Source organism: Daucus carota, chromosome 5, assembly GCF_001625215.2.
Source record: "Daucus carota subsp. sativus chromosome 5, DH1 v3.0, whole genome shotgun sequence".
Classification (NCBI taxonomy): domain Eukaryota; kingdom Viridiplantae; phylum Streptophyta; class Magnoliopsida; order Apiales; family Apiaceae; genus Daucus; species Daucus carota.
In genome coordinates, this window is record NC_030385.2 from 40,828,819 (window position 1) to 40,898,046 (window position 69,228).

At 33.3% G+C, this 69,228-nt stretch overlaps 5 protein-coding genes, 3 long non-coding RNA genes and 1 other non-coding gene across 14 annotated transcripts; 5 read left to right on the forward strand and 4 right to left on the reverse strand.

The window, feature by feature from the left end:
- Positions 1-1,378: 1,378 nt before the first annotated feature.
- Positions 1,379-7,780, reverse strand: LOC135152572 (uncharacterized). 4 transcript variants are annotated; one of them, XR_010291849.1, is made up of 12 exons: positions 7,294-7,780; positions 6,849-6,921; positions 6,515-6,576; positions 6,168-6,308; positions 5,822-6,066; positions 5,401-5,727; positions 5,073-5,133; positions 4,833-4,959; positions 4,200-4,734; positions 2,941-4,111; positions 1,682-1,887; positions 1,379-1,594 (listed from the first exon to the last, which is right to left on the reverse strand). It is a non-coding gene; the product is annotated as an uncharacterized LOC135152572 (long non-coding RNA). The 4 variants fall into 4 exon arrangements; XR_010291851.1 differs by having other exon boundaries at positions 4,200-4,250; positions 4,378-4,734; positions 6,168-6,576; XR_010291848.1 differs by having other exon boundaries at positions 6,168-6,576.
- Positions 7,781-8,664: 884 nt separating this feature from the next.
- Positions 8,665-15,219, forward strand: LOC108220039 (uncharacterized). 3 transcript variants are annotated; one of them, XM_017393677.2, is made up of 9 exons: positions 8,665-8,856; positions 10,138-10,358; positions 11,424-11,573; positions 11,655-11,789; positions 12,136-12,201; positions 12,375-12,434; positions 12,553-12,657; positions 13,507-13,591; positions 14,755-15,219. In XM_017393677.2, the coding sequence occupies exons 2-9, from the start codon at positions 10,161-10,163 to the stop codon at positions 14,940-14,942; spliced, it is 987 nt and encodes a 328-aa protein (XP_017249166.1). In that variant the 5' UTR covers positions 8,665-8,856; positions 10,138-10,160; the 3' UTR covers positions 14,943-15,219. The 3 variants fall into 3 exon arrangements, with proteins under 3 accessions (XP_017249166.1, XP_017249168.1, XP_017249167.1); XM_017393679.2 differs by having other exon boundaries at positions 8,718-8,856; positions 12,381-12,434; XM_017393678.2 differs by lacking the exon at positions 8,665-8,856 and adding an exon at positions 8,888-9,503.
- Positions 15,220-18,889: 3,670 nt separating this feature from the next.
- On the forward strand, positions 18,890-22,082 carry LOC108220513 (uncharacterized). The gene is made up of 8 exons (XM_017394304.2): positions 18,890-19,033; positions 19,456-19,606; positions 20,264-20,355; positions 20,450-20,491; positions 20,587-20,671; positions 21,177-21,270; positions 21,518-21,618; positions 21,707-22,082. The coding sequence occupies exons 2-8, from the start codon at positions 19,476-19,478 to the stop codon at positions 21,828-21,830; spliced, it is 669 nt and encodes a 222-aa protein (XP_017249793.1). The 5' UTR covers positions 18,890-19,033; positions 19,456-19,475; the 3' UTR covers positions 21,831-22,082.
- A 1,023-nt stretch (positions 22,083-23,105) lies between these two features.
- LOC135152913 (uncharacterized) lies at positions 23,106-24,098 on the forward strand. The gene is made up of 2 exons (XR_010292197.1): positions 23,106-23,583; positions 23,726-24,098. It is a non-coding gene; the product is annotated as an uncharacterized LOC135152913 (long non-coding RNA).
- LOC108219857 (uncharacterized) lies at positions 23,546-28,741 on the reverse strand. Its single transcript, XR_010292196.1, has 3 exons — positions 28,456-28,741; positions 28,276-28,368; positions 23,546-24,210 (listed from the first exon to the last, which is right to left on the reverse strand). It is a non-coding gene; the product is annotated as an uncharacterized LOC108219857 (long non-coding RNA).
- TRNAH-GUG (transfer RNA histidin (anticodon GUG)) lies at positions 26,014-26,085 on the forward strand. The gene has a single exon. It is a non-coding gene; the product is annotated as a tRNA-His (tRNA).
- An 894-nt stretch (positions 28,742-29,635) lies between the features above and the next one.
- Positions 29,636-36,396, reverse strand: LOC108223614 (pleiotropic drug resistance protein 2). The gene is made up of 21 exons (XM_017397953.2): positions 36,263-36,396; positions 35,748-36,187; positions 35,464-35,584; positions 35,243-35,331; positions 35,068-35,152; positions 34,692-34,982; positions 34,516-34,606; positions 33,499-34,399; positions 33,214-33,374; positions 33,027-33,130; positions 32,772-32,937; positions 32,615-32,689; positions 32,402-32,529; positions 31,964-32,296; positions 31,576-31,866; positions 31,393-31,476; positions 31,144-31,277; positions 30,818-31,045; positions 30,561-30,732; positions 30,232-30,486; positions 29,636-30,092 (listed from the first exon to the last, which is right to left on the reverse strand). Exons 2-21 carry the CDS (start codon positions 36,137-36,139, stop codon positions 29,823-29,825), a joined length of 4,371 nt encoding a protein of 1,456 aa, XP_017253442.2. The 5' UTR covers positions 36,140-36,187; positions 36,263-36,396; the 3' UTR covers positions 29,636-29,822.
- An 8,145-nt stretch (positions 36,397-44,541) lies between these two features.
- On the forward strand, positions 44,542-46,392 carry LOC108223615 (cytochrome P450 77A1). The gene has a single exon (XM_017397955.2). It carries the CDS (start codon positions 44,690-44,692, stop codon positions 46,232-46,234), a length of 1,545 nt encoding a protein of 514 aa, XP_017253444.1. The 5' UTR covers positions 44,542-44,689; the 3' UTR covers positions 46,235-46,392.
- A 2,890-nt stretch (positions 46,393-49,282) lies between these two features.
- On the reverse strand, positions 49,283-54,902 carry LOC108219761 (RING-H2 finger protein ATL38). Its single transcript, XM_017393269.1, has 3 exons — positions 54,142-54,902; positions 53,433-53,530; positions 49,283-50,032 (listed from the first exon to the last, which is right to left on the reverse strand). Exons 1-3 carry the CDS (start codon positions 54,298-54,300, stop codon positions 49,603-49,605), a joined length of 687 nt encoding a protein of 228 aa, XP_017248758.1. The 5' UTR covers positions 54,301-54,902; the 3' UTR covers positions 49,283-49,602.
- Between the last annotated feature and the right edge of the window lie 14,326 nt (positions 54,903-69,228).

Sequence of the window (69,228 nt, forward strand, 5' to 3'; positions counted from 1 at the left end):
TATAAAAGCCCGTTATGTTTCAATTTGTTTATATTTTGTTTGAAGCCCACTAATTTTGTTTGAAACCCGCTAATTATAAAAGTCCGTATAAAAGCCCGTTATGTTTCGATTTGTTTATATTTTGTTTGAAGCCCACTAATTTTGTTTGAAGTCCGCTAATTATAAAAGTCTGTTTGAAAGCCCGCGTACCGACCGACCAAACTTTTAATGTTTCGGCTTTAATAGTACTAGCCTATAACCCGTGCGAAGCACGGGCGACCATATTATTTCTATTTTATTATTTGTAAGCTTAATATCATTTTTTTTGTGTTTTATTATTACTTTAATATAATGGTATTAAATTATATTAACTGTTTGGTTATATTCACTTTTGAAAGTTTGACCGCTATTTCATCGGAGACCTCGGAGACCACGTATGTTCAGCGATCAAAACAATATAAAATACATTATTTTATAAAATATGTTCCACAAATATCATGTATTCATTAAAATTGTTGAGAATCATCTATATTTAATAAGTAGATAATGTATGTTCTGCAAGTTGAACAAATGTTCGGCAAACTAAACATATTTCATAGAACAAAACATTTTGTAATGTTCTACATGTAAAACTTATATGATATTCAAGATTTTAAATGAAATAATGATTTCGCTGAACATGATTTGTAAAACTGTACGTTTTGCAATGTTTTTATGAAATATTTTACTTGCAGAACATATGTGGTCTCCAGGTCTCCAGAACATATGTGGTCTCCATTGAACTTAACTCTATTTTTCTATATTATAAAATATTTTTAAACATAATAAAGAAGCACAAAGCCAATACAATTGAGCGATAACATAAATAGCTTAATGATTGATCACAATCATTTATAAATCATCCAAATATAAACATATCTATTAATTCTTACTCACATTATGGTCAATTTCAGATACATAAATGGTGCAACGAATACTTTCGTCTCTTTAAGGCTTAAAAGTTTTTTCACTTATCCGCTTCCTTCCTCGGTTGATGTTAGTTCTTCTCTGTTAGAAACAAAATTCCAAAACTAAGATATAAATCATATTGACATTATAAAAATAAAGCTTATGGATGTATAATTTGTTATTCACTATAGTTTTTTTGAACATCAGAAACGAAGGCATTGACCAAAAAGAGAAAGCACAAACTCACAAAATTACAGCATATGACAACCTCACATACAATTTCTATTCATATACCTGTTAAAGATTACAACCATCTGCCAAATGTAGTGTAACGGCCTAGATAATTAGGTATTTGTTTCATGTTTACCACTAATTCACACAATTAGCTTTTGACTTTATGTAAAACATGAAGTTTGTCCGGAACAAAAAACACAATAAGAAAATGAAGGCATAAAAATAACACCAAAAAAAATACCTCATCCAGAAGTTGCAGATGATATCTATTTATAAGGTCAAATAACAATATAAAGTAACCATCTAATCCTAGATACTTTGTTATTGCAGCATCACTCTCCTATGATTCACTCTCGAAACCAAACATGGAGTTAAACCAACTCGAAGGAATCTTTCCAGGAACAGAGCATTTCTGGTTCATAAACTCCGACATCTACAATAAACAATTTACACAACAGAATCATAAGCCTCTACCACTCTTACAAAAGTCAAATGGCCTAATAAAAAGAGAAGCATTTACCTGATTAAAATCAAGAATATGTGACTGATATCGAGTTCGATCTCCTTTGCCACATTTGATGTCAGTTGAGACATCATCAAACTGTCCGAAACCTGGTACTGACAAATTAATGCCTGGTCTGGTCTTGATTCAGACAGACTAAACTGGCTTTACCTTTGCATTATTTGAGTCGAAAGTCTGAGGTTAAATCAAAACCTTTGCCAAGTCTTTAGATGCATGAAACGAATACAAAGAAACTATCAACAGTTGTGTTTACTAATGTATGATCAAAGATCCTAAGTCAAATTATAGACCAAGCTAAAAGGCAGATATCACAAAAATAAGATAAACTTATTACCAATAACAATAATATTAAACTGGATAACTCTACTAAAACGATTCTTACCAATAACAATAATATTAAGTGTCTAAATCACTTGCATTATAAGTTTTACATAGAAATGAATTTAAAATAATTTTAAAATAGATCTAGATATAAGTCAATGGATTGTGTAAGATAAGGTGAAAGGCTACGGCAATGCAATTGGCTTCTAACAATTACGGTATACAGAGTGTAAACAACACTCTTATACATAATCATAGTAAAGAAGTTATAAGAAGATTTCATATCATTTACACTATATTCAATTGATATATTCTATTTATTATAATCTAAAATATTAATAACCTACTATTTTTAAAATATAACCAACTAATATAATCAATAAAAGTCGAATATCTTGTTTAGAGGAGATCAATCTTATAGCAACTTATCTAATATATAGCTTCCTTAATGGTTCAGAAAATATAATAGTTTGAAATATAGGATAGAGCCATGTAGTTCCTGAACATAGATATTGCATCACTGAACATGCATACATATATAAGACGATAGGCGCAGTTATTAAGAACACCGAGATGAATCTACAGTATAAATAATGTCAGAGAGCAGTAAAATAGCAGCTACGGATTGGATAATAACATTACAGTTAGACAATAGCAGCAGTGTCTTTTGTACTTTCGTTTCTAATGTGAAATTTTTATTGGAAATGGGTCCATATCTTTGTAGAAAAAGTGGATCCTGTCTTTTAATTTAAGTGCCTTGTGGGAAGTTAATGTGGTAGGTCAATATTGGAAATTCCCCTGCATTTTTCTTGTCATAACTGCCTTTTGCATTCTAAATATGATGATTATACATGTCAAATCCAAGACATAGGAACATAGTATTTAATCAACAATACCTTTTATGTATTTGCAGATAAGCTTTTAAGAAAAATAACCTGTGTAATTTTTGAGTGCTCCTCTCCAAATGATCAGTCTCATAGCTTTGAATCGGTTCATTTTCATTTTTCCTTACTCTGTCCCTGTACTCCTTATCATCTGACCTCTGGCGCCTTTGATCATTATGCCTTTCTTGATCGCCAATGTTATCAGCATCATAATATTTATGGTAGCTAATATCCTGATCATCCTCTTTCTCCCTATCTCTATTTCATTCTTTGTCCCTTCTTTCTCCCTCTCTCCCCCTCCTATCTCTATCTCTCTCCCTCTCCCTCTCCCTCTCATTACTCTTGTCCCTCCTCCGCTCCCTCTCCCTCTATTTATTCCTGTCCCTTTTCCGCTCCCTCTCTCTGTACCTCTCAGTCTCCCTCCCTCTAGTTTTTTCCCTTCTTCTCTCCCTCTCTCTGTTTTTTCCCATCTCCCTGCTTCTCTCCCTCTCTCTGTTCTTTTCCATCTCCCTGCTTCTCTCCCTCTCTCTCTTATCCTCCCTCTTCCTCTCTCTATTTCTATCTTTTTCCTCAACAACTTCTCGATCATCCGAATTTATATCTCTATTACAATCAGAAGTCTCCTGAATGTGGACGTCCACGCGTACACCATGTCTGCTAGACTGCTACCATAGCTTAAACTGCGCTCCCTTCTTTTATCCCTTGAAGAGTCTCTGCTTCGCACGCAGCCCCCTTTGGTGTTTACTTATAGTTTCTTCATCAGAACCTAACGTCCTCTTCCTCTCTGTATCATATGCAGCATCCCGGTGATGTGTATGCAAAAATGGCACATCATGAATAATGCTTTGAGATCGTGACCTTTCCCTATCTCGTTCACGTGATGTTGATCTACTCGTCCTGTGATACTTTTCATTATATCGTTCTTGTGACGGAGAATACTCAAAATCTTTACGTCTCTCAATTGGAGTTTCGGGCTGAGATGATTTCCTGACGCCAATGGATTCATTTTCATCAATTTTGTTCTCCATCCTTTCCAATACTTCACATCGTGAAGATGTCAAATACCCGTTACACCAGTTTCAGACATGTAGCAATGTAGTGTACAGAGCAATTTCAGGTAACTTACAAACATACTAACAGCCACACAAAGACTCCTGTATCACCTCTTCAAACAACTGCTCCTTCTTTTCCTGTTCCTCAGCGGTCAAAGGGTCTCCCACCTCTATATAATCAACAGAAATTGAAGGCATTACCAAATAAGAAAAGAAAAGAAAAAGTGGCTACATAACACAAACAGAAAAAAGCCAAACCTTCAGGCTCATCCGCTTCAATTAAATCTTTTGATTGATTCTTCTGATTAACTTGCCACGGCAAGCAAAACAAAATTACCATCCAAACATTTATGTCCACACAAAGTAGGACAATGTATAAAGCAATTATCTTTGTAGTTAACTATATGGAAAATTTGTAAAACCAGCTTATACCAACCATAAGAAAGCGAACTTCTTTTTCATACAGCTCAGTAAGCCTCTGTGTATAAAAGAACTGAAAGTCATGCCTGTATAACAAAAGTGAAACATATAAAATATATGAGACATTGGACTTTGATGAAAGACGTACAAAAAAGAATGAGATGTAATACAAAATACCGTATGTAGCAACTATAGCCCAAAACAAAAGAAAACTACATAACTTACTTACAACCTAGAGATCCTTCTGCAATAAAGCCTTAAAATACTGCTTCTGCATTTGGGACATACCAACCTTTAGTATTGTCTCCATCCTCCGAGGCAAGCCCTTCTCAACATCTGACTTCAACCTTCTCAGAAGGGATGGACGGAGGACCTAACATAAGCAAAAACATAATTTGAATAGCATCATATTGCAACGGCGGACAACAAACTTAAAGACAGTGCGTGTATCTTGTGAAGCTGTTGAACTACCTCTTCCTAGTCATTTTCCCCAGAGATTGCAAACCATTCATCTAAAGTTTCTGCTGAACTAAAAATCTCCGGAAGTAGAAAGTTCACGAGGGACCAGAGTTCATAAACTTTGTTCAGCACATCACAACTGACATTGGTCAAAAATTAATTTACATACCGGATATCATATCTTGTGCTACGCACACTCGCAAGCTAAGCAAAAAATATAGGGATTAAAAATCATACAAAAATTTAACTTACCTCGGTAGTCAAAACTCTCTTAGTCATAAATTCAAACACTTGGACTACTATCATTTAAAGACTGAAACAAATAAAAGATGAAAATGAATTATCGTTGTATTGAGAAGATGCAAGGAGAAGAATAACTATCAAGAACGGCAACATGAGCATAATCAAAAGCCTGAAAAAATAAAAAAAATAAATATTTTCAAAATTTATAAACGGCAAGATAAACATTCATAGACATATATGTTTGGTTAGAAATGAGAAATGATACCGCCAGATTATATACCTCAAGATCTACTTGTGATAAAAACATTTACAAATATCTGGAAAAAAATTTACACACCTTTGCTTGATAATCCATCAACCCCTCTATCGGAGGACAACAAAGAAGAAAGGAGGAGAAGATGTCGCGGCGTCGATCAAGCAATAACTGATCCACACTAACATATTTCTTTAGCTGTGGAGTCTGCCCAAAAAATATGAAGCTCACACTGCAGATATTTGAAAATAAAGAAGCCTCCAGCAAGCAATGTGACCGGGTGTACAGGTAAAACAAAAGTTGACAAAAGTCAAGGAACAGGCAGTGGCACATAACTGTAATTGAGAGGCTTGAGAAGGGCAGTCGATGTAAAAAACCAGCATATTTGCCTTCAGGAATTATCTACTCTGCCTGTTACATCCAAACAAAACTACTCTATAATAACCGCGTCCAAAAAAAATATATTTAAATGTAAATACAAATACCAAGCATTAATGCATTATACATCAGATCAGTACTGATCCAGTTCCATAGTCATCAGATAGTCGAAAAATTTCATATGCCAAGCGTACAATATCCGGAAGTTCCACTATAAACTCCATCACATCTTCCTTGATCAGATTAGCACTACACATGTAGGAGTAAAGTCCTACAAAATCTATTTCTCAAGTGTTCTTCTAGAGTCGGCTGGTATCCACCATGATACCACCGCGCCTCCATTATATAACGCTTCAGTAACAAATCCATCCACTGCAGCACAAGAACAACAATGTTAACGCCTGATTTACAGTCTTACGAACTATACTCTAATATGTGTGAAGTTGAGACAAGCTGCAGGGGGAAGAGAATACCCATTTTCTTTGATGCTGTAAAACATCGATGTTCTGCTCAGGAGGATGTCGTAAGACGTTTCATTAACAAAGTTGTACAAAGACAAAAAGCATAGCTTCATGTAGTCCGGAAGCTCTTTCATTGCTGCCTTTAAATCCCACCTGAAGTTCAGCCAGATGATTCAAATTAAAGCATTACCATCTTTATACTACATATAAATAAGTATATTTATAACTTCACTATATAACTCGACAAAACTTTAAGTTCTTTTTGGTTAAATTCCTGCATGAAGTTAAAGTCCAACTTTGCGAATTCTAGAACTACAGGAATCATTTCAGGACTTCTCTGATACAAATCTATATGCCACCTTGCTTCAAATCTTGCTATCCTCCTTTGTAATGGAAGCTCCAAAGCATTTGTAAATTGCATCTGGAGGTCCAAATCAGAAATATTTTAAGACATTGTGTGAGTGATTTACTCAGTAATATAATCTGATTAAACTAAACATCCACACATAAAAATCGTCAATAATCATAATTATCAAATCCATCAAACATCTTTTGTATAAAAAACATTATGGCGATTAGTAATGCATATCGATTAGAAGTCTCAATTTAAAAACGGAGCATAAAATATTCAAGCACAGACATACAGATATACATCAACATTCAACACACATAAGGGGGGGGGGGAGAGGATACTTTCGCTTCTTCCTCCAGGCCTTCTTCTTTCCACCAGTGGCACGCCTCTTGTGCATGGAATCACGAGAAATACCTGGTTAATCACCGTTGACAACAACCAACATTCATCATCATATTCAACTTATCAGAAAAACATATTGAATAACAAAAAGATAATGAGAGTAATTCGATCATTGGAGAAGAATAAACATAGTCCGTTTTCTGTAGTATTTGCTTTAGTTTGTAAAACCAATGTCCAGCCGTAGATAGAATTCTAACTGGAGCCGTTTTTTAAGTAATAGTCTAGTGACAAAAAAAAAACCAAACAACTCTCAGATCAAACACATTACGGGCATGATTCATTCTTAGTTTAATCAATCTTTATAAGCAACTAGAAACAAAGATCAAATCCTAATAAGCAACTATAAACAAATTTCTCAAGAAATCAACAGCAGATAATACTCACCATCATGCTTACGATCTTGAGGCCGCCCAGACTTGATAAAAACCTCAAGGTCCACAAGACCAAGAGACACAAGGCCAAGAGTAAGGTCAGCCATAAGCCCAGCAAACAAAACCAAACCCAAACTTGCAAACACGTACATCACATATTCTGTTCCACAATAGGGTATATCAGCTCCTATCTCTTCAATTCTTCAAAAATCTTGAGGTTTTAAAGAGTTTTGTATATGGGTTTTTGTTATATTTTCTGTATCTACAGCGGGCTAATTATCGGACTGTGTCTGCAAAGTCAATCTCTGTTGGGAGAGAGAGCCACTTGGTCGTATGTGGCTGACGGAGAGGAAGAAAGAGGGCGGTGGTTTAAGTGTCTGTTTACTATAGTACTTGCTTTAGTTTGTAGAACCAGTGTCCAATCTGAGATAGAATTCTAACAGGACCCGTGTAATAGTCTAGTGACCAAAAAAGAAACACGAAACCAAAAAATGTGAAGAAAAAACGGGACTACAAATTATACCCTAGTGACCAAAAAAGAAACGACGAAACCAAAAAATGTGAAGAAAAAACGGGACTACAAATTGTACCCATGTTGGCTTATTATAGTATACTAGCTTATAACCCGTGCAATGCACGGGCGGTTAACATATTTGTTATTTTATTATATATATTTTAAAGTTACCTAATTTTATTGTAAAAATAAAATTATGATAGAATAACATGGTTTAATAAATTTTTGACTTAACAGTTGGATAAATTCTTCATAGTTAAGTCCGTCAAATGGCTAATTGAAAATTAGGTCGAACATGTATATTTTAATGAGAAAAATATTTTTTATATATATAGATAGGCCCGTACTTCGGCCCAAGTACCGACCGCCGGACCAATATAATAATACTCCCTCTATTTTTTATTATTTGACTTTTAGACTTTTGGCACACATCTTTACGTATAAATATGTCGCCCATGTCCGTATTAATTGTAAAAGATTAATTTTTTAGTTGGAAAATTTATAAAAAGATAATATATTTTAGTTAAAAAAGTAATTACCATGTTTCTCAATGTTATTTTAGAAGATTGAGTTTTTTAGTCAAAAATATAAAAAAGTAATATATTTCAATTAAAAGGATTATCTGGTTATACAGATAGGCCCGTACTATGGCCCAAATTAAAAAGAATAATTGGTTATATAGATAGGCTCGTACTTTGACCCAAATTAAAAAGAATAATTATTTATATAAATAGGCCCAGAATAATTGGTTATAGAGATAGGCCCGTATTTTGGCCCAAGTACCGACCGACCGACCAAACTTTTAATGTTTCGGCTTTAATAGTATAGTATAGATAGTATAGATAGTATAGATATGCAAAATACAGTTACATACTTACATATACCTACCCAATTAACCTGCCATTCTGTACGAAGAAACATATCTGTCACAAATCGCCTGTAAAATTACATGAAGCCAAACGGGCCGTCAATCCATTCGGGTCGACCCAAAACAATAAAATAAGCCTGTAATTCTTCGCTTCCAATCTCGAGCTAATCATAATTTTTGCTGTCCCCCTCAAGGTATATATTTCTGCGAATTACAACTCAATTTACGTTTATGTACGTGTTTATAGTTTTAAACCTAACTATAGCTGCTTATTTCAAACTGGTTCGTATGATGAAATTAAGCTAGGGTCGGTGATTAATGAGTTTGTAGATGATATATTGTCAATTTTATTGATATTTTTGAAGAAATTTCTGTTGATTTTTTGTGTAGAAATTAGCCCCTGGTCGTTGTAGTGAATTATAATTCCAACTAGATATCATTATCTTGGACTAGGCGTAGAGTATATATGGTTAAATTGCTAGTGAGGTATTTGGGGAAATTGATTTGGTCGCAGGAGGGTTGCTGTCAAAGCGGAGCAAGCACCTTGTCGTGAATATGTAAAAAAGTGTTACCTACATGTTTAGTAGGTATCTAGCTGGATTGGGTACTTGAGTAAATTACATTGAAAGGATTGGACTCGTTAATTCTGTAGTTTTCCTTCTGTTCTTTAGCGATCTTGTTTATAAATATTGAGTTTTCCTGATACCTGCAATCAGTGGCGAATCCAGGAATATATTTCAGTGGGCTCCTTATATAAAATATATATGATAATAGTTAACAAGATATATGACTGTGAGTCGCCAGTCAGACATAGAACATTGCCACCTAAGCTTTAGTCATGGTGAGTATCTTTCTATTTAGGAAAAATACATAATTTGTTTGTTTAATTATTTCTATGTCAACAATGAGTTTTGAGTTTGGGCTTAGAAAGTGCAATGAATTGTGAGCTCCTAATTTTCTTTCAGGGGGTTCAAGTCCAAGCTGAGTGTGGTCCTGTCTACCCACTCAAGCTAGTGTGCATCTGGCCTTGTCTGCAATGATTTTTTATATACACCTGCATAGACACATCAGTAGTTTCAGCTTTTAAATTGTTTGGATTGTACATATGAACTGACGATTCAGTCGCCTGCCTTACTTTGTTTGATCAGTCGGTGTCATCAATTTTATGGTTTTAGGTCTGTATAACCCAAGTAAAGCACTGGTTTGAATTGTATCTTGTTGGATTCATTTGTGGTCTTTGTCTTTGAAGTTTTTACAATTCGTGACCCGGAATTTAATCTTGAAGAAAAGCAGGAATCAAACTAGAAGCTAGCACATTGTTATCTATTTTGTCAATAGTGTATATATATATACATGGATAAATCAGTCTGACTTGTTTGAGTAATTGGTTTTGTGTTTTCTGATTTGAGGATTTTAATGTCTGTTTGCACAAATGGCTGATTATGTATTTTGCATTCTTTGCTATCTTTTTTTAGGTTTAACTTGTTCTTGAGAAGATATGGCTGAACGGAAAGTCTTAAACAAATATTACCCACCGGATTTTGATCCGGCAAAGATACCAAGGAGGAGGCAACCGAAAAATCAACAGATTAAGGTACGCATGATGCTTCCCATGAGCATTAGATGCAACACCTGTGGAAATTATATCTACAAAGGGACCAAGTTTAATTCTCGAAAAGAAGACGTTATTGGCGAGGTAACTATATATATTTTTTATGTAACTGTATCTTATCTCATATTCTTTATATCAGAACAAGATCTTTTTGAGCACTAGTATGTCAGAGTTACATATGTTTGAACAAGGTCAACCCAAGATTTCATTTATAAGTTGTATACCATAAATTAACAGGAGCAAAAGCAAGTCCTGGATTTTTTTCTAGATAAAGGAACCCTTGAAAATCAGATCATTGCTAGTATCAGATCCTGATTGGCTTTTAGTATAACTGTAATTAATTTATCCATGAATATCTTATTGGAAGCTTTCACTTGTTGCAGTAAATGTGAAAATACCACGTTGTAACTTTACCATTTTATTTTGTTAGCACAAATTAAAGAATTAGATCAAGTTGACAAAACAGATATATCTAACCCATGTAATGAGTCATAAAATGCAGGGCCGGCGCTGACTGAATATGGGCTCTGTGCGAGAAATTATTTTGGTCTCCCTAATACTTAGTCAGCAAGTTATAAACCGAGCACTTTAAAATTTTAAAATAGCAGTGTTAATAAACTTTTATTGCAAACATGCGGGAAATCACACAGTATACTTCCAGCTCAAGAACACTGCCACTAGTGGTAATAATGGATAAACCACACAAGATAATTCTTGTTGGTGCTTAACAAAAGAAATTGATGGGAAGCCATGTGAGATAATAGAGACAATGAGCTCTAAAGTAGGTACTATCAGTCAGAGATAGAGTCACCATAGGAGTTCGATTCTAACTAATCTACCCCGCTCGTTCCGTGGTTCTAGTGTGTAATACCCCAATTCCCTCTAAAGTTGTCCCTAATTCGGGCACTCATTGGCTGCCCAGGCTTAGTGAACTATTTTTTATGACATTAGGAGATCCTGGACAAAGTGAAACATTGCAGATGAATGAGGAATTAATTTTATTCTGTATTAAGACAATATTGTCAGTCTTAAAGCTTTTTATTTCATTGCTATGTTTTTGTTTCGACGCAGAATTATCATTCTGTTACATTCTGTTATTGATATTTGATAATTACTGACGTGCGCATGTTTACTTGACATCTTTTGCAGACATATCTTGGAATACAAATATTTAGGTTCTATTTTAAGTGCACCAAGTGTTCTGCCGAGATCACTATGAAAACAGATCCACAAAATTCTGATTATGTGGCAGAGTCAGGTGCATCTCGAAATTTTGAGCCCTGGCGTGCGGAAGATGAGGTTAGCATTTATCTTCTTAGATCTGCATATGCTTCTGCATTTGGTAACTGATTTTACTTTTTTAATATTAAAAATAAGTAGGTAGCAGATGAAGACAAACGGAGAAGGGATGCTGAAGAGATGGGTGATGCTATGAAATCTCTGGAGAATCGAACTCTTGACTCGAAAAGAGAAATGGACATTCTTGCAGCACTGGATGAGATGAAGTCTATGAAGGTATGTCTTTGGTTACTGCAGATTTACTGATTTTTCACCAGCATTGTTTCCCAGGTCTAGTGTTTATGCCATCAGTATGCTAGCAAAGAGTGACTTCATATCCATATGTTTAACTTGCAAAAGGGCTTAGAATACTTGTTGCACTTTAAGCATGACATGTCATCATTTGATCAACCAGACTTGGGCTTGTAGAGTTAGCACTTATTCTGATTTAAACTTATGGTTGATTTGATGGTCTGCTACAGTGAGTGTGTTTGGTGTGCTCTAGTTTTTGTCATTTTTATTCAAGTTTTTAGTTTCCAGCTTGCCTAATATACACCAACATGTTTTCTTTTGTTCTGCTCAGTCCCGACATGCAACAGTCAGTGTGGATGCTATGCTCGAGGCCTTGCAACGCTCAGCTCCAGAAGAGGTTTGTATAGATTGAATAGACTTTGGTGCATATTTTAAATAGGAAGATTAAACAAACGACATTGAGAATATTCAAGTGTTATATTATGGTTTATGAAATCTTTAATACCTAATTTAAATTGTGATACACTTTTGTCACTATAAAGGACTATTTAACAATTGTGTCTGTTGTAGTCACAGGATGAGGACAAGTTGTTAGAAGAGGATGAAGCTCTTATAAAATCAATATTTCAAGTGAGTAGCGTAATACTTTAATATTCCATAGTTTTGCATTTTTGCTATTGCTTGTTGTGATGTGGACTCGTAGAATACTATATATTGAGTTTTATTCAATACCAAATTTTCATTATAGGGATCAAGAGAGATTGTCAAAAGGATTAACGATGAAGATTTAGAAGATGATGAAGATTTAACAGAGTCTACTGTTGAAAATGGTGAATCTTCAAATGGTTCAAAGGTATGGTATTTGCTGAAGTGGTGATGTATTATAATACATGTGTGAAATGTCATCTTACACACACACACACATAGTTAAACATCAATTTTAACCATGTATTGTTTGTCGAAACATTGAGTTTGACACTGATGATGCACTGCCATCACAAACATATGCCAAAAAGCCTATCGCACTCTGTTATGCACTAAATCTTGTTATTGTATTAAAGGTACATGCATGTTCACTTTATAGTTAGGTGAAAGGATTTTTCGAAGGGCTAGTAACATAGTATATTCTGTACAACTAATATTTTTGCTTGCAAAACAAAGTTTTGTGGTTAGGTTTTGGTATGTGATTAATGTGAAAGTAACTTGGTGTCAAAATGAAAGAAATTTTGCTGCAAATCTAACTAATTTTATGTAAGGATAATATGTTCAGCAGTATAATCTCTTTTAATTTATTCAGCATAGTATTTTGTCCTAGTTCATTTGGCTCAAAATATGGTTCTACTAGCAGAAGCATATCTAAGTGTGGGATAAAAGTGTACTTGTGTTATTATTTTTTTTTGTTTAATGTTTCTAATTTTTTTTTTTGGACAATTTGAAATTCCTTGTAATATGCTTGTGCTTCTTGCACTGGGGACTTGAATACATTATACATAAAGGATTAATCTTTTAATATTGTTCTATACTTTTAGTGTTGCGTACTTGCTCCAATAGGCTTATTACTCTTAACAATGTGCTTCAGTCATCCGTATTAATATATAAATTTGTTCTGAACATGTTTGAAGTAGAATTTTCTGGTTCTGGTGGCAAAGATTTATTAAATTTCAGGTGTCTAATTAAAGTGTTCTAATTTTATCTTGTACAGAGAAGAAAGGTTTCTGAAGAATTTACTGGTAATCCTACGGACCACCTAACAAAAATCAGTACCCTTGATGTTTCTAAAAGCAAAGGTTTGTACCCACTTTTCTCTTTCTATAGAAGCACCTACTTCCCCAGATATAATCTGTTATTTGTTTGAAGCAACTCTCAGGCGTTTCTATGGTAATCTTTATATGATGTAAAAGATTGTTTTAATTATGTGTCTAATAAATTAATAATGTAAGAAGACAAAGAAGCAACATCACCTCATAAGTGTGTGTATGCATTACTTTTAGGAATTATGAAACCTTATTGCTCCCTCTTTGATTAAAGTGAATATATTCAACACATTTATGACATGCATTTTTTCCTTCCTTTTGTTTCCTTTGTTATAAGTCAACATTATGGCCCTATTTGGAAGTTATAGGTTTTTGAGAAAATTAGAGGTTGGGGCTTTATTAGAGGTTTGGCCATATGAATCCGCTAATATTAGTGTTGGCAGTTGGCGGATTGAAATAACGGATTGGACTCAAAAAGCTAATTTTCAAAAAGCTACGAAGAGGAGCTTTTCGGATCAGAGGATTGGCATGTGTCTAGTTAAAGTACAAAAAGCTAATTAAACGGCAATTTACCATACAGTATCACACGAAAAAACTAATCCAATCCGCTAGTCAAAACAGCTACTTCAGTCGGTTAGTTAGAATATTTAATTCAGTCCACAAATAGCTAAATGCTAATTGTCAAACATGGCCTATATTTACAACATCTTGACTTTCAACCTCTTGGAAACAGTGAAGGATAATGATTTGCCAAATCCATTGGTAATTTTTTTTATATTTGTTTGTGTGTGTAAGTGTTAATTTTGTAATCTTTGCTCTGTAATCAACCTTGTAATTGAGGTTTTCTCAATCTTTTTTACATTCCTAATAATAATGGTAATACAAATATATTCATCTCCTATTCCGTGTCCTGCATCCAACAGTGAAATAATTGGCCATGTTTGCCATAGTGATCCTTCACAAACAAGTAAACTTGTTTTGACTGCCACAGAGACAGTAAGACACCTACTATCTTCACCATAACGAACTGACCACTGTATATCCATTTTCGCAAAATGATCTCGTTAAATGTGCTAGTTATATTACAAGTATGATATCAGTGAGTGGCTCCCAACTTTTGCTATATTTGTGGAATATTAAGGATTCTGGAATTTTTTAAGAAATGCTAACATATATCATACTGAAACATTATGCAGCTCCTGATCGCAGCACTTTCATTCTGAAGTCTTCCACGGTCAAAGTTTCAGTGAAGAAGAAACCTGTGGCCTCAGAAAAAGAGAACAAGCAGAAAGACAACATTAAACATAATGAAGACAAAGTCAACACTTCAAACAATGGTTTACTATCGCTAGGTCAATATGACAGCGATGATGAAGATGATTAATGGAAGAGCTACAACCATACTGTCATTGAATTGAATATGAGCGATCTTTCATTCAACATTTGTATGTTGTCCGTCTTTTTTCGAGTGACACTAGTCCCTTCTTGCCTCCAGATTTGCCAATCCCACCCCCACACACATGATCTAAAATGGATTTTAAAAAAACTGTGAAAATGCTTGTTGTGTCTTTGCGCATTACTTGGATGCGTAAATTACATATCTAAAATATACTGTAATGTTCTATTACAAGGAGCCTTGCGAGCAATTTTTTAATTGTTAATTGAATGCCAGTCATTTTTAAGATAATTATGAAAATAGGTTTTTCTAATTTTTTTTTGGCAAAAACGCGTTTCTTCTTGTCACAAGCAACCAGATGCAATTTAAAATGAATAAAAATAATTCAAAAAACTTCATACACTAATTTTCTTTCTGGTTTTGCTGAATATACTCTAAAAATTAATTTTCGATAAGATGTTTGATTTTAATTGATCAAGATTTCGTGCATGTAGAGCTAAATACTAAATCCTATAATTTAGATATCAAGCCCTAAAGTCCCAAACTCTTAAATATTTTGATTTGTTCTTGTTCGTTTTATAAAACACCTCAATGGATAAGGATTGTTACTAAATTATTTTGTTTTAATCAAATCTCTTGTTGATGAGTTTTATTTTTTCAGTTTATTTGACTTTTATTTTTCCTCATCTTGCGAGAGTGTAGTATGATTTATTAGTATGTATTTTGATTCAATGACAAAGATTTATATAGAATAGCAATTATAATGAATAGTTCAAATTCGTTGTGATGAAGTAAAGGTGTATATTCATGTATATATATCAATTTTCAACAAATCCTATCATCATTAAAAATAAACTAGTGAATAAAGCCGCGCTTCGCGGCGGCGTTATAAATTTAGACAAAAAATTGTATTAGTTACTTTCACGTCAAACATAATACTAATATAAAAATTATTATTATTTTGATAAAAATTAATTTGGGCCGCCCTCCCCCCAAACACAATACTAATAAAGAAACTTCTTTATAAATTTGGATACAAAATAATATTATAATTGCATAAAAGTTATTTTGAGTCTGTTCCCGTTAAACATATCATTAATAAAAAAAATTATAATTAATATAAAAATTTGTTTGAGTGGCCCTCCTGTCAAACACAATACTAATAAAAAAATTGTTTGACCCTCCCTTCTATCAAAGACAATATCAATCAATAATTATTATAATTATGATAAAATTAAATATAATAATATAGATAAAAATTAGTTTGAGCCGCTCACTTGTCAAACACAATGCTAATAACAAAACATTATAATATAGATATTAGTTTGATTCGCCCTACCGTCAAAGACAATACTAATAAAAATTATTATAATTATGATAAAGTTAAAGATTATAATTGGATAAAATTATTTTAAGTTGTGGACCCGTTTTAATAAAAAAATATTATAACTTATATAAAAAAATTATTTTAGCCGCTTTCCCGTCAAACATAATACTAATAGAAAATTTATTATTATTTATACAAAAATTAATTTGGGCCGCCCTCCCCTCAAATACAATACTAAACAAGAATCATTTACATTATGATAAAATTATAATTATAATTGGATAAATTTATCCAATTTCATAAATTTTAGCTATTATATTTTTCTTTAAGATCTCTATTTATTAATTGTTTAGAATTATCTCTTTTTTTTTTAAGATTCCTATTTCTTCACCACTTAGAATTTCATAGATTTTAACTATTATATTTTTGTTGAAATTCCTATTTCTTAACTACTTAGAATTACATCTCTTTTACGATTACTATTTTTTAGCTATTTTACATATTTTTTCTCAAAAAAATTAGAAAAAATAGAAAAATTAACCGGAGAGTTTCTAGAGACGCGTTACGATTCCTACTTCTTAATTACTTAGAATTATATCTCTTTTACGATTACTATTTTTTCTCAAAGAATTAGAAAGTTTAAGCGGAGAGTTTCCGGAGACGCCACTTCACCGTACTGCATCCTCCGTTATATTTTTTTAGATATATAATTTGAAAAAAATTAATCAAATAAGAATATAAATTTTATAACTTTTGAAAATAAGAATTTAATTTTTCTGAATTGTACTTGTCTATAATTTTTAGATTATAATTTTATTTTCTTATTCAAAATTTAAGAAAATTATTTTTAGACCACTTTCCGACCTCTGGCCAGCATCATATATTGTGGTTAACTGCTTGTTTTATCTTTTCTTGTCCAGAGAATTTATGTAATCATGTTATTCAGTTTTCTCTGAAACGACTAATATGGATCCGTCTTGCAAAAAGAATCGTATTATTTTTATGATTTCTAAATTAATATGAAAAAAAAATGTATTATGGTTAGAATCCTTTTAATAGATTCTAGAACCTTTGGAATCCGATAAGAAAAGAATTATATTATTTTTAGAATTTTTAAACCTCATTTTTGAATTATAATTATATTTTTTATCCGAAATTTAAGAAAAGTTTGAAGACTGAATCGAACAAATCACGTGAGATTAATCGGTGATTGTTTTTTGTTTCTGTGTTTTGTTTGTTCGACGTGGTTGTTTATGTAGATGTCGTGGTTTTTTTATTATTAAATTAAATCATTTATAAAAAAAGAGGAAAGTCCAGAATCGATATTAAATATTATTTAGATCATGTACTTTACATATCGGAGATAAGTGAAAATTAAATTTAGGCCAAACCTGAAAAAATTTAAAAAAAAAATACTCGTTCTACTGTACAGGTACCGTGACTACCGTCCGCAAAAGAAAATTATAATTCTATGAAGCAGTGTTTGAGAAAGTTACTTGACCAGGTTAGTCAATATAATATAATTATTTAAAAAAAAACACAATTAAAATTAAGATTAAACGTACTTTAAATCGTTACTTACGTGTAAAAATTTATTATCATACAAAAGAATTATATTAACTTTTCCAAAGACAAAGGAATCCTTGAACTTAATTTTTTAAAATATAATCATATTTCTGTTAGGATTACCAAATAAGAAAAGAATTGTATCATTTTTTGAATTCAATAAAAAATATTAAATAAGAAGGAAAAGAATTGTATCATCTTTAGAATTCAATAAGAAAAGAATAATATTAATTTTAGAAATATTGAACCTGATTTTTTGAATTATAATTATAATTTCTCTCCGAAATTTAAGAAAAATTAAAAGACTGAATCGAACAATTCTAGATACGTGCGCATTCTCCTTTATATATATATATATATATATATATATATATATATATATATATATTGATATTGATGATTAATCCATGATATAATATTTTTTACATACATTTGATTAATCATTCAAATGAATTTATAATTATCTAAGAGTATCTTCAACGGTGTTGGCTATAATCGTTGGCTAAATTGAACCTGTAAGATATTATGTAAAATTTGTTGAACCCGTAAGACATTGTACTTCAATGATATTGGCTATATTGGTTGAGTATAATTTAAAAATAGAATGTTATTAATATTTTAGTTTATTAAAATAGAATATATCAGTTTAATATGATAATAAATGATGTGCAATCATCCTGCAGATTTCTTACAGACCTGTAGAGGTTCGACAAATATAGTTATTCATATGAGGTTGGCTAAAATTATAGATAACAGGTTAACGTGGTTGGAGTATGATTTTTTCAATGGGTTGGCTAAATTTTTTATATTTGGAACGACAACTCACATTTTAGCTAAGGGGTTTGTATGGTGAAGATGCTCTAATTAATCTGCACGGTCCGAAAGAAAAACAAAATATGAATCTCCTGACAAAGAAAAACAAAAAAAAAATATGAATCTGATTTTGTAATTTTTACTTTTATAAAACCGAATTCAATTTCAGCAAGTATCGGATAGATAGATCGCGCTATAAATAATAGTACAACTGTACAAATTATTTGGTAAATTTATTTTATTACACATTTACACACATCAACGCCTACCTCAAGAAAGCTCTGTATACGAAACGAAACCCTAGGATCAAAAATTACCTCAAGATCCATTTAATTTGAAACAGGAGGAATCAAATTAGAGTGAATCGCCCAAGGTATTCCTATTTTTATCTTGTTTTATTCACTTTTGCTATTAGTTTCACCTTAATAGTTATGTATTGTATATGTGAATCAATTTGACCGTTGTTGATCTTTTTCGATTGATTAATTGATTAAATACATCACAATTGTTGGGATTTATATATAGATGATGAATTAAATGTTTGTTGAGTATCGTAGCTTGTTTCTATTGTTCCGATTGTGTGTACAAATTGATGAATTACCTGTCGGTTTAGATTTTCAAGTAATTTGAGGTGTTGATTTTGTGGATATAGGCTGTGTTCTGCGCAATTATTGTGATTGTGTATATGAATTTTTGTTGATCGTGGCTTGATTGTTTGATTTGTGTTTAATTTTGGTTTTGGTTTTGTTTTTTTGGATTTTTGTACTAATTTACTAGAGTGTGTATGTTGGATAGGTGAAAGAAAAGAGAACAAGATGACTACTGCGGCTCGACCAACCTGGGCACCTGCTAAAGGTGGGAATGAACAGGGCGGCACTCGAATTTTTGGCCCTTCTCAGAAGTACTCTTCAAGGGACATTGCTTCACACACCACATTAAAGCCCAGGTTAGTTTTGAGTCATATATTGTTTAATATATTAGTCTCTTTGTGCTGTTACCTATTTCGAGAAGCTAATATGTATGAGTCAGGAACTTCAGGTCTCGGCAATGTGTTTTTTTTGGATATTTTCGTGTTTTTGATTGTTTTAGAAGAGAAACACGCAAGATAAGCAAATGAACAGTAGAGAAGCAACAGGTTGTAGAGAGATTCAGAATGTAATAAGCAAGAAAAGAAAGATTTAGACGCAGAAATGAGTTTAGAAGCTAGAAACCCTAGAGAGAGAAAGACAGTAAGTTATAGAGAGAGATTGGTGGAATTATATTCCTTTTCATATATTTATACTCCTTGAAATTGTGGTTGTGGCATTAACATTTGGGTCAATATTAGTGTTGTAATTTTGAAGTTCTCCCAGAGCATTAAGATCGAATTAGGAATAAGCATTTGAAAACTTCAAGTTGGTTTATTTTTTAAAATTGTTAATTACTTCAAATTTGAATTTTAGAACTTTACAGAAAACCTGATTGTATGTGGATATGCAGATTGGAAGTCAATCTAGTTGCTTATTTTAAAATGTAGATAAACAGTGATATAGTTTTACTTAAAAGTAGGAATCACTTTATTTGTTTAGAAATCTGTAACTTACACTGGTATGGATAAATACAGAAAGGAAGGGCAAGACACTCAAGAGGAACTGCAGAAGAGGAATCTCCGTGATGAGTTGGAGGAGCGCGAGCGAAGACATTTTTCGTCTAGAGGTATCTTATTATTTGACAAGTCTGCCTTTGTTTTTTTTTGGTGCCTTGCTGTCTTTTATTGACTTATGAGTCATGACCGTAAATTTGGTTGCAGAGGACAAAGATCGTAGGAAGGGAGGGCATCTGCTCTTGGAAGGTGATTCTACTAGTTATTTTTGTTTTTGTATCTAATTGTTTTTTTTCCCACCGCAAAGACTATTATTAGAAGTCTAACCAGTCAACTTATTACAGGGTCAAAGAGAGAGATCGAAGACCGTATGATTCCACGGAGTGCAGATGCTGATGATGAAGTGGAAATAAAAAGTGATGATGAGAGGTCTGTGTCCACTTACCATCAATCTTTTTTGTGGTTGTTTTGTCAGCTTAAACTTGCATATGGCTTGTTTTTCATGATATGATTGCCTGGTATATAGTTTTTTCCTTGCATATATTTATCTTATCTGGTGATTACAGACTCATTTTGCGGCTAATAGCCTTCTTCGACTCTTTTTAGTTTTTGCCATGCTTTGTTTAAGTGGTGGTCTCAACTTCCACCATAACAACCCCAACCCCCCCCCCCCCCCCCAAACCCCCCCCCCCCCCCCCCCCCCCCCCCCCCCGGTCTGTGCCACACGCTTTAATCTCATTGAGTCTGCTGTATTTTGCTTTTTCTGTTGATTTTGTCTCTAAAATTTTTGACTTATATTGAGTGTACTGTATTATTATGTTCTTTATGGTTTCTGATTTCTTCAAGTATCACCTCAGACCTAAAATGTCTATAATCTCTACTGAGGATTATAAATTTGTGATAATTGCTAAAGTAAATTTTGTTTTGTGTTCAGTGATGACGAAGATGACGACGAGGATGATACAGAAGCTCTTTTGGCGGAGCTTGAACAGATAAAGAAGGAAAGAGCAGAAGATAAACTACGGAAGGTGAGTATCTTTGACCTCATCAAATTTCTTGAATGATTAATTTAGCAGGTTTTGTTCTATTGTCTAGGCCCTTAGGGGCGAATAGCCAGCCGAATATATGTTTAAGCTTAAGCTGTTGTGCTTCATCTGCTTGTAAAACAGTTTTTTTTGCTTAACTTGTATAACTTGAGGATTTAAGCTTGCATTTTTGGCAGCTTCTTTTTGAACTATGAATCTATGATTAATGATGTTTTTTTACTATTCGTAGGAGCGTCAGGAACAAGAAGAGCAGCTTAAAGTCAAAGAGGCGGAATTGATACGCGGAAATCCTCTGCTGAATAATGCAACCTCGTTCAGTGTGAAAAGAAGGTTAGATTTTTTCATGTCCATCTTGTCTATGATTAAACAAATATCTTTATGTTCAGTTTGAATATTCATCAAGGCACATTTTGTTTAGGTGGGATGATGACGTGGTTTTCAAGAACCAAACTCGAGGTGAGACCAAGACACCCAAGCGCTTCATCAATGACACTATTAGGAGTGACTTCCACCGTAAATTTCTCCAGAAATACATGAAGTAGCAAGTTGCTGTTTTAAAGTTGATGGAAATTCTGAATTATGTTTTTATCAGAATGCTATAATATATGTATCAAACTGTATTATATGCTATCATGCTCTTGACGAGTTACCTGAGTTTTGTGCTTGGTTTATCCGTGGAGCAGATGTACTATTTGCATCTATTTGAAGTTAAATGCTAGTCTCATATATTCATCAAGTATTTCTTGGAATCATGTTATGTTTTATAGTCAAATTACATTTTTTGTGTTTTGTAAGGCATGTTTCGTTTCGTACTTTTGTTTGTAATTAACTTCTGTTATTTAATTTTGTTAAGAATTTTATAAGAAAAGGAAGAATCAATATCTTTTGTACGACTGTTTTAGGGAGAGGTTAGAAAATAACAAATGGAGACATGTAATTTTTTTTATTTTTTTTGACAGAATATGGAGACATGTATTAATTGCAAGAAATTAGTAAATAATTGAATGTCAATATAATAATAGGAATATAATAATTAAAACCGAATTTAAATAAAGTACTGTATTATGAATTCGAGTGGAATAAGACTTAATATTACCAAATATTAGTCGAAAATAATTTACTATATACTGCTCCCTCCGTTCCTAAATACTTTTCCCGTTTATATTTATCACGTTTGCCAATACACACTTTTGATTATTATTATCTTTGATTTTTATTAGTATTAATTTTACCGTATTAAAGTACTCATAAATACGAATTCAACATGATCACTCATGACTATATTTTATTTTTAGATTAGACGTAAATTAGTAATTTGTCTCATGTTATGAACAGTACCGACATTTTAAACGGAAAATGTTTTTAGAAACGGAGGGAGTAATATATACTAATGCAATGATTATTCTTTAACAAATGATCATCATGAGGAATAATTGTCTAAAAGACAAATTATAGTAATTATTTGAATGAGCAAGTGATTCTCAAAGAAAAAACAAATTGGATAGTTTTTATGGCCCCAAATAAAACCCCCATAAAGTAAAAGCCAAGGCTTTACGAAACTGGAAAATGATTAGAATTATTTTCATCGTACTCATATCAGATGTATCTCGTGTTCAAAGCAGTAAATTCCGATAAAAAGATTGCTTTCCTGTTATTTATTTCTTTTTCGTGTCTATAATTACTATTAATATTGTTCTTTTTATCTGAATAGCTTTTTTTTTTTTTTTTTTTGACAAATATGGCTTATAGCCTTACATATGAGTATCTGAATAGCTTTTGTTTTAGTTACTTTATTTTCACGTTTCTTGTAAAAATACTGATAATACAATGTTTTATCATGATTATTACTATTATTAAAGCCTTGTACTTCAATGCGTACCAAAAACCCCACTGCCCCCTGTTTTGTTCCCCCCAAACCATCCTTTTTAGTTTTTACTTGCTTTTAAATACCAAAAAGATGCAATTTTCACGTGCAAGAGTCCAAATAAAAAGTTGCATATACCTCCTGGATTTCATGAGCTACGGCAAGCCTAGCATTGCTGAAACGGTTAAAGTCTCGTGTTTGTAGCAACGTTTTTGATAAAGGGGTTTTTCTGATAAACATTTTCTGGTATTGGGATAAATCATGATGGTTGGTTCATGTTTTTGTTGCTTATTACAATCATGAGCTATAATAAACTCTTCTCTTCCATACATATCTACGTGGTTGGTGTGCCTATATATAGAGACAATCACATGCATTCCTAGACATCTCAACTCAAAACAACACACAGATAATCAGTAATATCGACAAAGGTTTACAAGTTTTCAGCTATCCAACATCCAACACATATTTCCATCACACAAACACTCTTTCATTACTAGATTAGAGAATATATTTACTGATACTGAGAACAGGTTGTCTGACAATTGCTTTTCTTGTTTATTTTTGTTCCAGGCAAAAGCAAGCACCCAGCATGGACAAGAACAACTCAGAACTGTACTTAAAGAACTGCAAAATCTTTCAGGAGAATGAGAGGCTTAGGAAGCAAGCTGCGGAGCTGAAACAGGAGAACAAGGCTCTGCTTACCGAGTTGACGCATAGAATTGTTGCTTCCATCTCCGCTGCAAACAAAACTACTGCTGATTGCAACTCGAAGAAAACAGACCCAAAGAAGTGAAGCAAGCATCAACCTTATGGCATCTAGACTTTTAATGAACCAGTTTTGTTATAAGTCTTTGTGCCAATTTATCTTTTATCGTTGTTATCAGATTGCAGATTACTGTTTTAATGTCAGAAAGAAATAAATGATATGTTCATCCAGTGGGTTCTCATTAGGATTCTGAGTATAGTCTAGCCTCTGGTTTGAGAAATTCCGATCGAATGCTTTTAAATCCTTGCAAGTAATGTCAGAATCATCCTTCCTGCATATCTCTAGTGAACTGCACCAAAACGGCATTACACTATACTTAATCAACAACTCATATAATTGAAAACAGCAAATGACAATGAGTAGTATTAATACCATACTGGAGAAACCTTCAATTTCATTTATAACATCAGTAACCACACTAAATAAGCAAAAAACATCCTCGTAGTCATTCACAATTGTATGTAGCATAAACTGTCATATTTTTTATTTTAACAAGACATATATTCTATATCATTACATATCCTATTATGCTTTCCAATTTACAAGTATATTAAACCAACAATTTGCGGGAGTACCACAACCTTTCCGCCCAACCATAGGAGGAAAGCAGAAATTGTTCCACATGTTTCACAATTTAACTAGTTCCCGAAAATATTTCCACAATTTGGATTTGCTGAAAAAGTATAATTGTTTTGACACTTAAAAAGCAACCAAATAATTTAATTTACAGAAGGCACAACCGAAAATAATCCTTGGAAAGATTAAGTTCGATTTTTCACAAGGGGGTTTGAAATTAGCATTCTTTACCAAACTCTACTAGAAGATTTAAACTAATAGTACTGAAGATCTTATTAACTGCTTTCAGGCTCCAACAGCACCAGCAACGCAACCCACTTAATTAGCAGGTAACACGACGAGACCAAATCTTATTTCTAGCAAAATGATGCAAAAGGCTAAAAAAAGAAGCAATTTAAAAGGTTGCTCAAGGCTTTTATCAAAGCCCCTAATTACTCATAAGATACTTTTTACGTCTGTTCTTAGTTGTGCTGTTTTGTTTAAGGCATGCCTAGGGGCACAGTCAGACACATTAATATTGCCTCTCATTGCCCGTGGAACGTCTACTTGAAAGAGGCAAACAAGGCACACCTCAAAGAAAAACACGCTCAACCTTTTGTAGATAATAACAATGTGGGTCAGCCCAATTATCAAACTACTCCTACCATTGAACTTTAACCTTCATTCTTCTGCTTCTTTTTCAGTGTGTACTATTGTTTATAAGCATTTTTAAGAATATATACTATGAACAAAAATTATTTAACTGTGTCTTCAGTTATTGCGAATAATTCATCTGATAAATATATACCTATAATACTGGACTACAAAATCTGACATACTATAAATTCAATTGAACAAGTTGTGAACTTTAATTATTCTTATTGTTAATCTGGTATGTCTTCACCATGCCGATTTTGGTATTATTTATGCTCTCATTTTGTATTGGTATACTAGTGCTATTAGAATTATTATAATGCTTTTGAGATGATCGATTTCTAAATTTTGAAAGTTCAATCATTTTCATAATATTTTGTTACTCATTTCAGCTTTATTTGGTACATATATGTGTTATATAAATAAAATTTAATTTGTTAAAACTCTTGCTCCTCTTTTAAATCCTACTTCTAATGATTATTATCAGATTATATTATAAGATCATTAAAAAAGAGAAAAATATCAAGGAGTACTTGGGATTTGTGTTCATAGGCTCGTTAGAGCCATTTGGGAGTTAACTGAGCCATTTTGGATTTAACTGAGTGGATCTTTGATTTGTATTCAGGTTCGATTAAAATTATATAATCTCTTAGATATATTCTTGTGGTAATAAAAGATATTTTATCTGGTAACGGAATTGAAACGCTGATTCAATTTAGTTCCTAATTTAAATATCTTTGAGTAAGTATTGAAGAAATTAGTAATGGTTTAATTCAGTCCCTAATCTCTAGACTTCTGATTGTTAGATTGCATATTGTATTCCGCTTAATAATATCAACTATGCCTATTTATGAGTACCTAAAAATAGATTTTTAACAAACAAGTGGCTGTAGTTTAGTGGTAAGAATTCCACGTTGTGGCCGTGGAGACCTGGGCTCGAATCCCAGCAGCCACATTTTCTTTTTATTTAACTTTCATTTAGTAGAACAATTCATGCTCTTAATATTAGTTTATGCAGGCATATACGTTTATGAACACACACCTTTCTCCTATTCATAATAAGTGGCTCCGGCAAACTGTACAGAACAAAAATAGCAAGAAAATCATAAACTGCATAGGACTACACTAAACAAGTCGCACTTTGCGCTCAACTTAATTTTTTCTTTGCACCATGCAATGGGCAGAAAGTTTTAAAATAAAAGAGAAAATGAAGCAATCATAGCCCTACATAATCATTATCTGCACACTTGCATATATATGAAATCAAAATTCTAATTTAGAGAAGATGGGGGTGGTGGAGGTGTAACCTAATAGAGCTAAGGAAAGAGGAATATGATATTCACAGTAAGTGCCACAAGCAAATTGTGTGGAACAAAAACAGAAAGAAAATCACCTAAACTGCATGATGGGACCACCGCACATTGCGCTCAACTTAATTTTAAAGATGCACCACACAATTAGCAGAAAGTGTTATAAATAAAAGAGAAAATGAAGCATATCATTATTTGCACACATGCATAGGCAGATCTACAGAGAAGCCAGTGGGTGCCCAGGACCCCACTGGGCTTGGGCTTAATGATGGATATATAGTAGTCTTAAACAAGAAAACATTCAGTATTATGGACCTAGTTAATAAAAGATTAATCATCAAATATCACTTAAAATAGTTTCAAAAAGAGCATAGTTCACAATTAGATACATAAAGCCATATAGAATATGGCATCAAATATCTTATACAAAAAACGAACTCCGCAAAAGAAGAGAAATAAAAAAAATTTAACCTAATAGTTCTTGCTTCCTTCAGAAATCATAAAGTGACTTTTACTTTGCTAACGTATTTGAGTTTGTGTTGCTACATTTTCTTCATTCCGGTTATTAGTGATTTAATTTGAGCTAAGGAGCCCAGCGGAAAATATTCCTATTCAGTTATTAGTGATTTAATTTGAGCTAAGTAACCCCACCAGCAAATATTCCTGGATCCGCCACTAAACACATGCATATGTAACAAAATAATTAAATTAGGATTTAGAGAAGATGGCGGTGGTGGAGGTGTAACCTAGTAGAGCTAAGGGAAGAGGATTATGATGATAATCAAGAAGAGGTGGAAGAAGGTATTTTGTCTTTATATCTGTGTTAACACCCGCCAATTGCGCTAAACAGAAGTAAACCGACGTTATTTTTAAGGAAATATCAGACCCCAAATCTAACAAGGCAACGAGCTGCACATTGCATGCAGGCTGAATACCAGCCATTACCACGCAATGCGCGGAGGATTTTCAAAAAAATAAAAAAAAAGGAGTAAACATAGTCCCCAACCTGTCCGCTGTAAAAATACACAAGTTAACTACAAAATGTGGCCAAATATATTTCTTGCAGAAGATGATGTTGGAAGCAGATCCAACTCAAGCCTTGAGCATTAACGACCTCCGTATAAGGATCCACACGTACAAATATAATATTTCCAATATATGCTTCTTAATTTAAGATAAAGAAAAAAAAAGAAAGACAGCTATTGAATCAATTGGGAGGCTTGGTCTGATCAAGCCACAGAATATTGGAATCTATTTCAACCGATATGCCCATAGCCATATTCAGTTTGATATTGATATGTACATTAATTTTAAACACATATATGAGGACCTAGTAGCTAAGGGAAGGAGCCAGCAGTGAGCTTTCAAGGAATAGACATGAGCAATTTTATAACGCAAACAGGGAGGACTACAGAATCATCCACTACAGTGACTGGCATTTCGATCAGCATGATTGCAGGTAAAGCAGCTTTTAAACTCTTTTAGATTTTCAACTAAAATCAAACTCTTTGCTAGTTCAACAACTATTTAAACGAAGGAGTTGTGATTATAAAGACTTTTCATAGAATTCCAGCCAAATACAACAATTATCCACAATAGCTGGGAGAGATTTCCTGAAGAAAATAAATACGAGATAGCTATTCATCTTATAATTAACATGGCGATTCATCAATATTGGCGTATTACACATACTAAAAACGCATACTATCAACATATCATCCATACGATTCTACTCCAAACAAGGTATCACTAATAATCAAAAATCAAATCCTCGCATACATTACATAATCATATAAACACATACAAACTAATATAAGTATTTAGTATTTACATACCTGTAGCATGAAACTGAGCCGTTTAGATAATTCCATAACTCTCCCGTGATTATCGCACCTCCTCGAATCGAACCGGAATTCAACAACTGTTCACTACAAATTATTCAGAAATCAGAACCAATTGTTGAGAAACAGACACAGTTCTACATAAAAAAGTGAAATTAAAGAACGCAAACAAACCTAGTCGATTTGATTTGGCACGATTGCCGAGACATGACCGGAGCTCAAGTACGGACGGCGCCGATCCCCGCCGAGGCGGCGATCGGAAAGGCGGTTGAGTTGTGTATGTAGATATGGCGTATGTAGTGTAGACATGGAGTGGGATGATGAACGTGAGTTGAGTGAGGAACGCGGAATTATCGGCTTTTTGGAAACGAGACATGCGTTTTCTGCCGACAACTTTGTTCCAGAAAATTTACGCCTTTTTCTGTTGGAAAAGGAGGATTTCACGGCTTTGTTACAGGCGTTACGTAAAACGTCTTTTTTTTTTTTCCCTGTCATTCAGAATTCATCAAAAGGAAATTTGAGACGGTACATATAACATTATTGTTTCAAATAATTTTTTTTAAATATTTATTGTTAAAAAATTAAGTTATATTTATTATTTAATCTAATATATTTATTATGAAATATATAATTTTTTTGATAAAGTATATAATTATTATTTAAATTATTATAAATCAAATATATTATTTTATTATAGATGACTAGCCCCTCTAAAAATCAGAAATGGCCCAAAAAACATCGTAGAAACTAAGGCAAAGTTCAAAATAACAGATTTAGAAGAAATGATCCAAATATGTTTTAGCTCAATCCTGCATTCAGACGTTGTAGGCTGAAAAACTATGGAAAACACAACACAAAAGCCTGCCACTTGGCCTATCCAATCGTACTCACTCAATCTAGTGTTTTAGAGGTAAAATGTTACATGAAATAGTGTCTAGGAGTGCAAAACGCTAAATCCTGTAGCATAAAAAAAAGAGAGAAAAAGAGGGGGTAGACATTAGACAATCTCCCGTTTTGAATGATAAAATGATATGCCCGATCATCTTCTCCGACACTTAGGTTTGGGGTCGATTTTCTAATAAATAAATTGTGATAGTTATGGCCAAATATAATCACTGTCGAGAACCAACAGAGTTTCATTATGGTTCATACATCCCCAAAAGCTCGAGACAAGTCCAGCAACCTCCTTAGACCCGACCTCAGTCTTACTGAACCCTTTTCAGGTCCCATCAAGTACCAACTCGAACTCTGGAGTTGGATTAATAACTTTAATTTCTATTCACCCGAGCTTGACATATTTATTTATTTGATCACGGAGTCATAGAGAACTAAAGGATAATTCAGCTATGAATACTTGTACACACAAAGAAATGTATATTTACTATGTAGAATGTAAAGAATTACTACATGAAAGATGAATCATTGCTAATATACAACACCACACAAGAACTTGCAATCACTTTTTTATTTTCCCAAGTAGTAAGTGACTCTCAGTTTTGCGAGGCTTATTATCAGAAGAGAAAAAAATGTAATGCCAGAGCTCATCTTCTCTGGAAATTCAGGACCTTAATTCCATAGACGAAGACTGCGAAGAAGAGCAGAACCCATCCAATATGAGCCAAAGCAACGTATCCAAGAAAATCATGCTCATATCCAAGAAAAACCTTGAGGTAGTCCTTCACTGGTATTTCACCGTGGTTCGGTACATGCACTATGTCCATTTTGTCACCAACCTGAGATGTCACTAGTCCGTAGATTGTCCAGGCCACCGGAGATCCCCAATAGTACCACCTCCACCAAATCGGAATTTGCTGCAAGTTCAGCAATACATATGTTATAAGCATCTCGCGAAGATAGCTGTAGTTGCTTATCATCTAAACGAAGGACATGCAAGATATCTGCTGACGTTTTTGTGAGTGATATATTTAAGATGGTCTTAAGTATACTTACCATCCTTGGAATGAGAAAACCGGAGAATAAGTTCCAGAAGCTGAGGAAAAACGACATGACAATAGCAGCAATCTGATAGCTTGGAGTGAGGGCTACGAGCATCATTCCATACAATGTGAAGTAGACAAAGCACATGAAGACAAAGTAGTAGAACCATAGAAATTTTGTGATTTCCCAGTGGAACCCGATCATTGAGTAAAGGATAAGACTATATAGGAATGTTTGAATTCCAACGTAGATGGTCTCTACAGAAACCTGCAAAGTAGTTATAATGTTTAGTTCCTTAAAGTCTAGAAAAAAGTTCGGATAGAACTTAGAAGTCTCTTTACCTGAGCAAATGCATAGGGCAATGGCGAATACATCCCAGCTGCTCTTTCGCGATAGAAGACAGTTCTTTCAATTGCTACAACTGACTGTACTGCAGAAGTGTTTGTTCCTCCAAGAAACAGAACAGCGGCATACATGGCTCCCATAAGATTGGACAAATCTTGTTGTTTATGCCTGCAAATTATAGAAGTTTGCTTTATGAAAAGCTACATTATGTACAACTACAATGTTAATTTTGGACCTTGGGCTTATGACTTACATTTTATCTCCTTTTTTCCAGAAAATGATTCCGAAGATAAGGCCAATAACTGCTGTCATGAAAAACCGAATAGCGTTGTACTGTGGATTTCTCCAGTAGGACCAATGTTGTTTCCAGAAGCAAGCCTTGAATTGAGTGATAAATGGCTGGGAGTATTGTGTGGGAAAGTAAAGGTCCTTGGAACCTGATTTTGGAGTGCTCAGATCCTTTATAAGTTCTTGATTGCTCCTGTAAATAACAATAAACAAAGAGAGATCAGAGTTATTAGTAGTCAATACAAATATTTAGTTAGTAGCAAAAGAAGCAGGTTAGGAACTATGCATTACCTGTACTGGTCAGAATTTGTAAATATTTCAGCAAAATCGACATCAAGTTGAGCTTCGATTGCGGAAGAGCTGACCTCCAGCATCCAAGTAGCAGGATTGTAACCATCTTTGATCTTTGTAACTCCAGGAATAGACTGCAAAAGCCACATCAGATGCATGTAAGCTCACCAGAGTTCTCAAAACATGCATCCACAAGAAATGATCATCTATGATTCATACCAATTTTTTTATATAAGAGTTGGTACTTACTTCAAAATAATCTACTAGAACTTGGGAGTAATGCCCAAGTGGTCCAGCGTAAATCACTTGTCCACCTCTCTTCATCAAGAAAAGCTGCAGGACAAATATTACGATATCCGCAATTAGCAGCAACCTTATATGTGCACCAAGCATTTTCCATACAGAAAAGCAGAAGAATGAAAAGACATGTACCTCATCAAAGGCTTCAAAAATATCTATGCTTGGTTGATGAATTGTGCAGACAACTGTCCGTCCTGTATCAACAGTGTTTCTAACCGCTCGCATCACAATTGCAGCTGCTCTAGCATCAAGACCTGATGTGGGCTCATCCATGAAGATAATGGATGGATTAGCAACCAACTCCACAGCTATTGTCAGCCTTTTTCTCTGTTCGGTTGATAGACCATCTACTCCTGGAAGGCCTACTAGAGCATTTCGCAACGAGTTTAACTCAACCAGATCCATCACCTCCTCCACAAACATCTAACTCAAAATAAAAATAAATATTAGAAAAAGAAAACAATAAGGACTTGGCTTAAATGTGAGAAACATGGTTTGGTAAATAATTCAAATGACATACCTTTCGTTTCTCTTCATCCACGTCTGCAGCAAGACGTAACCAGGCAGAGTACACAAGAGATTCATAGACAGTTACATGTGGCGAATGGATATCATTTTGTTCACAATAGCCACTGACTCGAGCAAATGTTTCTTGATTCTTCGGATAACCAGAAATGCTAATGCTTCCCTCGATATAACCACCGGTTTTTCTTCCAGCTAGCACATCCATCAATGTGGTCTTTCCAGCACCGCTCACACCAACTAATGCTGTTAGAACACCTGGCCTGAAAGCACCAGAGACGTTTCGTAACAGTTGTAGACGATCTTCCTCTATTCCTTGGCTCTTCATTTCCTGATAAAGCAATGTATTCACGTTAGAATCTTAGTTACTGAGATACTATTAAATAAATCTACATCCACATATAAGGCCCTTTATCTTGTTAGTTTCTTGACTTACAGCAGGCATATCAACATAGTAGTTCATGTGGTCAAATGCAAGTGACAGTGGCTCGAATGGCAGTACCATCCCTTTCCTGTCAACGACATTATTCTCCGTGTTTGAGTTCATTTCTGCCATATCAGTTTCTGCAAATATTTAAGGCTCATTAGCATGCCCATCATAGCACAACAAGTGACAGTGAAACAGGCTATGACACATGACACCACAAACCTTCGGATGATGGTCTTTTCTTCTTGTCAGCCTCATCGCAATCCTCACTCGCTACTGATTTTGTCTCTGTGAGAGCTGCATTCAGTTTCAAAGAAATATTAGAACTAGAATTAGCCTGTCAGAACAGATCAAAGGATTTAAAGGTAGGAAATCTTACGATTCAGGAACGTTAGTGCTGCGACAAAGCATATATTGAAGAACAGAGAAAATGCGAATAGGGCTATGACACAAAGCCAGTACCAATGGTCTTCCACAAACATCCCCCTTGCCTCTAGAAGAACTTTCCCAGCTGTGTGATCAGGATACATTGAATCGCTGATATACTGTGGCACCAGAACAATATCACATATAAGCTAATCACACTTAATACAGGAATTGAACAAAATCATCAATCATATATGATTGAGCTTACTGTATTCCATCTTGGATCAAGAAATTCGTTGATGACTATAGCATTCTGTCCATAAGACATCGGGGACAGATAATAAGCCCACTTCATCCATGGTTGAAGGTCATCTGCAAGTATTAGAAGAATGGTAATCAATATATAAGTATAAACTGACAAGCAGGAACCATTTTCATGTTTTAATACTGCTCACCTTTGGCAATTATAAATCCACCGAGTACAAAAACCAACAGCAGCGTAAAGGTACCAAGAGTATTTGCAACCACTTGTGTTCTTCCGAGTGCTGCTATGAAACGAAAAAGACCTAAAGCCATCTGATGTATACCCAAGAAAGCCAGAAATTGGCGGAAAAACCTGAACCAGCAAAAAGTTTTAGATGAACTTATTAGTAGCTAGTAATTGCTGAATTGCTAGAAGCTGTCAATGTGCAGGCAAGAAACACTGGGAATAGTCGAATTATGAGAGACTAAACACATACCTACTAGCAGAAGGGGCAAATCCAACAGTATAATAAGTTAACAGAATCCAGATTCCAGATTCCATTACTGAGAGTGGAAGTCGCAGGAGCCAAATTGGTAGAGCAAAAGCCCAAGCAGGGTAAAACAAGGCATCCCTTTGTTTAAAAAACACGGGGAGTCTGAACATAGTCAGTGCAAGCTCAGCCATCCCATTGAACATCACATTAATCAGACTAAAAAACAATGCACCATAGAATTTGCCACCATCATCTATTTCGCCATACTTCATCTCAGTTCTAAAGAACACTGTGAATGTAAACAATGCCATGATTGTAATCTGTGTAGTCTTAAAGATGTACACGAAAGAGTTACGCTTCATCAATAACCACTCCCTTGACAAACATGCTTTAAAAAGTTCCTTGTTTGAAATACCATATTTATCATTGACTAATGCAGCTGGATGAGCTCTGCTTCTGTCATATGGAGAACTAAGCACAGCAGATATCTTACGGCCAACATGAAAGGAGTTAAATCGATGCACAAACTCACAGACTGAAACATAACGATAGGGTTCATCTTTCCTGAACCAATATTGCTCTTGTTCCTTCAAGGAAGTAACTTCTTGTAAAAAGTCTGCGACTCCTTTCCTATCTGGGCACTTAAATCCCATGTACTCAAAGAACTCGAGAACACACTCGCGAGGACCTTGATAAACAACTTGCCCTTCAGAAAGCAGAATGATATCATCAAACAAATCAAATGTTTCTGGTGCAGGTTGTAGAAGAGAGATTATCATTGTAACATCCATGATATTAACCATTTGTTTCATATATTGGACAATCTGAAAAGTTGTAGAACTGTCTAGACCAGTTGAAATTTCATCCATTAGAAACACTTTTGCTGGACCAACCAGCATTTCTCCTGCATTGAGTGAAACAAACTCAAATAAACATCTGTTTTATAAAATGTGTCACAATAATTGACCTTTAGGTTACTTTGAATCCTTATATTGCATAAATGTCCACACGGTGACATACCTGTCGTGACACGTTTTTTTTGCCCACCAGAGATACCCCTTCTCATTTCATCGCCAACCATTGTGTTTGAACAGATATCTAGTCCAAGTATCTGTCAGATAACATAATTAGTTAGTCTTATATGTGAAAGTAGCCAGTGAGTAAGATACTGTGTAAAGGCTAGAGGAAATATAAACCTTGAGAACATAGTCAGTGACTAAACTAGTCTCTTGGCCTGATATTGAAATGGCTTTCATGAATGCATCTATTTCTGGATCCGGTTTAATTCCTTCAACTTTTTCTCTTCTAGATAACTCAGCAAGCATTTCATATCGTGTTCCAACTCCCAAGCAACGCCCCGAAAAATCCATGGTCTCTCTCACTGTCATCTCACCATGGTGAAGATCATGTTGACTTATGTAAGCACAAGTCCTCTGAGGAACAAACTCCCTCATGTCATGGCCACAATATGTTATTTTTCCTGTTTCCTATATATCAGATATTAAGAATGTAGTTAGTACTTTTAGTAAGTCATTAAAAGTAGACTATCTGTTTATGTGGACGGTCACAAACCCTCAAATCTAAGTCCAGCTTTCCAGCAATTGCCTTCAGCAATGTGGTTTTTCCGGAGCCTGGAGGCCCTAGAAGAAGCGTCATCCTGAAGAATAAAATTTTCTATTAGTCATCGATGAAAACCAAAGAAGAAAATAGATATGTATCAATTAGTCATGCTCATGTGTATACTTACCTAGATGGTTTTACAATTCCAGATACTTCATGAAGAATATTGACAACCCTTTTCTTACTCGGGAAAAGCCTCAAGAATCCAAGAGTGGCCTATAACAACGACCAATAGTGAAATATAAACAAACGATCATTTGTCTGAATGTGTAAAGATAGAACAAGCAATCAACAGAAAGACAGATAACAAAATTATGTGCACAACTAAATTAGCATGAAAAAAAATACCTCTATTGAATTGATGGTAGAATTGAGCAGAGTTGGAAGTGCCCTACTTCCAACAAATGCATCCCCTTCAACAGACAACTGCTCAAACCGGATTTCAATTTTCGGAACTTCTATCCCCACTCTGTTAAAAATATCAAATGTTTAGATAAACACTAAAAAACTCAAGATCATTGTCATCACAAACACATAATATAATATGGAGGATTTGTTGATAGCCTAGTGGCAAAACCCCGATGTCCCTTCACTCTTCCAGTATACTTAAAAACTAAATTAAGTATACTTACCTATCAATCCGATCTCTGAGTCTATGTAAGAGCCTCTCATTATCATCATCAATAACGCGTTGGACATTCTCCATGAGATGCTTCTTATCCTCAGCTCCAAGATGAGTAAGATCAATCTCAGCATGAACAACCCTGCCATTTTCCAAAACTTGCTGCAAGAATCCTTTTCTTAGCCGATCATAAGTTGGAAGCCTTTCGATAGCAGCCCATTTGAGGTCATCCTCATCTTCCTGTCTCCCACTCTTTTGAAACACATCACCTCCAGCTGCAGTAAACGCTTCGCGAATACTTGAGGCTCCCCAGCCTCTCTTGCTAGCCGAGGCAGCAAAACTGGCTCGCCTGCTCATCGACCTCATTAAGTCCTCCCCTGCCATTGCTCCTGATGCTTCCATTGCAATCACCCTCTTAAATATCTGACATTCACCAACTCCACCTCAAGTCTGCAAAAATAAAAATTTTAAAATACATGCATCACCAAATATTAGTCACAAAAACATATGAATAACTCAACTTACCTAATGAGATGAAGTGAACAAACAAAACTGTTGAGAGATCTTATGGATTATTTACTCAGGAAGTTGCAGATATAAAATTCTTGAGACAATGCATGTATATTTATATGTGTGCATTTGTCAGAGAATTTGAAGGATGGTGACAAAAATGTGGATTATATGCAAGAGATTTGCATTATTTCTGCTTCAAATGTTCCAAATTTTGTCATTACATTAGAATCATCGAATTTTAGTAGATAAATAATTCTGCTGTTGGGTTTATATCCGGCATTTTGTCCTACATTTTTATGCTTATCTTCTTTTAAGTGACTTTCTCTGTTGTGTTAAATATCTAAGGACACTGTCATAAAATCAAATTAGTACTCCCTCTGTCCCATTTAATTGTATACGTTTCTTTTCAACTGCTCGATACGCATTTCAATGTTCTTATAAAATATAGTTCCGTAACTTATTTTTGAGATTTTCTTTTTCTGAATAAAAATATAACATCCAAACTTTAATTCAGAAAAAGAAAATTTTAAAAATAAATTACACAACTACACTTTACAGGAGCATTAAAGTCCGTGCCGCGTCCCCGTCCCCCAATGTATACAACTCAGGGGGACGGAGGGAGTACTACAACTTAAGTATGTAACAACAAAATGATCATTAACAATAGACTGAAATGTATGGGGCGTGAACTTTAAAATTTATAATCATTTGTTTAGGATCAATTATCATAATAATACAAGATTTAGTATGTTATAGGAGATTAGTTGGTTAAAAAAAATGCACTTAACGTATTTTAGGTAGTCTTAGTATCTAAAAGAACAAACAGACTGGATTGTGGCTTGAGTGTAAGTAGTGTACTTGTTGGAAGATTAAGGACAACGGGAGGGGTAATTTAAGCTTGATTAAGGAGGGATTCGAGTTTTACTCTTTCTTAAATTAGATGGACCAGTTAAGTGACCCATTTGATGAGCATTTTTAACATAAACAAATAATTTATTTATAAAAAAATTTAATATATGTTTAATTTTAACATATACGAAACCCCTGAAAAAATAAAATTGTTTTTATCAATTTTATAGTTCAAATTGGAATAGCAAAGGACAGGCTCGGTCTGCTCATATTGTGCACTTCCTCCGTCGGATAATAGTTTTGTTTATTTTTTCCAACTGGCCCATTTTGAGCCCATTTTTTTAAAGCTAACACCGTACCTGGAGTCTGGACAGTCATACAAACAATGATCTAGTGGGTCTTGGGCCCTGGCTATTGACAGCTTGTATGTATTTTCTTTGGTGTTTTTACCCGCATTTTTTTAAAGTTTTAACACATATCCAAAACTGGTATTTTTAAAAAATTATTTTTTAGATAAAAATATTAATATTATATTTTCGTTGAGAAAAAAATATTAAAAAAATTAATTTTTATTATATAATCAAAACTTATGTGTAAAAAATTGAATGACTTTTATAATAGACCCAGTATTAATCTTTTTATTGAAACATTGACACTTACGTAATTAACAAAATTTTGAATTTTGTTTTAGTATTTTGTTTCAAAATGTCAAAGTTTGTTATTGTAAAATTGCTATTGTCTGCCATCACTTATATAAAAATTACAAGTATATTAACTCACTACAGCATTTAATAAATATGTATATTAAAATTTATAAAAGTTAATATTAAAAATCAGTGAGCTTTCTCCAATTTATAACATTTTTATAATTTAAATAAAATGTATTAACACTATCACATTATAGTTTATAAAATTTGTTTATACTACTTTTCTAAAATTGTTATTTTAATTAGATAATAATTAATTATATATTAAATTAAATATCATAAAACAATTATGAACATTGTTCGGCAAATACATGGAGCCCTAATAACCCCAATAAATGCCCAATGTGTCGCGCACAACGGCACAAGGCCGACCTAAAACAACGTTTCAACTAAAATGGCAACTGGGTCCTGGTTGACGAGGTGAATAATTACACTTTAAACCATGTGTCAGGACTGTTTAATGGGAGAAAACTGGAATGCAAGAATTTGTCAATCGCTTGGTCCTTTCATTTTAGTAGTTTTATTTTTAAAAATAAATACCCTCATAAAATCTATCTACTTCCTGTTCAACTCAAACATTAATGTTATTAACTCACAGATTATTCAAATTATTAAACAAATATTATACATTCTAATAAATTGAATAATAACTTTATTATATTCATGCATAATTAATATAATTTAAGTGATATCAATAACGATAAGATATCACATTTATTATTATTTAATATATATGATATGTGTAGAGAAGAATATTAAAATGAGAAGAAGCAAATTTTTTTAATTATAATATGTTAGGTGCCCATATGTTAGGTGCCCAGAAAATTGTTCTCAATTTTTTTTCCAAATCAACATTTGTTTAATGTTTCTACCCACATTAATAATAATGAGACGCCACGCACATAAACTATTTCATTAAAATAATCATTATTTATCATGAAAAAAATATTGAATCAAGATTTGAAATATATAATATTACTTTTTTTATTTTTTCCCAAAAAATTGGAGAAGAATGAATATAAAAAAATTGGTTATGAAATTTTGAGGACAAATGAAAATGGTGTATGAAAGAGTTTAAGGGGGTGTTTGTTTCATAGGAGAAGAAGCTGCTTCTGGCTTCAGCTTTTCTCTCACAACTTATATTTTTTTTCCAAACACTTTATTAATTTATTTACTTCTCGTTTCTACTCTTTTTTTAATTTAAATAAGAAGTCACTTATTTTAAGTTAAACCATACGGCCCCTAAATCCTCGAGACCTCAGCAGTACATGCTTTTGAGTTTTCCTCTGAATATGAAAGTTTGGTGTCCATGATCAGTACATATATTTCCCCCTGCATCAACCACGGAGGGACCAGAACTCTGAAATGTTGCTCCCTCCGTCCCACCAGGTTCTTTAGAGTTACCTCTTTTGGACGTCCCATCCATTTCTTTACATTACAAAACTTTCCCAAAATAGTTAATGGGTCCCACCACTATATCACTTTTCCTTCCTTTTCACACTACTTTTACTCCACTATCTCTTTTATATATTAAAAATCGATGGGTCCCATCACTTCACCCACTTTTCTTCTCCTTTTTCACTACTTTATACATATTTCTTAACCTCCGTGCCCAAACCCAATGTAAACAATTGGGTGGGACGGAGGGAGTATTAAATAGTTTGCCTGAAATCCCTATCGAAAATTTAATTTCAGGGCGTTCAAAAGTGGTGTAACAAAAATCACATATTTGGCTTAATCTGCTCAATCTTCCCCGAAATTCACTTATTTAATCGAATTTAAATTTTAAAGCCGTAGAGTCTGAGTCTTGGTGGTTAATGCCTTGAATCAGTCCGTTCTGATATACAGTAAAAGTTCCCGTAGTTCAGCTTAAATAAAAATTTAACTATTATCTTTGTATTCTTCGTGTTTCAATCATCTTTTTATACTTTTATTTTAAATGTCTCAAAAATTATCATATAAAAAAACTAAAATATATAAATAAACTGTTTCTATTTTTTATTTTTTAACTCTTATATTATCTCATACACAACACAAACTCGAATATTTGGATATCATGAAAGGACTTTAAGGTTGCGTTTACTTGGATGGAATGGAATGAAAAAAGAATGAAATGAAAATATATGAACAAGTTTTATTGAGAAAGAAGAAAGTAGATGAAATAATGATTAAACACGAGTGAGTTAAAACTTTTCACGAAGAAGATGATAGGAAAAGATGATGAACAAATGAAATGAACGATCCTCTTAAACTATGTGAGTTAAATTTTTAGTTAAAATAGCTAGAATGGAATGATTGAACAAATGAAAATTATAAACAGTTTCACTAATTAATTATGATTTATAATACAAATTCCATTGCATTCTTCACTCGTTTCATTCCATCCAAGTGAACACAGTCTAATGTTGTGTTTGGTTGAGGTGAATGGAGTGAAATGAGTATAAATAAAAGAAAATAATAGAGTGTGGTAGTGAGAACTTTGAAAAAAATGAGTAAGGGCAAAGTTTTGTATGATAAGATTTGGGTTGCAAATAGATATGACAAGAAACAGAGTATTCCTTCACAAGTTGGAGGGTTTGAGTTCTAGTTAATTAAGGGTCTGAGTTCTAGTTAATTAAGGACTTAAGAGTGAGTTCTAGTTAATTAAGGGTCTGAGTTCTAGTTAATTAAGGACTTAAGAGTGATAGGAATAAAATCATGGAAGGAACATTCAACTGTATGGGGTGTATTCGATTGAGATTTTAATGGATTGTTTTTAATCTATGAATTTTAATGGATTGTATGCGATTTTGATTTTGTGCGGAATCTTGATAAAATGTCGCAGAGTTGATAGGATTTAAGCACAATGCTTCAATATCTCATTGATTTTGATAGGATTTCAAAAAATTTAAAATACACTGAAGAATGCCACAAAATCCATCATTTTATGAAATGCAAAAAAATCCATCAATATTTGAATATCATCAGATTTTAATGGATTTTAAACAATCTCAATTGAATACCATCGAATTTTAAAGCATAATTTAAAATCCCAATTGAATACCACCAGATTTTGTAGCATAATTTAAAATCTCAATTGAATACCTCAAGATTTTAATAGATTTCAAACAATCCCAAACGAATACCCCTCTAAATTAAATCTCATTTCATTCCCTTTATTTTCATTCATCCGACCAAAGTACCAAACAGACCATAAAAGAATTACACAAGTCAAGTCTTTGTTTGCACAACTGCACGAGCCGTAGTTACAGATGCAAAGACAGCTGCAAATGTTTTCACCTTGACACATTCTCAACTCTACCACCTTAATTAAGAATTTAAGAGCAACACTCGATTCTATATATCTGCCAACAACCCTGTAAAGAACTGGCCATGCATGCCCCATGTACCTCTGCTTGGCAAATGGCCACCCCACATGTATATTTGCATTACTCTGTGCCTAAAAGTCAAATTACAATAAAGGGTTAAAAATTCACACACAAGTTGCGAGAAAAAATTTATATTCTTTTTATCTGATGTTGAAGTGTGAGCCTTATCAGTTTACAGACTCAACAGTTCCTCTCGTGAGGCTTGTAAATTTCTACTTTAACTTTCTGGTGCAAGGTGTCTCACTCTTCTTGTATTTGATTTGATTCACAACCATTGTTCATCTTTAATGTGAAGAGAAGTAGTTGCGATTCTTTATTATGACATGAAATCCCCCAACTGTTTTTTCCCTGTTATACCTATATATGCTTCCTGTACATTTTTAATTCGCGATTCCTGTCTTGTAATTTATGTGATATAGTTGACTCATCGTGTATTGCGAATTGATCACTCTTTCTTTTGACACATCAGGCATCGGTTCCCATTGAAAACTGTTGAAGGAGAACTCCTTTTTTTTTTTTTGCCTGAATACTCGTCAACAGTGTCTGTCTCAAAATATAAATCTCATATTCAATTCTTTTTCAAGATCAGAGTGATTTATGTTACATGGAAGATCAAAAATCATTCTTTCATAATTTCAAAAGACCGGAATATATACTTATTAGTAGATTAGATAAATCATGGCAAAAATTAGTTTCCAGCTAAAATTTTGTCAAATTAAATATAAAAATACAGAGTTATCCCTCCACTTTTTCATAGAAATTGCTAGACTTTTTAACGCACTGTCAAGTCATTCGACATATAATGTAGACTTCTTCGCTTTAATAATTTTTCCTTCAAAACATGTATAATAAATATTATATTATTTAATATAAAAATATTCTATATGATCAAAAGTTTTAGAAATATTCGTCCAAGAATCAAATTATTTATATAAGAAATGGAGGACCAGTACTCTTCGATTTCCTCTTCGATTTCTGTTATCAAAGTATGAACATGATCAAACAAATACAGTACACTATAGCGTGATGGTGTTTGACTGCGGTTTTTAAGCCCAACTTTTAAATTCATAAGTTAAATACATATGTTCGGCATATATTCGGTTTTTTTGTGTGCATTCATGAGCATGTGCTAAATGCGGAATTTTATATGTTTGAGAGATTTTATTTCACTTTTTTGCTTTAAGCACAAAAACACTTATAAAGTTAAAACATACAATGGTTTCATAATTTGAAATATGTAGAACTTGAATAAAACGCCACTAAAATCTTATAAAGTTAAAAAAAACGTTCTTATCTGTAAGTCATGTAACCATCTCTTATATTAATAAAACAAATTTTTTATAAAAATATTTATTTCTATTAACTTTTAATTGTTATTTAATATTACAATCATAATAAAGACTATATATATAGGAATATTACGGCATTTATAATAATAATTTAATTTACTAATAAAACCGAATCTCAAATCCGTGAATTGGATTTAGATTTTGATATTTAACATCTAATTGGATTATAATTAATAAAATAATTTGAATTCAATTTAAATTTATATATCTTACGTATCTAACTCAGATCAACCCGTTATCATTCTTTCTGGGTGTTAATACGACCAAAAGAATACTGGTGGACATAGACGGATGCAATAATGATTTAATAAGCCGCCAAAGGTAACCTTATTTTTTATTTATTTCTGAAAAAAAGTGTATATATATACACATAAATTTTTTATTTTATTTCTTAAATAACGAATATAAAACACTTATGTAACATATATATATATATATATATATATATATATATATATATATATATATAAAAGATTTATTTGGAAAAACACATATTTCAGAAAAAAAAAAAGGATTTATTTTCTAGAAACCCCACTACCACTACAACATACTTACGACGGTTTTAATACTTACGACGCATGTTTGGAATTGTGACGTATTTTGCAACTTTCGACTTGACCAAAAACGACGGAAAAAGTCCGTCGTAAAGTAAGAACTTACGACGGACTTGCGCCTTAACTTCCGTCGTAAAAACCCAGTTTTGTTGTAGTGTACCCAAACTAGCCTTGAGCTTTCTTAAATTATTTCCATTTTACGGCAATCTTGTGTTTACACAGACCAATATTTTTGTCATGCATGGCCTGCAATTAAAATGTTTGAACTAATCTGGATAGACTAATATTAAAGCATCCTGGGGCTTTTAATGACACCGAATAATTAGATATAATTTGAAATGATTTGACTACTATAGGAGATTTAAGACTAAGCTCATTTCCAGCCGTATGTTAAAGGGATTCTCTAAGAATATGATTAAGACTTCTCCTAAGCTTTTTATTTTAGAATCAAACCAAGATCATGGGGATGACAAATGAATAGATATATCAGTGAGCTACAATCATTTTTGTTTGGGTAAATTTTTCTCTGGATTCACTTTCTGTGTCGATTGACAATCCCAACAATTATTCATATTTGTGTTTTTTTATTATTATTATATTATAATTGTTATATTAAATTCAAAATCTTTTTTAAAAATTTTTTAGGAAAAATCTGGGGGAAATGTGTAAAACTGAGAGTTTAATATTTTATCAATAAAAATCAAATGAAGAATGAGTTAAGCAATATCTATTTATGAGAAATTAAAGATGTACCCCTTTAATAATGTTGAGAGAATGAGTAGAGATGTTCTGCTCATATGATTTTTTTTAAATCTTTCTCAAAATTATTATTTTGAAAACCATATAAATAATTTGTTTAATTTATTGGAAATGCTCTGATTACCGAGGTACCAGACAGAACCAAACAACACTGATGTATCCTTGCCGGAATCAGATAATAATTGTGTGTAAGAGATAAGACAACTATCAAACTAAATCACATGCTATCTAACCGAGCTCACTATCAAGGAAAGGTCATTTTTGATGATTTTTCTAGTTAATTTGTCGAAAGTAAGCACTCTTCAAACGGAACTCGACCGCTGACATGAATTGCCTGGAATTCGTTAAAAAAATTCAATAGTTTATATCTTAAGACATGAATAATTAAGAAGCATTTTGCGTCTAGAATCTGCATGCTAGCTCCATGCGCAGGTACATACAATGAGAATTCGAAAGAAAACCGATTAATTTCAATCAACAATTGTGATCGATCGAACCAATTCGATTATTAACGATCGAATTTAAGTAAATCGAAAATAGCCTTTTTTTATGCTGTAAATGTACTTGCTACAAAATGTAATACATAAACATTCATAATATATACTCATCTACCACATGAGTAGATGAATACATGCATCAATGCATGAACACGTACTTATGTAGAAGTATACATATATAGTTCATGCAGTTGGAAGCATTTAACGCTAACAGTTCACTTGTAGATGACAATAATTTCATTTCTCCATAAATACACACTTGCACTTTCATACTCTTCACCATTTCCATACTTAGCCACTACCTCTTCACTATTTTCTCCATTCTTAACAATATTCACTTGCTTCATCTTGCAACTATGGCTTTTATAAACTCCCTCTCTTCCCTCTCTTCTTACCACCAAATACTCTTTGCAGCCCTAGCCTTAGTCATACCGTCGCTTCTGTTCTTCTTGACCCGAAATAGAAAGCACGGAAAGCCTAATCTCCCTCCGGGCCCACCGGGCTGGCCCATCGTCGGAAACCTATTTCAGGTTGCTTGTTCCGGCATGCCATTTTTCATGTACATGAGAGATGTTTTGATTCCGAAATATGGGCCCATTTTTACTGTCCAAATGGGTACTCGGACCACCATCATTATCAGCGGTTCGGATTTGGCCCATGAAGCTTTGATCGAGAAGGGTCAGATATTTGCTAGCCGACCCAAGGAGAACCCGACCCGGATCGTGTTTAGCTGCAATAAGTTCACGGTCAATGCCTCGCTTTACGGCCCGGTGTGGCGGTCCTTGAGGAGGAACATGGTGCAAAACATGCTGAGCCCAACGAGGCTTAAAGGCTTTCGTGACGTTCGAGACAATGCAATGGATAAATTAATCGATCGGCTCAAGTCGGAGGCAGATGCGAATAATGGAACGGTTCGGGTCCTGAAAAGCGCCCGGTACGCATTCTTTTGTGTGCTTTTGACGATGTGTCTCGGGCTCGAGCTGGACGAGGAAATGATTGAAAAGGTCGATGATATGATGAAAACAGTGTTGCTAACAGTCGATCCGAGGATCGATGATTTTTTACCCTTGTTGAGTCCATTTTTCTATAAGCAAAGGAAGAGAGCACTTCAAGTTCGAAATCAGCAACTCGAACTTTTAATTCCTTTGATCAAAAGACGAAAAATGGCGCTTCAAAATCCAGGTCTCGACAAGAACGCTACTTCTTTTTCCTACCTGGACACCCTTTTCGACCTAGAAGTCGAAGGCCAAAAAACAGCTCCGAGCTACGCTCAAATTGTCACGCTATGCTCGGAGTTTCTCAATGGAGGTACTGATACTACTGGTACCGCCATTGAGTGGGCCATAGCCGAAATCATCGACAACCCTCGCATCCAATCAAAATTGTACGAGGAGATCAAATCGGTAGCTGGTGATCGAAAAATCGACGAAACTGATTTGCCGAATATGCCCTACTTGAATGCATTCAGCAAGGAGTTATTAAGGAGACATCCTCCTACCTACTACACCCTCACTCATGCAGTGGTCGAGCCCACTACATTGGGTGGTTACGATATTCCGCTCAATTCTAGTGTCGAATTTTTTGTGGCAGGAATAACGAATGATCCGAAACTCTGGTCCGACCCCGAAAAATTCGATCCGGACCGGTTTCTGTCAGGCAACGATGACGCTGACATAACCGGTGTTAAGAATGTGAAATTGGTGCCATTCGGACTTGGTAGGAGAATCTGCCCAGGGCTAGGAATGGCATCAGTCCATGTGAGTCTGATGATAGCAAGAATGGTCCAAGAATTTGAGTGGCTTGCTTACCCCGAAAATAGCAAGGTGGATTTTACTGAGACCTTGGAATTTACCGTTGTGATGAAAAATACTCTAGTTGCCAAGATCAAGCCACGGGTGTAATAATTACTAGTTATTTTATTATCTAATTAATTACTATTTTGTTGTTTTTCCTTTGTATGTTCAATATATAATTACTATTTTGTTGTTTTTTCTTTATATGTTCAATATATAAATATTCGGTTTGTTTAATTAATATGTGGTCCACGAGTTGATTTGTATTTCTGTGTTAGATTGTTCAGTTGATATACCTCTTATTGTTGATTTGAATCTATAAACAATTATGTTTATTTTACATTTTTATGACAAGCAAGCTTAGTAAACTATCGAGGTCGTTAAAAAGACTTCTAACCTAGCTACCAATTTTACCCATGCTTACGAAATTTGTTAATTACTAAAATTTATAATAGACAAAACAGCAAGTACGGTAGCTTAATATAACATTAAGTTATCTAATTAAGAAATCTTTCACAAATCAAAAATAACTAGGATTAGGATGATTTCCGGATTGCATTCATAAGCAAATCAAAAATGTTGTATATGAAAAGTTCAGAGAATCAACACATTTGTTGGATTGATGGTACTGAGTCAATGCAGACATAACTGGTTCCTGATAGAGGCACGTTGTAGGGCTGTCAATGGAGCGGATATCCGGTCCGACCTGGTCCGATCCAAGAGCTAACGGAGCGGATATGGATCATTTAAAATAAAATCCGATCCGAAGAAAATCCGATCCGGAAAAAATCCGATCCGATATGTATAGGATATGGATTTGATAGGATCCGATCCGAAAATAATCCGATCCGACTTATATATATATATTTATTTATTTATAATTTTATATATATATATATATAATATTTAACTAATATATTATATATAAAAGTAAATAAAATGAATTAGACACTTGGGTCTTGCCGTCTTGGCCTTCAAGTTTGCAACTCTGCATCATTAGATCATTAACAGAAATATGCTCTAGTAGTAACTAATGAGCTTTATCTTTTTTTTTTTGTTTTTTTTGCTAAATTTGTTTGCCAGTGGCTTTGCTTGGTTCCTGGCTTACTGCTCAGCAACCAACAGAAGTCATAGATTGCATTCCATATTTTCATTGTTTTATTTTAAGTTTCTTTTGAACATTTGTAATGTTATAAGTTTTCGGAGAATAGATTAACATGTGTACTGATAATTGATGTGTATTTTATATAACTTCGCTTTTTAATTTTTATTATATAATACATATTTGAATTTTTCTGCGATCCGAAAATTCTAAATATAAAGAATGATTTTTTTTTCCTTCTAAATATACATGGAGCGGAGCTCCGATCCGAAAATCCGATAATCCTACGGATCCGGATATGGATCATGTTCTGTAAAATCCGTCTATAATCCGATCCGAATCCGAATCCGATAAATTTAGACGGATCAGGATATGGATCAAGGGTGATCCGATCCAAATCCGATCCATCGACACCCCTAGCACGTTGTGTGCATGTACCTCGCCCCTTTTTGAAAGACCTTTATTTTATTTTAACCGTTATTTAAAAGTAATTAAGGAGTACTGTATCTTATAAAACTTTTATTTAATATATTTTGAACCTGCACGTGTAAGATTAAGATCATGTATCAGATATAACCATTGTTCCTCTGTCCATTCTATTTCCATTTATAAATTAAGTTAATGTATAAAGAGGTGGTAACGAGAACAGAAAACATGTGAATTCACGAAAATTATTAAATTTAGTTAATATGTTTGAAATTATTTAATTATTTGGATTTGGATATTTCTATGGAATTTAAATTTTAAATTTTAAATTTAGAATTTAAAATTGTAGTTCGGACCAACATTCCGACCTATTATATTGTTATTTAAAAGCTTGATTTATTGAAGAAAAAATTTAACAGCGTGAGTTGGAAATAAGGAGCAAAGAGGCTTCAGATTTGGATCAATAGGTCCGAACGTTGAACTAGTCAGGATAAGCTAAATTCTCTATTTTGTTCACTGTTATCAATTTTTGATATTTGAAATTATATAATAATTAAACTAAATTAATGTGCGAGAAATAATTTTGTTTTCCCCAATTTCTTATTAATAAACAGTGTTTGATTATACATCTGAGAACAATAAAATATATTCTACAAATGATCATACAATTCAACAATGACCAATGCTCATTCGGAATTTGTCAATACAATGATGAACGATTCAAATTATGTGAAATCTCATTGGTGGCAGAGAAATAATAAATTTACTGTCATAACTCATAAGACTTCTGCGCTTCATGTTTTTTTTACGAGAGATATTATGGTATGCAAAAAATTTGTGAGGATAGTGTTCCGTAACTAAAAACAACTTCCCGTTCCAATTACTCCATCACTCCATCTCAGTTAGGGGTCGTTTGGTTCACACTATTCTGATATCAGATAGGATATCGTTCATTCTAAACTTATACTTAATGTTTGGTTAAATTTTTCTTTTCCTTCAAACTCATACCTCAAACCTACAAAGTATGAGTTTTTCATACCCAGGAGAGAGGTGGGTATGAAACATAGGTTTGAGGAATCAACTTTATTTTTCATATTTTATTTTTATTTATGTCATTAAATTCAAATTATGAGTACCAAGTGAAGTTGATGACTCAAAAATATATAAAAAAGGATTATTTCAAGAATATTTTAAATATTTTTAAGTGATTAATTATAATTAATTTAAAAAATATTTAAATTAGATTTGCTCATTCCAGCACTTAACCAAACACCTGATATCAAAATGATACTTCAATCTCATACCACCTCAACCTGATTCCTTATTCCAAACTCATACACTCTCTCCAACCAAACGACCCCTTAATTATTTGGTTAAATCTAAAATAAAATCAATCAATGAGAATGACAACTTTAATGATATTATTTGTACATGTAAAGTGTAAACCATAATATTCAATAAATAATTTCTCTAATTCACCGAATTTTAATAGCTTTAGTTTGATTAAAATTTAAAAATGTAATTCTTTAAAAAGTATGCAAGAAAATAAAATTTTAACCTACTTCGGGAGGTCTAGGTGTCGATGTGCCTGAATAGTGACAAATTTTTTTTTGATCAACTTATAAACATGCTCGAAGAGAAGCCACATGTGAGATAGATACATACATCAAAACAGCATATAAACTACAATCTGCAACAACGGACTTGAACTACAATCCAGAGGCTTCTATAACTTGCCTAACAAAACTGCCCATGAAATAATCTATTGCTACAAATCAGGATTTGAAAAAAACATGGCTTTTAGCTTTATATACAGGGAGCCATATAAGAAATCAATCCCCTGTCTATGACACAATTGGGATAAATTTAACTTCTGCTTCCCAGCCCCGCACTTCCAGTCTCTTGTAAACCAGATCTTGGAAGCATTGAAGTGAAAGCAGTGAAGAGTTTAGACGTTCGATGGACTCTCCATGTGCTTGATTTCAAAATCTTTAGTTGCTGCGTTACTTTCGATTGATACAGGATTGCTCTCTCTAGCTACTGCCCCGTCACCTCTGAACTGAAACTGATCCTCCTGTACAGAATCCATTCTCCTACTTTCATGTCCTCTTGTTAAAAGTCGATGATTATTAGATAGGCACTGACATGAATTTGCTGCAAGTGATTCCATAGCATACTGAGATCGAAAAGCTGAACTGAACATGGGTTGCATGAACCGCTTTTTCTCGGGAACGTCGCGCAATGAAACACGACAAACGGGACATGTAGAATGCTGTTGAAGCCATATGTCGATACAGTTTGCATGAAACGAGTGTCCACAGAAAGGTAGGATACGGAGGGTATCTTCTGGCTGATATTCTGCAATGCAAACTGTGCACCTACAGCCAGATTGTAATTTAGTTAGAGATGAGGTCGTTATTATCATTTAAGACACAGTATACTTCAGGCCACTAATGCTGGCATATTATAATTATGCCGATCTTCATGACACCTAAAGGTAATTCATAATAATAAAATATAGCAAAGGCTAATGGATCAAGACATACACGAAAATGGGGTGACCACATAAAATCGTATGATAAGTAACAGAAAAAAGGGAAACAATACTAATGAAAAGGACTACTGACAGCAAGGATAAGAGCTGCACAAGTAATAGAAATTATAGAATAGTGGTGATAAAGAGGGAGGCCCCTCATATGCAATGACAGACACCACATGTTATTGTTCCTCTTCCATTAGTACTCTCAACTGTCAAACTTAAATTTTCTTAGATTGCATAATGGAACCACTTCACTAAGCTTAAACTTTATTGTCCACCAGCAAACACCTTTATCAGCTTAATGGAAGATGATAATGACAAACTTTGCGAAGTCAAGTACTACATATCTAGGTATTTATATTTTACAATTATACATTCACACCCTTTTTTAATGCATGATGTACAAGCATGTACAGCTTATATAGTCCAATCAGTTGGTGGAATTAAGAGAACTTCATGGAAATATCCCCCTTTCCATGTAGACATACACAGATTAAGATTCTAATATAGTAAACTACTGTCGAGTCAAAAAGTTATTATTATCTTTTTTTCTCAGGCAAGGAGAAGTGGATCTCTATATTAAAACATCTATCAAACAGAATGGTCTTTTATTCCTAACATTTAGGGGACTCAAATACACATAAACATACACCTCGCATACATAAACGTACACATTACTCACCTATACTTTACACACACACAAACAAAACAAGCATGGAGGACGTACTTGCATATGGAGGATTAGTAAGGGGAGAGAAGGGAACCTCAAAAAAAGAAAATGAAGGTCCCCTCAAATACTTTGGTGTTATGAGACATAGAAAAGGAGTGCAAAGCTCATGGAATATGTCAACTGAACTTAATAAACTTCTCTGAGTAATAATTCTTTTTAATGCAGAGTAATAAACAGAACGGCCATTGGTCCACAGCTTATAAAATGAAAACCTAGAATCTTTTAAGGTCCTTGCTTTTATCCTATGCATGGAACATGTATTAGCGTGTAGAAACTAGGGGTATGACATCAGCCCATCTGTCTACAACAAGCCCTATTGCAAATATCAATATGTGAAGACATACAACAGAAGCTTTCTCGTAATACTACAAAATTTCAATGACCTGTTTATCACAAGATAATGGCAAGCCAAACTATTCATGAAAATGATACTTCAAGGGACGGGAGTCATCCAATATAACTCAGGTCTAAAGTACGGGGTCGTACCACCTGACAATCACCAAAGGAAGAATGTTGCAAAGCTACAAAAGATTGAGGTGGCATTCACGACATGAGATCAGAGTTTTTAACTGGCAGGATCGCCATATAGATGGGTAGAGCTGGTTAGTAAACGAGACAACATGGTACGGTTTCAGAAACCATAAGAAAAAGGGTAGAAGGCACTGTTCACAAACTATAATCCCACAAAAATGTGCTCCGTCACACCTCTACTGTGGTTTAAGACTTAAGTTGAAAAGAGTAGAAGGCACAATAATGAGATATTGCCCCCACACCAATACAATAAACCACTTTCAGCCCAATTCACTTACCCGATAACCTTCTCTTTGAACCAAATACACCTTTAAAGTTTGTTTTACAAATTTTATAATACATCTCAACAATACCTTTAATAGTCCTACAAATGGTTATAACATATGTACTGCTCAACCTACGAAGATCTAGGATAGTGCACCAGTAAGCAGATGAAAAGAAATCCCAGCATGATCTTTTCTAATAACCAGACAAAACTCTGACCTTGCACCTTGTTGATGGTCACAACTTAATTAATCCATTTAGTCTTGCCTAGGTGTCCAGGTGGTAAGCTACAGACAAGATTATTTTCGCCATGGAGGCGCCTAGGCAAACACTCTATCACCTAAATTGATACTTAGGAAAGCTTTTTACCACCTGTGTCCACATGCCTTCCGAACTTCTCATCTTGCCTTGACGCCATATTAGCAACGGCGCAAACAAAATTGAAACATCTACACCATACGATATCATATTAAAGGATATATCGTACCCACCATGGTCTTTTACTCTCTATCTTGCTTGCACCCAGGAAAGTGATACAGTGTCTGCTTTGTTTTATCCAACTAGGTGGAATGACTAGTCAACAAGCTGAAGACTAGTCTCACAATCACAGGCCAACAATTGAGTTTCTGGTCAGTTAACAACTAGGGCATATGCTAGGCATAACTGTCATTAGGTTACTCCTTCAATGGTAGGATGACTAGTCACTGGTCAGTAATTAGTCGCCAACTAGTTGAACCAAAGAAAACATACCCTCTGGGAAGGGTAATATGTATGTAGACTTTACCTCAGAGCAATATATAAATAGAGGGAGACAACAGATTTGACAGCGCAGCTAATATCTCTAATACTAACAAGTAACAACCGTGTCAGATGTCACTACTCACTATATATGCACTATCTAAAACCCCACATTTACTTGATAAGAAGCCCATGACCCCAAACACTTTAATTGCCAGATCACAGCACAGTGACAAAATCAATTCATGGTCTTACAGATGTTACACCATTATCATGGTTGTAGTAGACATTACACCCTCGGCGCTATTTAAAAATCTTGTCAAGATGGAAATATAGTAGAAAATGGGTCAACATTCGATGCTGATTCTTGCAAGAAGGCGCTAAGAGGAAAATAAAAAGAATAAAACAATACGTCTTTAGAGAGAACTACTGTGCTAAAGCTTCACAGTTCAGCATACAACTATCGGAGTATAAAAACTTATGAGCCACGGCCTCTATTAACCTCAGTTTTTATATTGAAGCAAAAAGTTTATAGTCAAGACTCCATAACTTGCGGTATGCATCAAGAATATAAGGGATGACACTTCAAATTAGCAACCCTTTAAAAGCATCATATGTTAATGGAAACGTCGTTTATATATTTGAGGTTCAAACAACTTACTTTAATGTGATTGTGCCATGTTCAATGAGAGCATAGAAAATAATTGGATTCAGCTAATCTATTGAGGAACATGACAAGACATCTTAAGAAACCTGCTAATGACATCAGATGTTCCTTACCCCAAAACCGCCCCCAAACTCAATTAACTGGACTACTGGAAGGTCTTTATCAAAACAGCTATCATCCCACAACAATTACACATCTCATCAATTATTATACTTGCAGTAATAGATGCTGATAACATTTTGATGTCATCTGTTTCCTAAAGTTTCAACACGCAACAAAATACCAATTGAAAGGGTTCAGTTGACATACTGAGTATCTTCTGCAGAGGAGAAAAACTGATCACTGTACTTCTTTGTAGGAAAGTTGGCCACAACAAGAGGTTCAAGTCCATGCAAACCTCGTTCCAGCTGTACCACAAGAAAGTCAGTGGTATATTTTTTAATGCAGCCAAATTCAGGAAAATGAAAAATACATATCAAAAGAACAAGTGCAATGAAAGAGTGGGATGATTTAAGTCTTTACCAGTAAAATTGAAGGAACAGATCAAAGAAAGCAGCACATAAGAGGAACATATAAAGATGAATGATATTACAATGAATTGTAACACCCTTAAAATTCATATTGGCAGGACAGGCAAATGCAAGGGACCAATATTCAATACATATCTCCTCAAAGCTGAGAGACACTAGAACATCGGGAAAATGCACTGCAAGTCATGATCATCACATCGCAGTTTGGAAGATCTAAAACTTATGACTAATGCTGGCAGCCCCAGGGAACAGTATACAGATATTACCCTAAAATTAAACTCCTCTCCTTGGCATAATTATGTTGCTAACAAGTAGAAAGACACAACAAAGTTCACAAACATATATAGAAATAATTCACACACATGATTGTAAATATATCAAATGTGAAGAAGTGCAGCCCTTTTATTAACAAAAGTAAAAATAAACATTTCAAAATTCTAAGAAAATTACTGCTAGAAGCTAGTACAATATGTTTAGCTGAAGCTTACAATGCTAAGATCTGATCTGGAAGTGATATGGAAGGAGCGTCGAGAGGCATTCAATTGAATTCGAGCACAAATGAGCCTGGTGCATACAAACACAATAAACATAGTACTAACAGCAAATCCAATTACTGTCATAACCAAATTTATCCCAGAAGAAATCATCTTCCTTTGGCCTAATTGATGTCAAATCACCCTCAATTCAACACAAGTAGCTTAAATATCAATACCCGAAATTCAAGAACCAAAGATTCCAACTTTATGCAATTTCAACATGATCAACTTAAAGGGTATGCAAAAAATCCATAATTTACAGACTCAAACACCAAGATTGATCAAAGGGCATCAACAAAAAGTGAAGAAAAACAAAAGGGCTGGATAAAAATAAGTCTAGTTTCCTCAAGAAATTGTGTATGTGCAGTCTCCATCTATCTACATGAAATACAAAATATGAAAATGAAATGTTTAGATCATAGGGTTACAGTGTGGAGATGGGTATGTGGAGAAGAAGCCAAAAAGAGAGGAAAGATAGTGAATTACCCACTAGAGAACTGGATAGATAAGTAGTCCTATAAACAAAGAAACTAATAAAAATTGTGATTCACTGTATAAAAAATGAGCAAGTGAAAGAAGTGTGAGATCCAAAATGATTGCTGCAACACCAACAACTAACAGAGGCAACTGAAACAAAGGACAGGTGGGTCTGGGATAGTGAGGGAGCAGTACAACTACTGTAAAACACCTCATGTGCTATCCATATGCTAAGCCTTCTTCATTCTTCCCCCAATTATTTATTTTTATGGGGCTTTTTTTGTCCAGAGGATTTTTAGTTATATTAAATATCGATTTACCCGCAACAGCCATGGAATTATTGTGAAGATAAATTGTGAAGCTATCATTTTCGGGATTGATGTAGGCTGGATTACTCGAAAAACTTATGTTGCTATTTGTTTAGCTCGTTTTATTATTTATCAATCTGATTGCATTGTTAGTTGGGGATTTGTCCGATTAGACTTGTTTTAATTTAATAAAATGAATTTGTATTTTGTCAAAAAAAAAAAAATCGATTTACCCAAATAGCCTCTCTACTCGGGGTACATATATTTTATACAAGGCCACCTCGCATAATTAAAAAAATGGTGTTTGTTGAAAAAAAATATTTTATTAACACTTCAATAAATCAAAAGTCTCAAATTATTTATAAAATCTTTATTGATAATTGTTGATTTAAGATATTTATATATTATATATTCTACATGACTTACCACTATTACTGTGTTACTTAAGAATATATATGCATGATTTATCACCGTAAGAATGTGGCCCAAATATTGAATTTTGTATGATGTATGTGTTTTATTATATATAGTTGCTTTAAAATTTAAAATTTTATATATTGACAAACAAATTAAATTATATGATAATTTATTACAATCTCGTTTAAATTTTGGGTTAGATGTGATTTAATTTAGGTTTACGTTTTCATCAATTTAACTTAAATCTGAGTTCATTTTTAAATATTGAGAACAAATATATGTCAATAAAAAATATATGACTATATTTAATCATTTTTACACAAGATTTCAATATTTGAAATTAAATTAATTATATATAATATATAGTTGTTGTCATCTATTTTAGATTTTGCATTAAATATTATTTTATTGGAGATTATAAACCGAGCTAGACACATAAAATTTTAGTTTATGTAATTTGAAATTGAGTTGTTATTCAGAGGAAATATATGTCAATAATAAGGATCAGTAGATTCCATCTAATTCTGAATTTTTAATAGCGTATCATTAATTTTTTTCTCTCCTTCTGTGAGAGTGGTTTGGATTCATCAATAAAAGCTTTCGGGAATTGCATTTGTGGTTGATAGCTCAAACGGAGTTTTTGGGTGAACACAGAGAAAGGATTTATACATGTACCATCGTCAATTTCAACATCGCTTATTTGTCTCATCTTGGGTATAAAAACAGGCATGTTAATATGTTTTATATTTGTTCGACTCGATTATTATTATAGATGTCGTAGGGCTATTATTTATTAAATTATCTTTTTTAAAAAAAAATAAATAAATAGAGTATCACTAATAGAGTATCCCGTTGACATGCTTCAATACTAATGTTCCATCAATGAATTTTCTGTAATAATTCAATGCGGGTGTTTGGGTGCACTACTTCTAAGCTTAAAAGTAGCATAAGCGCACTTCTGCTTTTTGATGCATGTTTGGCCAATTGATTGAAGTGCTTAATTATGGTGAAAAGAGCTCACAGAAAAAGCTACAAAAGGTAGCTTCTTCTGAGCCTCAGCTTCTTACTTCTTTTCATGCTTCCTGTTCCCGCAGCAGAAGTATGCTTGGTTGAAGCTGGATTTAGTAAATGAACGTGCACTGTGACCATATATCACAGAAAATCTCATGTACAAGCTAATTAATTCGATGCATAATAAATCTTTGTTATATAATATATACTATAAAGAGAGCAAGTAGAAGAACAAAATGACTAAGAGAATGGTGAGGATTTTCATATGATTTCAAGCAATACAAAATGCCTTTATATAGGGCATGAGATATAGGTTACAAGTATAATGGAGGGTCAAGAGTCTCCTATTAATGGGAGTAAGTTAAAGGACAAAGTCATCCACAAGCCAAAGGTCACCTAAATAAACTAATTACATAACACTCCCCCTTGGATGACTTGTACTAACATCATGCCTCATTAAAACCTTACTAGGAAAAACCCGGTGGGAAAAACCCTAGTGAAGGAAAAAGAGTACATGTGTTCTACATAGTTTAAAATAATGTCTCCCCCTCATTTTAACATAACTACAAGATGTCCCGAAGTTTGCGCATTCCAATCTTGTGTACTAACTTCTCGAAAGAAGATGTTGGAAGTGCTTTTGTAAACAAATCTGCTGGATTTTCACATGAGCGAATTTGACAAACATTAATATCTCCCCTCTGCTGAAGTTCGTGAGTGAAGAAGAATTTCGGATCAATGTGCTTTGTTCGATCTCCTTTAATGTAGCCTTCCCTGGTCTGAGTGATACATGCTTCATTATCTTCGTAAAGAATAGTAGGAGTTCCTTTATTAACTGAAAGACCACATGATTCTCGAATATGATGGACCAAAGACCTTAGCCACACGCATTCCCGGCTAGTTGCATGTAGTGCCAATAATTCAGCATGATTCGAAGAAGTTGCTGCAAGAGTCTGCTTTGTAGACCTCCAAGATATTGCGGTATCACCATATGTGAATACATAACCTGTTTGAGATCTACCTTTGTGGGGATCAGACCGATATCCAGCATCTGCATGACCAACTAATTCAATTTTTGAGTCTTTAAAATAAAACAAACCCATATCCATTGTTCCTCGAAGATATCTAAATATTTGTTTCACGCCAGTCCAATGTCTTCGAGTTGGAGCAGAACTATGTCTTGCCAAAAGGTTAACAGAAAATGCAATATCGGGACGTGTACAATTGGCAAGATACATTAGTGCACCAATGGCACTAAGATATGGTACTTCAGGACCAAGAAGTTCTTCTCCCTTTTCTCTTGGGCGAAATGGATCCTTATTCTTTTCTAAGGATCGTACAACCATAGGTGTACTCACAGGATATGCCATATCCATAATAAACCGTTTCAGAATCTTTTCAATATATGAAGACTGGTGGACAAAGATTCCTTTAGATAAATGTTCAACTTGAAAACCAAGACAGAGTTTTGTTTTACCCAAGTCTTTCATTTCAAACTCTCTTTTCAAATATCCAATCGTCTCATGAAGTTCATTTGGGGTTCCACTGATGTTTAAATCATCAACATATACTGCAATGATAGTAAACCCCAATTTTGTCCTTTTAATAAAAACACATGGACATATTACATTATTGGTATATCCATCTTTCAAGAGATATTCACTGAGACGATTGTACCACATACGACCCGACTGTTTCAATCCGTATAATGATCTCTGTAATTTAATTGAGTAAATCTCTCGGGGTCTTGAACTATATGCTTCAGGCATTTTTAACCCATCAGGGATTTTCATGTAAATGTCACTATCGAGTGATCCATACAAGTAGGCAGTTACAACATCCATTAAATTCATTCGGAGCCTTTCTAGAATTGATAAACTTATTAAAAATCTGAATGTTGTTGCATCCATTACCGGGGAATAAGTTTCTTCGTAATCGATTCCCGGTCTTTGTGAGAAGCCTTGAGCAACAAGGCGTGCCTTGTATCTCACAATTTCATTTTTCTCATTTCTTTTACGCACAAATACCCATCTATATCCGACGGGTTTTATACCTGCAGGTGTTTGGACAATAGGTCCAAAAACTTGGCGTTTTTCAAGTGATTTCAGTTCAGCTTCAATAGCTTCTTTCCATTTTGGCCAATCATTTCTTCTTTTACATTCATAGATCGATCTAGGTTCATGATCCTCGATTTCCTCAGAAATGTCAAGTGCAGCTGCATATGCAAATATATCATCCATGACAATTTCTTTTCTGTTCCACCTCTTTCCTAAAATGACATAATTTATCGAGATCTCTTCATTGTCAACAATTTCAGGTGTTTGATCATCTTTGGAAGACGTCTCTTCAGTGATCAATTCTACGATGTCATTTGATGTTCCAGCTTTATTATCAAGTCTCCTTGTTTTTCTTGGAGTTTTATCCTTGGATCCAATAGGTCTACCACGCTTCAGGCGTGCTTTAGACTCATTTGCTAGCATGATTTTATTATCTTCTTCAGGAAGTTTAATCTTACAAGGAACATTAACAGCTGGTATATGTGACTTTGTCACATTTTTGACATCAGTAAATGCATCAGGCAATCTATTTGCGACTTCTTGTAGGTGGATAATCTTTTGAACTTCAAGTTCACATTGATTTGTACGAGGATCATAATGAGACAGGGATACTGCATTCCATAAAATTTCTTGCTTTTCTTTTTCAAATTTTGTCTTATCTCCCCCTAATGCAGGAAAAATTGTCTCATCAAATTGACAATCGGCAAATCTTGCCGTGAATAAATCACCAGTCTTGGGCTCCAAATATATAATAATTGAGGGAGAGTCAAATCCAATATATACCCCTAATCTTCTTTGGGGTCCCATTTTTGTTCGTTGGGGAGGGGATATTGGAACATAAACAGCACACCCAAAAATTTTCAAGTGAGAGATATTTGGTTCTTGACCATTTACCAGTTGCAGTGGGGAATATTTATGATAAGAAGTCGGTCTTAACCGAACTAAAGAAGCCGCATGTAATATTGCATGTCCCCAGGCAGTAGTTGGTAAATTTGTTCTCATAAGTAATGGTCTCGCAATTAGTTGTAGCCTTTTAATGAAAGACTCGGCAAGACCATTTTGAGTGTGTGTGTGGGCAACAGAATGCTCCACTTCAATCCCAATAGACATACAATAATCTTTAAAAGATTGGGATGTAAATTCTCCTGCATTGTCCAATCGTATTTTCTTTATATTATAATCAGGAAATTGTGCTCGTAATCGAATTATTTGAGCAAGGAGTCGTGCAAAAGCAACATTACGAGTGGACAATAAACTAACGTGTGACCATCTTGTTGATGCATCAATGAGTACCATAAAGTACTGAAATGGCCCACTAGATGGGGTAATTGGTCCACATATATCTCCTTGAATTCGCTCCAAAAATTTTGGGCATTCAATGGCAACTTTCACAGGAGATGGTTTTGTTATCAATTTTCCTTGAATACAAGCAACACATGAAAAATCTTTGGACAATGGAACAATTTTATTTTTGAGCGGATGTCCATTTGAATTTTCAATAATTCTTCGCATCATTGTTGAACCCGGATGGCCTAAACGATCATGCCATATAATAAAAATTTTCGGGTCAACAGAACTTTTATTAATAGTCATATGTGACTCAACTGGATTTATGAAAGTATGATATAATCCAGAATTATATGATGGGAGTTTTTCTATCACATGTTTTCTCCCTAAGACTATAGTTGTGATACATAAATATTCATTATCACGCTCATTTGTTGTCTCAATATGATAGCCATTGTGGCGTATATCTTTAAAGCTCAAAAGATTTCTTTTTGATCGGGGGAAAAACATTGCATTTTCAATCAATAAACATGCACCATTAGGTAGCATTATACTTGCTCTTCCGGAGCCTTCAATTATATCTGATGCACCCGATATTGTATTAACATTAGCTTTGGCTAATGTTAGATGCGAAAAATATGCTTTATTTTTCAAAATTGTATGAACAAAATGATTCTTCATCTTTCATTTCACATAATGAAAGGCTACCGGCCATATTTCTTCAAAAGAAATATATATAAATATTTTAGAAAATATAATATTTGAAATAATTTAAATAGAAGGAGATTTCATAATATATACTCAAGCAATCATTTCAGAGTTCGAACATAAATATTTTTATATTCAGTAAGCAAAGCAAGGCTTTTAAATATATGATTTAATTATCGCCACCATCAAATTCGATCATCTCCACATTCCCATCTTCAAAGAAATCACTAATTCTGATGTGATCCTTTAAGGCATCACGTTTTTCTTTGGTTTCTCCTCATCTTTCCTCCAATTCTAGAGGTGAGCATTTTTATTTTATTAAAAATGGAGAAACTGTGGTAATCATGACCTCGACCATGCCCAAAACCACAATCACGGGCATGTCCATGACCACGTCAAAATGTCTTATTATTTTTTTACACTCATGAATAGACACAACATTCACTTCAGGGAATGGTGTTGAACCAATCGGGTTCATGGTTTTGTTCATCAAGGAGCAATACTTAAAATAAGCTCAGAATATTTTGTGAATCCACGTTCACGATATTGTTGATGAAAGAGCATGTTATTGACGGGGAATGTGGAGTTTGTTTTCTCCAACATATCTTTATCAGTGATATTCTCGCCACACAACTTTAGTGGAGATGTAATTTTAAACATTGCAAAGTTATACTTGCTCTCACTTTTATAGTCTTGCAAGCGCAAGTGATGCCAATCATAGCGAGCCTCGGGAAGTATCACTTCCGTTTTTTTTGTGTTGTCATATTTTTCTTTCAGATCCTTCCAAAGAGTGTGGATCTTTTCAAAAAAAAAAAATCATAACCTTTGCTTTATCTTACTCAGAGGCCTTATTTTCCTCATTTATTGTGTCACCAAGGCTCATGGCACTTAGATGGATTTCCGCATCCAGAATCCATGTCAAGTAATATTTTTTTTTTCGGGTGACATCAAGTACATTGAACTCAAGTTTTGTAAGATTTGATATTTCAAATACTAAAACAAATTATCTAGAGAGCAAACATCAAAGTAAGATTTTAATAAATTTATTATGTGTATCACAAATAGGTCTATACTAACCAAACATCCTAGTTGTGTTAAATACCAAAAACACATACTCAAAAATCACATGCTCAAATATCTTAAATCTCCCAAATTAAGAATAGTATCAAAAATAACCTCAAAACATATTAATCCAATATCATGAATCAAAGAATAGCAATTTACTCTATGATAAGTCATAATTCTATGATAAAATCAAATCTGATCAGTTTCAAAGAATGTCAATTTACACTATGAAGATGATTTTATCTGGAAAAGTATAAAACACGAAAAACGTAGAATATTCCAAGATCTTTTCAGAATGGTAAGGCTCGTTAAAAACGAACAAGTAATGAATTCAGAAAACAAATATTTGTGGACTGCAGATGCAAAATCAGCTTCTGATTATGATAGTATTTTAATATTTAAAACATCAAAATCACAGAATATCGAAATGGAGTGTAAAGACAAAAAGTAGATATCAGAAAAGAGGTTTCCAGAATGGTATTGCTCATAATATTTGGAAAAATATTCAATTTACTATGAATTTTAGAAGTGACAGCATATCAACTTGAATCATACAATCAGATTACACAAAATGCAGATTTTGACATACTTACGAGCATATTTTAGAAATATGCGAAGAAGATCAAAAGACCTTTGCAACGAATATAAGATCAATGTATTCCGATGAACAATGAACCAAATACGAAATTTATAAGACTCAAACACATAATAAGCACATAAAGATCATACTATTGCAAGTAAAGCAAAGTAAGCTACAAGAAGTGTACTTACTTGATGGACAAAGTTTAACAAGATTTTCGTAGAATCCTTCTACTTCTTGGATTTCCAATACCTATTTACACTATCGTGCTGATAACGTGTTATATAATATATACTATAAAGAGAGCAAGTAGAAGAACAAAATGACTAAGAGAATGGTGAGGATTTTCATATGATTTCAAGCAATACAAAATGCCTTTATATAGGCCATGAGATATAGGTTACAAGTATAATGGAGGGTCAAGAGTCTCCTATTAATGGGAGTAAGTTAAAGGACAAAGTCATCCACAAGCCAAAGGTCACCTAAATAAACTAATTACATAACAATCTTATATTTATTATAATATTATTTAGTTATTAATTTTTTATTTTAATGCAGAATTTAAAATTTTGTATTGGTAAAATGTGTCATGTATTAATAATAAAAGATCTTATATTATTATAATTTATTTTAAAAAAAAACAAATTACTATTAAATTATAAAATTACGAAACTATACCAACTTATAAGTTAAGTTATCCAAACACTTAAAATCTTATAAGTCATGGTATCCAAACACTTATAATAGCTTATAAGTCCAAGCCAACTTCTCACTTTTAATCCACTTCTTTATTTTAAACAATAAGTCACTTCTTTTAAGCTCAGCCAAACGGCCCCAATATAAAACATTGTAATTGACTTCTCATGCAACATATTTTACAAAACAACTTATCATCTGTTTCGATGTCTCAGAGTCAAACTTATATACATTTTGTTGTTCAACAGTTCATTTTGTTGTTCAACAGTTCCTCTAGAACTTTTCATCGACAAAGTGAATTGATAAGACCGTTCATCCAACCTGAAAAATATATTTTTGAAGTGACTTAAAAGTATAACTACCTAAGAGCAACTGAGCAAGTCCAATAGGTTACCTATCTTATTACTTATAAATAATATAAAATAATGAGTGCTAGTATATTTTAGTGATTTGGATAATTTATTTTTAGTGTCAACTCCAATAGTAATCCCTATATTTGTTCTCCTAACATTATTTTAATAAAAAATTTGAGAGAGAGGGAGAAAAGAAGAGAATAGACAAAGAAAGAAGAAGAGAGATGATTATTTTATTCATAAACATTAAATAGGTAATGGCTAGGGGTTACTTATAAATAGGTAATGGCTAGGAGAATTAAGGTTGTGCTAGTGATTTAGGATAACACTATGATAGTGTTTGAGTGCATTTTTTTGACACATTACCTAAATATGAGTTTAGGACATCATAATGTTTGAGTGCATTTTTTTGACACATTACCTAAATATGAGTTTAGGACATCATATAGGTAACCTATTAGACTTGCTCTTCATGAATTTAAAAATTTCCTACATCTCATTTCACATCCTATCTTACCTTATCTCTATATTCTTTTTTATATTAATTCTTTCTTTCTCTTTCATTTATTATCAAATCAGTTACACCTAAAAATAAAACTAAAAAATGGAATGAGAAATGTGCATGAGTCCCCAAATATGGGGTTTTAGTTTTTGTCCCTAAAACTAAACCCTCTTTTAGGGTTTCGGATGGAGCTTCAATTTTGATAAAAAGTTAAAAAATTCTTTAAATTATATTATAGGAATATGAAACATGTGAGAAAACCAATGAAAATGTTGTAAGATAAGCTTTAAAAAAGTGATTTCTTGCTCAAAGTAAAGAAGTGAATTAGAAGTGAGAACTAAATAATTTAGTAAAATATTTAACAAAATAGAAACTGTGAAAAAAAAGCTAACATTCTCATCTTCTTAAAAGTGATTCCACATATTTACACAAACGGGTCAATATTTTCTGCTTCTCGGAAACTCGGAAACAAACATGCCAATATTTTCTTCTTGAATCTTTACTCAAACATGACATAAAGTAATTTTAGAGAATTAACTTCCGCCAAATAAATATTTTATAAATATAAAAAAAATTATTTTTATAATGAATTAAGACATCATGTTAATATATAAACTCAAACAATATATCTTATTACTATGTTTTATTATTAAAATTATAAATATATTTAAATTATTATTGGAGGAAAATGAAAAGGAAAGATGTGTTCAAATGATAGGATCTTATTATTGTGTTTTATTGTTTAAAAAAATAATATATTTAAATTATTATTGTAAGAAAATGAAAAGGAGAGATGTGTTGAAATGATGGGGATATATTTTTTTTAATGATAGAAATAAATCAGACATAAATATACTACTAAATTCATTTACTTCAATGTCTTACATTTTGAGTTAGAAGACTGTGCTGTCTATACTACCTTTAACTAGAATTTAGTTAATTTTGTATATGAAAGATTAATAAGAATAATTTTATGTATTCCAATTTTCTTTCAAAAAAATTTTCACAATAATTTTTGGATACTTACAGGGGTGTATTGGATAGAGATTTTAAATGATTTTTTTTGCATTCATGAAATATGAGGGTATTAAATTGTAATTGTTTAAAATTCATTAAAATCGAGAGGTATTCAATTGAGATTTTTGAACTATTTACAAAAACTGGTGGTATTCAATTAGGATTTTAAATTATGCTTTTAAATCCGATTGTATTCAATTGGGATTGTTTAAAATTAGGGATGGGCATTAAACCCGACCCGCCCGATCCCCGCACCGAATGGTGCGGGGATTCGGGGATTTTTTCGGGTACGGGTCGGGGAACGGGGACGATTTTGAAAAAATATCGGGGATCGGGTCGGGTACGGTTTTTCACATTCCCCCGGCCCGATCCCCGACCCGATTTTCCCCGATTGTCGGCCCGATCCCCGACCCGATTTTTATATATATTATATATATATTATAATTATTTAAAATATATATATATATATATATATATTATAATTATATATTAATATGTTTATATACCTCTTTAGGTGCAACTTCGGTCATGGATTTTCACATCACCTATTTATTTATTATAATATATTATAATTTCATATTTAATATAATTAAATTTATTGAAATAAGTTTTAATATTTAATTCTATTAATATAAGTCTTAAAATTTAAAAGGTCTTAATCATATCATTGAAGCTCTGTTTAAATAAAAATAACGAGGTATTAATAAGACATATTAAAAACTAATCCTAATTATGAATTTAAGTATTTAATTAGAAATTTTGGTTTAAATTAAAAATACTCAAATCACCGCGGGTATCCCTGAATCCCGATCGGGCTGGGGATGGGGATCGAAAAATAATCCCCGATGGGGATCAGGCCGAGGATGGGGATTGGGTTTGGATTCGGGGATCAGGGACGGTTATAGCGATCCCCGACCCGAAGTGACCCGATGCCCATCCCTATTTAAAATTCAATAAAATCTTATGGTATTCAAATGCTGGTGGATTTTTTGGATTTCATAAAATGATGAATTTTATGGCATTTATCGTTATATTTTAAGTTTTTTACATTCCCATCAAAATTCATGAGATTTTGAAGTATTGTGCCTAAATCCTAAAAAATTTCATATCAACTCTACAACATTTTATCGAGAATCCGCAAAAAATCAAATACAATTCCTTAAAATCTATAGCTAAAAAATTATCCATTAAAATCCTAATCGAATATACCCTATTAACCTTTTTCTTAATATAATATATACGGTTTCAATTTAGTGCCATCTAATTAGAATCAAGTTGATTTGTTTTCTGACAAAGAAGAATCAAATTGATTGGTATACCAATTTTAAAGATTTAAACTAGCATAACATTCAGTTAGATTGCATTAAAAATAAAATCAAGTTGATGTTATCGCCAACGACTTTATTCTAATTGGATGTGGTTTTGTTTTAAGATCCTATCAGCAGAGACTTCAGAGAACTTGATTTCTAGATAGAAACGGAATATGATAATTTGGAATCTGCAACGTGACTCCTATGTCAACTTATCAATTTGAAACTTTTTACATTTTCTTGAATATAACATTAAATTTTTTAAATTAATATAAAATTATATTTTATAAATTACTTTTGATAATGATTATATATATATATATGTAAAATAATTATAAATTAAATTAAATTTATAAAGTCATTACACCAAAAATCTAAAATACATATACCTATTCTGAGCTGACTTACAAATTTCAGGCCAAACAGCCCGTGATTATAGTTAAGGAATATATTCCATGTTTAGTCACTAGTCAGTGCTCATAGAGGTTGCCATTTCTAACCACATCATCATTCTAATGGGGGAAATTAAATGTACACAATTGTACAGCCGACTTTTACAACCAACAAATCGTGATCGTTGGTTGGGTGAGATCTACGGTGCTGGTTGCGTACATCAGTGACTTAAAGTCACTGATCAGTGACTTTATATCACTGATGTCCCCTCCATAATTCCTTTCCCTATCATACCCTTACCGTATTAATAACAACAGTGAGTTCAAGTCCCTAATGGTGTATACATTAATAACAACAGTGAGTTCAAGTCCCTGATGGTGTATACATTAATAACAACAGTGAGTTCAAGTCCCTGATGGTGTATACATTAATAACAACAGTGACTTCAAGTCCCTGATGGTGTATACATTAATAACAACAGTGAGTTCAAGTCCCTGATGTATATAATGTTATTTACATTTTTACTAAATCATCCATACTTACGGATGTTGAGGTCTAAATGTATCAGTGATATTATATGAATTTCAGAAGAAGAAAAATAACTCTATTTGTATTGAGATTTTAGCAGTCAAGTAGTGGTTTGTTTGACTTATACTATTATCGTGTACTTTATCATGTATTACTGCTTACATTTTTTTAAAAAATATTTTTGGATGATCCAACCGTACGGATGTCAAGATTTATATATTTTGATGATATTAAAAAAATTTCAGAAAAATATAATTTTATTTGGATTGAGATTTCAGTAGTCAACTAGTGTTTTGAGTTGTATTAGTATCTAGTGTTTTATCATGTATTACTGCTTACATTTTTTTAAAAATATTTCTGGATGATCCAACCGTACGGATGTGGAGATTTATATATTTTGATGATATAAAATAAATTTCATAAAAAAATAATTTTATTTGGATGGAGAGTTTAGCAGTCAACTAGTGGTTTGACTTGTACTAGCATCTAGTGTTTTATCATGTATTACAGCTTACATTTTTTAAAAAATATTTCTGGATGATCCAACCGTACGGATGTGAAGAATTATATATTTTGATGATATTATAAAAGTTTCAGAAAAAAATAATTATATTTGGATGGAGAGTTTAGCAGTCAACTAGTGGTTTAACTTGTACTAGCATCTAGTGTTTTATCATGTATTACTGCTTACATTTTTTTAAAAATATTTCTGGATGATCCAACCGTACGGATGTGAAGATTTATATATTTTGATGATATTATAAAAGTTTCAGAAAAAAAATAATTATATTTGGATGGAGAGTTTGGCAGTCAACTAGTGGTTTGACTTGTACTTGCATCTAGTGTTTTATCTTGTATTACAGCTTATATTTTTTAAAAACTATTTCTGGATGATCCAACCGTACGGATGTGAAGATTTAGATATTTTGATGATATTAAAAAAGTTTCAAAAAAAAATAATTTTATTTGAACAGAGAGTTTAGCAGTCAACTAGTGGTTTGACTTGTACTAGCATCTAGTGTTTTATCATGTATTACAGCTTACATTTTTTAAAAAATATTTATGGATGATCCAACCGTACGGATGTGAAGATTTATATATTTTGATGATATTATAAAAGTTTCATAAAAAAATAATTGTATTTGGATGGAGAGTTTAGCAGTCAACTAGTGGTTTGACTTGTACTAGCATCTAGTGTTTTATCATGTATTACTGCTTACATTTTTTTAAAAATATTTTTGGATGATCCAGCCGTACGGATGTCAAGATTTATATATTTTGATGATAGTAAAAAATTTTCAGGAAAAAATAATTTTATTTGGATGGAGAGTTTAACAGTCAACTAGTGGTTTGACTTGTACTAGCATCTAGTGTTTTATCTTGTATTACAGCTTATATTTTTTAAAAAATATTTCTGGATGATCCAACCGTACGGATGTGAAGATTTATATATTTTGATGATATTAAAAAAGTTTCAAAAAAAAATAATTTTATTTGAATGGAGAGTTTAGCAGTCAACTAGTGGTTTGACTTGTACTAGTAACTTGACATTTATCATGTATTTGTGTTTCTATTTTTTTGAATAATTTTTCTCGATGATCCAACTGTACGGATGTCAAAGTCTATATATTTTGATGATATTAAAAAAGTTTCAGAAAAAAATAACTATTTTCCGTTTGAAATCTTAACAGTCAAATAGTGGTTTGACTTGTAAATGTAAGTAGTACAAAAATGACTTTCCGCGTCGCCCCTTAGCGTCGGTTAAAGACAAAACCGACGCTGTAGATACTTTTATGCGTCGGTCGGGCAAAATGCCGACGCTATAGGTTCACTTGTAGCGTCGGTCGGGAGAATGCCGACGCTATAGGTTCACTTGTAGCGTCGGTCCGGAGAATGCCGACGCTATAGGTTCACTTGTAGCGTCGGTCACGAGAATGCCGACGCTATAGTTTCACTTGTAGCGTCGGTCGAGCGAACGCCGACGCTATAGGTTCACTTGTAGCGTCGGTCCTCAGATGGCCGACGCTATAGGTTCACTTGTAGCGTCGGTCAAGAGAATGCCGACGCTATAGATATACTTGTAGCGTCGGTGAAGAGAATGCCGACGCTTTAGATTTTATATTTATTTAAAATTATTTTATTTTATATAATTTTATAACTATAATTTAACATATGATTATATGTATAATCTAGTTTTAATATTTTAATTGAAATTATATCGCATATGATAAAACTAAAAATTCGAAATATTTCTTATTAAAAATATAATCTTATAATTCAATTAAATTAAATTATATATGTATATATATTGTAATTTAAAAGTATATCTTTTA

What these genes read in the sequence shown, in the direction of transcription:
- LOC108223615 (XM_017397955.2), top strand. Translation starts at nt 44,690, where the DNA reads ATGGCTTTTATAAACTCCCTCTCTTCCCTCTCTTCTTACCACCAAATA.
- LOC108220039 (XM_017393677.2), top strand. Translation starts at nt 10,161, where the DNA reads ATGGCTGAACGGAAAGTCTTAAACAAATATTACCCACCGGATTTTGAT. An exon ending in AAGAAGACGTTATTGGCGAG is followed by an intron (nt 10,359 to 11,423) that starts GTAACTATATAT and finishes CATCTTTTGCAG; the next exon opens with ACATATCTTGGAATACAAAT. An exon ending in AATCTTCAAATGGTTCAAAG is followed by an intron (nt 12,658 to 13,506) that starts GTATGGTATTTG and finishes TATCTTGTACAG; the next exon opens with AGAAGAAAGGTTTCTGAAGA.
- LOC108220513 (XM_017394304.2), top strand. Translation starts at nt 19,476, where the DNA reads ATGACTACTGCGGCTCGACCAACCTGGGCACCTGCTAAAGGTGGGAAT. An exon ending in AGGGCATCTGCTCTTGGAAG is followed by an intron (nt 20,492 to 20,586) that starts GTGATTCTACTA and finishes AACTTATTACAG; the next exon opens with GGTCAAAGAGAGAGATCGAA. An exon ending in CAGAAGATAAACTACGGAAG is followed by an intron (nt 21,271 to 21,517) that starts GTGAGTATCTTT and finishes TACTATTCGTAG; the next exon opens with GAGCGTCAGGAACAAGAAGA.
- LOC108219761 (XM_017393269.1), bottom strand. Translation starts at nt 54,300, where the DNA reads ATGATTTCTTCTGGGATAAATTTGGTTATGACAGTAATTGGATTTGCT. An exon ending in CCAGATCAGATCTTAGCATT is followed by an intron (nt 53,531 to 54,141) that starts GTAAGCTTCAGC and finishes CTTGTGGTACAG; the next exon opens with CTGGAACGAGGTTTGCATGG. An exon ending in TCCTCTGCAGAAGATACTCA is followed by an intron (nt 50,033 to 53,432) that starts GTATGTCAACTG and finishes ATCTGGCTGTAG; the next exon opens with GTGCACAGTTTGCATTGCAG.
- LOC108223614 (XM_017397953.2), bottom strand. Translation starts at nt 36,139, where the DNA reads ATGGAAGCATCAGGAGCAATGGCAGGGGAGGACTTAATGAGGTCGATG. An exon ending in TTTGCCCCTTCTGCTAGTAG is followed by an intron (nt 33,375 to 33,498) that starts GTATGTGTTTAG and finishes TTGCTGGTTCAG; the next exon opens with GTTTTTCCGCCAATTTCTGG. An exon ending in TTTTTGAAGCCTTTGATGAG is followed by an intron (nt 31,477 to 31,575) that starts GTACATGTCTTT and finishes TTTGTCCTGCAG; the next exon opens with CTTTTCTTGATGAAGAGAGG.